This window comes from Centrocercus urophasianus, unplaced genomic scaffold (genome assembly GCF_019232065.1).
Source record: "Centrocercus urophasianus isolate 14NV4802_14NV808 unplaced genomic scaffold, USGS_Curo_1.0 seq_19, whole genome shotgun sequence".
NCBI lineage: Eukaryota > Metazoa > Chordata > Aves > Galliformes > Phasianidae > Centrocercus > Centrocercus urophasianus.
This window is the reverse complement of record NW_024884744.1, coordinates 10,198,845-10,270,495: the sequence shown is the minus strand read 5'-3', so window position 1 is coordinate 10,270,495 and position 71,651 is coordinate 10,198,845. Positions and strand designations below refer to the sequence as shown.

The following is a 71,651-nucleotide window of genomic DNA, read 5'->3' as shown; positions in this document are numbered from 1 at the left end:
AAGGAACCTTTGTTTTTACCAGAGGTGCTTTCATACTTGTCAATTACACCTATCTACCAGCACACTGAAAAATGTGGGGCTTAAGAAAGCAAAATGAGTTTCTAAGCAACACCAGGAGGTGAATAGCAAACACAGCTTTAAAGAGATGGATTGTTTGTAGGCTGAAAGTGATCACTGACTAACCATAAACAAAACACGTGGATTTCTTTCCTCTCACTTTCCTGACCCTTCTCAAAAATGTACGAGACAGAACCATCCCATGAAGAGTAAACAAGGATGGGGAAGACAAATATAGAGCTGCTTTTCAGGAATACTGAAATTAAAGGCTGTTGGGCATCGGTACATACTCAGGTACACACAAATGAAGGCTGCTGTTGGAAAATAAAAAGGCTGAGGAAGATGTAGGAAGCAGGGTATTTTGACTTAGCAACTAAAGATGGAGATTTCCTGTGGGCAACCTAATTTCTTCCTTGTTTCTCTTAAGACATCAAGGCATGCTCTGTTGCTTTTACTTCTGTGAAGCTTTGAGGGTTCCTGAGATTCCTTTGAGGACTTCCACTAAAATAATGAGACAAGAAATCCTTCAACCTACCTAAACTCATCCATTGCAGGCACTTGGCTCGCCATGACCGTTTGATCCCATCTCACTGCGAGAGAAGGTGGATTTGAAAGACAATACAACAGTGTAAAAAACAAACAAACAAACAAAAAACAATAAAAAACCATGTGCATTTCTTTTCTCTGAGGCCAATTCACTTTGTGCTACATTTTCTCTGAAATAGCCTCTAAAACTGCAGATAAGAGCCTGGGCTTCATGCTTCACTCAGGGAATTCTGTTTTTATAGCTACCTTATAAATACTTTTCTTATTTTAAAACCTGCAAAAGACACTGAGGAGACACAACCTGTCACAGCCCTTGTAAGGAAAATAAAGTTAATAAATCAAATCTCGCCACAGCCTGAAACGAGCTCCATGGCACCTTGGTCATGCAGGGGGCTGGCAAGGAACCAGACCCCAGCTCAGCTCTGGCCAAGCAATTCCCTTTCCCAGACCTTGGTTTTATCTGCTTAATTCTGATTATTATGAATCTTCATTTCAAGAAGATACCCATGCAGAAAATCTACAGAAGGCTTTGCCATTGGTGGATCTTCACATATGGTAGCATCCCTCCCCGCAGAACGTGGCTTTGTAGCTTTTCTTTGCCTTCAGCCATCATCCTTGGGATCACAATTCCTGTCCTTGCTTGCTGGCTTCAGTCAATCTTTCTCTCCAGGATTTGCCTTCTCTCCTCTCTCACATAACAGGCTTGGAATAAAGGCTATGATTCAGCCTGAAGACCTCTCCAAAGCAAAAGACTGCAAGTGCTGACCTTTGGCTAAGGTCTCCAACCCTCAGGACCCCCACGGAGGGGCTGTTGGATGTCACTCCTTTCCTCCTGCTCCCTCCTCCAGCCCATTACATCATGAAAAGTCCCCACAGGTGGTAATCCTGTGACCACCTGGATACAGGGGGTGATGCCTTGCAACAAGACCACAGCGCTTTGTTTGTTTCATTGCTCCCAGCCTGCAGCACCTTAGAAATACTGCTTGCAGAGCTGCCCTTGGAAGGTGAATCAGGCAGAGCTGCTGGTTGCTGGTACCTGCGGTCAGACCTCTCCTTCAGCCTAAGTCATTAGACAGTTTAAGAGCTATTGAACATTGGGGCAGGTTTTGGCAGGATTACTGCTGCTCAGGCCATAATCTCCCTCCCTCTCATTTGTTCTCATTTGCTCTGGAGAGCAGTGTTCATGACAACTCCATGGCAGCCCCATCCTTCAAAGGCCAGATAAACAAACTGGCCTACCAGGTGTTTCAGCAGTAGGTCTCAGCCAAGAAAGAAGAGCACCTGGGTTACCACCTCATAACAGCCAGTATAATGCTTAGGATGGGGCAAAACCACCCCCTCCCTCCCAGGTTACAACTACTGGGAGTAGAGGCTACTCCAGGAGTCAGCCTAGATGTTGAGGACCAGCATGCCTGGGAGGAAAGATGCAGCAGGGCAAACACAAGGGGAATGCAGGCATTGCAGAGAGAAGGACAAAAAATAAGAAAGTTAATTTTCAGGGGAAATTCTCTTTTTAAGTTCAGCTCTTGGATCAAATTCAAGCAAGGAAAGAGGAAGCAGACAACCAGAGAGCTGCTGGGAAGGCACATCCAAGCATGCTCAGTTTATTCTAGCTACAAGTTCTGCCATTATGTGAGGTTTCCTCTGTGACTGCTGCCACCACCCCCATCTGCTGTGATCTAAACTACAGAAACTTCCTCGAGTGGGTGTGAGCAAGAGCTGAGGAAAGGCTCTGTCTGTGCAGCTATCACACTGTGTTCAGGCTTGATGCTGCGGGATTCCTCCCTCCCTTCCCTGGTTGGGCTATTTGTGGCAGTCCTAATTAAGTAGTGCAGAAATGAGATGTTACGATTTTGCAGTATAACCTATGCTTGATTATCAAGTGAATTTGGCCTTTGTATTAACTTAACCAAAGTGCTATACTATAAATTCCCTAGAAGAAGAAGTGACCATTTTTACAATGAAACAAGAGCATTCCGAGGAATTTGTCCCAGATTAATTAGATTTCAAAAGCAGGTTTAAATGAGCTTTAAATCTCTAATCTGCCAGGAAGCCCAGTATTTCATCTCTGCGCCACGTGATGATAAATAACTTTAATGCCTACTCCCCCACACATAGCTCCCATCTTCCCAGGGCTGGGAGAGTGGTGTATTTATGTTATTGACTGGAACAAGAGCTTAGGCTGCCACTCAGTTTAAAGGATCTACCTGCTAGCAATCAATCCCACTCAGGTCCATCTCCCAGCCAGAGTGTGACCGCCACGTCCCCAGCAGCTGCACAACTCTGCTGGAAGAGCTGCAGACCTTCAGCACAGCAATGCAGACTTGGGCTCCTGGCCAGACCACGCTGTTATTCTCCCCATGATTTAGGCACAGGGGAGCTCTGCGTGATCTTCATCACTCACAAAGGAGAAAACGATAATATGAACAAAGGCTTGCTCCTTCCCTGCAGAAAACTCCTCCAGGCAGGCATAGCTCAGCTCACAGGTATATCCCCAAGCAGAGCTGCAGCCCTGACCTTCCAGACATCTCAGAAGTGGGATTTTGATGGGGTGGGGAATACCTCTGAGTAAGACCATTACACTCTCATCTCATTATCTAACAGTCTCAAGCAGTGCAGTGCAGCAGTATACAGAGGTTGGGGGCTGATTTAATTTGCCAGAGATTTCCATCTAGGTAGCTGCAAGAACAGGGCTATGATTTCTATTATGTGATGCAGCAGCTGCTGAGCCCCCCCTTTGGCAAACCCTTTCCCATTAAAAAAAAAAAAAAAAAAAAAAAAAAAGACCCAAAAACGAGGCACTTCTTTACATCAGTTGCAGTTTTGTTTCAGAAAGAAAATAAATTCACTAATACAGCAGGACAAATCCCCCCTGACACATACATAGAAACAGCTGCTGGGAGAAAACCAGAAAAGGGAAACCGTACAGCATTATGAAGGAATAGCAAATACTTCTGCATATTGCTAGCAAGCCAAATCATGTCATTTAGGCCTAAACTGCTCATATTGTAGGTAAACACAGCACTTTGGCTGATACCACAATTCTGACCTTCAAGAAGACTCACGTGTATGTGTGCACAAACGTGCATCATTGGGATCTAATTCTGAACAAGTTACATCCATTACATTTCATTGCTGGTTTGTGTAGCACTCACAAAGACAAAACCCAGTTGATTCCTGCTGTGAACCTGAGGAGAGCAGCCTGCCTGCCATAACTGGCCTGCCTGGGAACCCACTGGGCTGATCTGGGATTGGGTGAGATGTCCTTAGTCCTCAGGCTCTGACCCCCACAGGGAGAGGGGTGCTCAGTGCCATGCCCTCCTCACCACCAGCTCTCAAATCCTCTTCTGGACCAGCATCAAGAAGCAGCCTAGGACTGCAGCAGAGGGAATTCATAAATTGTTCCTAATGTCCAACCAAGCAAAATGTGCAGAGAAGCATTAGAATTCTACATTCATAAAGAATCAGGATTTTACAAAGATCTTCTGAGAGCAGTTTAGAAAAGCATCTGTCATGGCTACAGCAAGGTGAGTCTCTCCTGTCTCTAAACAGGAAGAAAGACACAGATTCATGGCCTTTCCAGCCCAATTTTCTACAACCACTGTGATTTTTCTTGTTAGTGCTTGCTTTACTGAAATGGAGCACTTCCTGATCTTTCTTGAACGTATTTTTCCAAAGACAGAGCAAAGAAAAAAAGGCATTTTAATTGCAGCCTTCCCCATTCACCTCCTTTCCATCTCCCACAAAAGAGAAAAACAGTCATCTCTTCCTAGCCACACTCTCCCAAGAGGTTTTTGCAGCGAGGAAAGAAACAAATCCATTAAAAAAGCAATATTGCTTTTCTTATTGGAATGAAAATAACTAAAAAAGCTCTTTTCCCCACTGAAAAATAAAGAGGGGAGGGAAGGTGCAGGAGACAGGCTTTATGGCAGTGAGTTCATCACAACTCCAGGGCTGACTTTGGAGAAGGGCACGAGCTGTGCGCCCAGTAACTCAGAGCAGCGCTGTAGGTTGGTGGAAGTTTTGCCATACAGCAAACTCCCACGACTTGCTGAAGCTCTGATGGGCACATGGAGTAAAAGTAATTTCCCTCCCGGGTAAATTAAGCTCAGGTATTTCTAAAGGCTGCAGAATTGGCTTAAAAAAAAAAAAAAAAAAAATCTCTTGAGTAGCAGCTTCAAATGTTTTATTCAGACTTTTTACATTCACGCTATAGTTTGCAACAATCCAGGAGCCTTAAAAATGCTTTTGTTTTATTATTCCAAGAGACTTGCCAGATCAGAACTGGGGACCAGATTTTCCTAAAACAACCCAAGATCTGAGGTTTTCTTTGGGATCATACTGAATTAATTCTGAAGTGTAATCATGCAAAGTCTTTGCAAACATTGACTTTGTGTCTCCATTTTGCTGCTGGTCAAGAAGAATGGACTGAAACCTTTATAGACACATATAGACACAAAGTAATTGCATGGGTTTTTTTTGTTTTTTTTTTTTTTCCCCTGGCTAATTCCACATAAAATCCCTTCGCAAATAGTGATCTGCAAATCCTAGCAAGAGCTGAAAGCACTAACTGATGCAAGCTGAATTATAGCAGAAAAACTGGACTGGAACCAAAACTATACAGAAGTGTGTTTGCCATCACTCTTAAGCTACACCCAGCCAAATGAAGGTGTCCAGAAGGTGCTAAAAACTCATATGCATGCACAGTGCACAGCCATCAATCACACTTTCTAGGCTAGCCCAAGGTTTGGGCTGGAACATTTTTCTCCTCCCACCCATAGTTTGGATGACTGGCAAAGCTGTTAGATTTCACCTGGCCTTTTCGTTGCTTGGCAAAGCCTAGAAAGCAAGCCCAGAAATGAAGGAAATCAATTACAAAAAAATCTGTTCTGGTTTCAAGGTGCCATTGGTGCAAATGCTGAACAGACTCACTCACAGGTAGCACTTTGGAGTGCAGGCTGGAATCTCACAGCAGCTCACAGCAGAGCAATGAGGAATTCCAGGGACCACAGCACATCAATTGCTGCTGTTTCCCTCTCACTGTTTTCTAATGAAGACCAAAGGAAATGCTGCTACTTAAGAAATAAGTTATTAAGAGACACAACCCTGAGAAATCCATTTGTATGTTCTCCTGAGGACTTGGCTGTTGTGGCTGCCCAAGATAAATGACATCTGCAGAAAAACAGAGAGAAGGGAGTCCCAACAACAGCACTAGAGCAGATTTATTCAAAAGAACTGAATAATCAGTCTGATAGAGTAAATTTTGTTATGAGCTACTGAATCACAAGGAAGAGCCTGAAATACTAAGGGAGGAAGGGACAGGCAGCTGCTGACTTACAGCTGGCTAACAATGCGTACCTTCTCAGGCTGTGCTTCTTCTGTTTGCAACGGTCTCAAGAGGTTTTTAACTCAACTTTTCTTACCCTTTTCACTGTAGACATGTTCTCAGGTGGAGCAAAATGAATTATTTGTAGCTATCAAGGTGAAAATTAAAAAGCACCAGCAAAGCTTGCCTAACATCTTAACATATTCCACATCTCTTCCAAACTCATATTATCACTTTGAGCAGAACAGCATAATCAATCCTCCTACATCATTTTCAGTGCTGTAAGAAGTAGCCTTTCCATTTGCTTTTCATAGTTAAGATGTTGTACACTTGCAATCCACTAGAAAGACCTTAAAACAGGAAAACGCTTTTTGTTCCTTTACTCCACCACTCGTCCTTCATCACAAAACCAGCATCAACAAGACCCTGCAATGTCATTACCTCCACCTGTTCTCTAATACCTGGTACTCAAGGCTTTATTTTCTGAAAATGGCACGGAATTCAGTGAGCTTGTTCCCACGAGTAAGGAACAAATTGGTGAGTTTACTTGAATGGCAGTTCCATGTACTCATATCTTCATCCTGAGCTAGCTGTCAAAGATAGCCGAAATGGTTCCAGTCTAAGCAGATTAGGTTTCTTCTATTCTGAGGAAAGACAGCTAAGGAAAATAAAATATCCATATAATCAGGAGTGGCATGGAGAAGGGGAACAGGTGATGACTGAACACACACTCTCTCAAAACAAGAATGAAAGGGTTTTGGATTAAACCACCATAAAAAAACAGCTTCAAAACAATCTAAAGGAAGAGATTCCCCATAAGTGTGTATTGCAGCAAGGGAAAACCTTGTCCAGGATGTTGAGGATGGCAGAGACAGATTAAAACCAGAAGCATTTCATTAAAGAAAAACACACGAAGAGCTGCTAAAAACAAAAACACTGCCTTCATTTTATGAAAGCATTGAAGCACAAACTGCTCAAAGAACAAGAATGTTTGAAGTACTAACACTACCCTTGCCCTGTACTGCTGTAAATGAGACTCTGGGCTTGATTATTCTTACATTCTTACAAATGCCTTTGGACAAGAGATCACTGGGGAGAAATAGGGGGATATTGTTACTAAATGCTTATAGTATTGCGATAAATAAGGAAGAGGAAGAAGTACTCACTTGCAAAAACTTCACAGTGTCCTTTTCAAAATGCAGTCATGCTTCTTGTTCCAGCAATTACTTCAATGTTGTGCCATGGGCTCCTCATTATACTTTTGAGTGAAACTTGCTCTGAAATCCTATGGTACCATACAATACTCTCGTTCTTTGTGTCCTCAAACAAACTTGCTGACCTGAGTGAAAGCACACATTTCTACTCTTTTGAACTCATTCGCCTTATAAATGAGGTGCTTTACCCTCTCATGTGTCATCAGAACCAGTTGATAGTCACATATCTGAGGAATGCATTCCTGAAGGCATCAGGAGTTGCATGAGGAGTTTGTGCTCAACCTGCAAGAATTTTCTTGGTAAAGAGAACTCAGGAGAAGCAGCAGATGTAGAATGGCTCTCAGGAATACCTCATGTAATAATAATCTACTACATTGCTCATATGGAAATGAGTATTTTTAGAAAAATGTCAGGCATCACTAATTACTTGTTTGTTTATGGAAAGCCCTCAGTAATTTAAAAGCACAGCGATCAAATGAACATACATTCAAACACAATTGCATGTACAAACCCTGTTGGAACCACAGTATGTATGCTGCTACTGCTCCTACCACAACCAGCACCCACAGGATGAGTCCTCCCGTCCCTCACCACACAGCCCCACTCAATACTAGGCAACTACATAGAGAAGTAAAAAAAAAAAAAAAAAACCAACACCAAACAAACAAAAAAAACTGGCTTTTTGGGCACGAAAATTAGGAGAGATTTCCCAATTTCTTACAGAGGAAAGGGTCTGTTCAGTGCATCTGGGCAGCACAACAAAGTTCTGACCCATTATTTCTCCAAGATACGGGAAGAAGAAAAAGGTGAAGTAATCCACAAAACTTCAAATAATAATTTCCCGGGATACGAAGGGATTTGGAGGGCTTAATGCAGACCTAAGGTGTTCAGATAACATTTCATTTCTAGCCACATTTGCACAACATAAGTGATGTTCCCATTTCTCTCAAAGTTCTCTTAGCTTCACATGTGCTGATCTACAACTTTAGTCCTAAAAAAAACATTTCATCACTGAGCTGTGATTCCCTCTTTGTTGACACAGCCCCTGTTCAACTCTTCAGTGCTTCAGGATGCAACAGTCAAGAGAACTGCATCAGGACAAAACAGACTGAGCCCTCCAGGGATACTTTGGCTCTAACTCTCACCAACACCCATCTCAGTTTGGCCCTAAATAACTGCAAGTACCTGTGACTGCAATTCATCCAGGTGTAGTTTGGTCAGCATACAACAACAATCCTTTCTCTTTGCTGGGAACAATGATCTTGACTAGGCTGCAAAGCTGAGACAAACTCAGTGTCAAACCTGCTGTCAACAACAGCCTGCAGACAGAGCTATCAAGAGATGACCATAACACAGGTACTGAGTCTCCTTGCTCCTTTCTTGGGTGGGTTTGTAATGCAGAAGGCAACCCGAGATCCAGAGCAAGTCTAAGCATCAACATTTACGTGCCTGTATCAGTGGACTCCAGATCTGAGTAATTCACAGCCAACTTCCAACTCACACAGCACCGAGCTTCTGCAAATCTGAAAAATTCAACTAATGGAACAAAGTGCATAGACAGACATTACGGGACATAAATTACCAGGATTGCTATGGTAACATCACAGAGTGAGTGATAACTTTGAGGCCATGACAACATATGCATTTTATAGGAGCAGCTGATTGTCTGACTCTGCTCACTGACACTGCAACATATTTTTTGCTAAATACCTTGGTATTTGAATTTTACTGCCTCCAGTCACTATTAACATATCTTGCATTTGTGCTTTGCATAAAACCCCAGTAATGTTTCTAGTTAAAGTTCCCAAACATACATTCAATTTATATTTGATGAGACAGTGTGAGTTAAGTAAATGAGAGCTAATTAATTGAAGCATATGTATAGTGGGCTGTGAGGATTAATTAGTTAATGTTTGCAGAGTGCTTTGAAAAATGTAAAGCACCATATAAACATGAATGGTACTTTGGGAGAATGAAGGAGGGCGAGGAGATGAAGAGATACAGTATATCCTATCTAACCTTTAACAAACACCTGTTTAATATCATGTGTGGTTTGTCATACAGTGTAACAAGAAGGCAACCCTATATTAGTTAAAAACTAATTTAATTTTAACAGAACAGTAGCAGCTGATAAACAGGCCAGATTCTCCAGTTAACGTCTCTTTGCGACAGACCCTCATGTAACAAACCAGGGGGCACCAGGACAGTATTGGGGCTGCATTCAAGGAACTCTCAATTGGGTTTCCCATTGCCTGGTGGCTGCAGCGTATTCCTTCTGGCATCCCCAGCGTCCCTCCCAACTGGGTGCTGTGCAGAACCAGTGTTAGTGCCCCTGAGTAGCCCAGCATCACACCAGCTCCCAGTCTCTGCCTACCCTTGCTCTTCCACCTGGCTTTCAACCAGCCTGCATTTGTCCCCGAAAGAAAAAGACTGAAAGGCAATCTGATAGCCTGTGCCCCAAGCTAACAGAGCGCTTGTCACCCACTCCATTTTCAGCCAATTTCCCAAGAGAGATGAAATGTTATCAGTGACAGGCCAAGTAGCAGGGCATGGATAGTTCCCATGGCTGCCAGCAGGACATCAGTTCTAGCAGTCAGCAGCTGCAGCCCACGTGTGTTCCCTGTGGAGCTCCATTGCCAGCACCCAAAATCCTGAACCACAAAGGCACTCAGGCTCCTACTTACACCTGAAGCCAGTGGGGACTTCCCAGCTCTAATCATGAAAATTCACCACAGAAGGGAACAGTCTCCATGATCAGGCTCAGGGTTGCCAGGATCCACCTTGAAATCCCACACAGAGAACAGCACAGCCCTGAAAGTTTTTGGTTACTGACTTATAAACTCCCACACACCACAGCTTCAGGGCTGAAGCCCACTTGCACTTCAACTCCCTCTCCCTGACTGCTACCTGTCTCCTGAAGAGAGACAACTTTTTGCACTCCTCTTCGGTAAGACTCTGGCTCTGCTCCAGGCACAGCACCTCACCACTCTGCTGTGCAACTGTTTTTGCAGCTTGCCTGGATGCATTTCTGCCCCTGGATTACATGGGCTACAAACACAGAAAGCCCAACAGCCAGGTTCTCAGATTCATGTGGCAAAACAGAACAGGACAGCTAGTGGCAGACATTCCCAGAGACTACAGATTTCATTACTTTCTCCTCCCAAAAGCAGACCATGACCTGACTGCACAATGTTTCTTATCCCATCAGCCTCACTGCTGGCTTGCAGTGGCAGCGCTCTGTTGGAAAAACCTCAGCTGCTCACACAACTCTGACAGTGAATGCCACCAGGCTTGGTGTGATGCTTGGAGGAAAGGCATCTCTCTTTCAGGAAAACAATCTTCATTTGTGCAATACACTTAGCAGGGTCCCATTGGTAAGGAAAGCTTATTTTTTTCTGCAGTGCCTTTCTCCTGGAAGGACATAAGCCATTCCCCTGGGAGACCTACAAAAATCACATTAACACTAACATGTGCTTTGATGATTAGAGAATTTCCCTGGCAACTGCCCAATGGTGCAGGCTGGCAAAATATATTGCCATAATTGGAAATAGACTTCCCTCCCTCTTCTGCATTACAAAGCAATGCAAGCACAGGCCTGCAAGTAGATTTTTTTTTTTTTTTTTTTTTTTTTTTTTTTTTTTTTTTAATTTATTGGCTTAGGTAGGAAGACACCCTGAAGCCCATCCGATCCCAACCCCTGCCATGGTCTGGTTGCCCCCCACCAGATCAGGCTGCTCAGGGCCCATCCAACCTGGCCTTGAGCACCTTTTGCATATGGTGCCATAGTATCAATAAAATGCATTTCCTTTGAGATGACAGAAGGAGCATATTTCCAGGAATTTTCCCATAGTGATAACTGTGTGCTCATGTGGTTTCACGCAACACAAAGCAAGAACTGGGTCCCCATCTGTTCCTCTACAGTTTATGCAACATATAGCTGTATGTCTAGTGTTAATTATGATCACCGAATAAAAAGGCCCATAATATGTGATTTTATCCCACCTTTACTGCTTGATAGGCACCTCTTGTTCATATCTTTTTTAAGAACTTAAGACAAATTACCTATCTATTTTTTCTTCCTAGCTGAGCCTCACTGCCAAGCCACAACTTCCCTAAGACCATGCTTTAGTTCCTGAGTGGGGAAAAAAGAAGCTACAGAAATTGAACAAGCACCCAAGGTTTCCTGACCATGTTTTCCTCCATCTGCACTCAGCCTGAGATCTTGCAGCAGGCCAGAGCGCACCCCAGAGGTCAGCAAGTCCTGCATGGGGTCTGGCCCTGGAGTAGCCAAAGCCTGATGCCCTCAGCCATCCTCTTACCCACAGACACCCACACCTAAAAGCACGTTAAGCACCGTAACATATGGTGAATGACTTCTGGATGAGCCGTGTACCTACATGTCGTAACACACAGCAGACACCGCAGTGCCTTGCCAGTTCCAGATTCTGTGGAGAGCTGCTGGCTGATCCTTCAGCAAACACCATAGCTCTTTAGAAGTTAGTTCATTTTCAAACCAGTTAGCTTTTAAACAGCTATGAGTTACTAAGAAGCTTCTACTAAGAACCCTCTTTGGTTTTCTCCCTTTGGCTCAGCAGAGACTCCCAGGAGCCTGCAGTGACACCCAGACCCGCAAACCCTTTAACAGGGCATCAAGTACCTCAGTTATTGCAAGGAACCACAACCAAATCTACTGAGTCCACAGCAAGAATGACAACAGAGGTTGGTCAGACTCTCCCAAGTCTCTGCTTCTTTATTGTAAAGTAGATAACACAGTTGAGACCTCTAACATTTGCTAGAAGTATTAAGTTCATCAAGCATCAGCACCGACTTGGAGAAGACAACCTGGCTGTAGTAGCCTGCATAGCAAATGCTAATCTGAGAAAAGACAAAACTTTGGGATGGACACCCGCCAGGATCTGGTCCATTTTTCCAGATTAGCTTTTGAAAAAATTCAAGCAGTTTCTACTGTTGAAGCAATCATTGGTGGAAAGACAAAACCCTAATCTCTCCATGAAGCTGTGCTTGAAGTCTATTACAGGGTCTTGAAGAAAAACATAAAGCGTGAATTATTTCTGTTAAAAGTAGAGAATTAAAGTTATGCTAATAGAAGTCGTTTGGCCAGGGGAGCAGTCTTCTTGCAATTGCATAAATTACCTCCTGAACAAGGAGCTTCAACTGGAACATAATTTCTTGGCCAGACCCTGACTGATTTCCAGGCGAGCAATAACAAGCACTCCAGGGGGAACTGCTCTATCCTCAGATGAATGGAGTTAATAAGTCACAGAAAGCTGTTTAATAAACAAATTTCTCCCCTTTCTCGCGTGACCTGTATAGGAAGAAATGTCTGCTTTCTGCAGGTTTCCCAAACCATCTCCCCACTAAATCCTTCACTTCTTTAAGTATCCCTGAGCCCAGAGCTCCTTTCATCTAAGGAGCAGACTACATGGCATTGCGTTCCTTGTCCCCTCTGCAGCTCCACATGCCTCATACAGAAACAACAAAGCTTGGTATTCCTGTGGTCCCTGACTCCAGGAGAACAGTGGCAGGATTTCGGTTCAAACCTGTTAGTATCCTCAGACTCAGCCATTTGTAGCTCATAAAGAGCAGCTTAGCAGATAGATTTAAATGTTTCAAATTTATCTTCCCACACAAATAACAGACAGTCGCAGCATGAGACTCGTGCACGATTTTGCCCAAGCACCTCAAGGCTCGATGAAGCTGTTTTGCTGGAGCTGCACATTTCCCCACCCACCACCTTCCCAACACAACGATGGATGCACTTCAGGAGGAAGCACTATAAAAGATCCAAGAAGAAAACCCATGCAGAGGTGGAGCTGCCCGTTTGATACAAGAACTTTTTACTGAGCTGGAAAAAAGGTCATTCTACTTTTTTATTTTAAATTGTATCTGACTTATATATGGCTCTGTGCATTCCTAGGGAGCAGCAACAGACTTGCTGAATCACTATGAGAAAAGCCTGTATCCAGGCAGATCTAGGTTTGCAGGAGTGAAGTTTTGAAAACTCTTTAAGACTAGATGGGTTGGAAAGGAGTCTGCCTGTTTGTAACACAACCTGCATTTAACATAGGACAGCTGGGTCCTCCAGCCACCGTTGTAATGAAATTTAGTACCCCCAGCAGAAACTTCTATTGGAAACCTGAGGCATTTCCACATGCAGCCCTGGCTGTAAATTTGTCCAGTTTTATCTATCCCGTGCCCAAAACAAGCTCAAGCTCATCCATCTCTCCATGCCCTAAGGCGCAGAGATACCACAGATCCCAGCTGCAGGCAAAAGCTAATCTGTACTCTCACCATGCATAAGTAGAAGCCTTGTGGCAAACATTTCCTTTCAGATTGTGAGGATGGTAGATCTGATGCAGGGCATCTGTGCCATTCAAATCCTCAGTCTGTGTCTGAATGTCCCTAGGGACTGGTCCCCTTGTATGCCTGCAGTAGGCTGTGCAGTACCCTACAGCTCCTTGTGATACATTCTACAGGGTTGGGATTCACACCTTTAGCAGCACATAGCAAATCCCTCATGCGAGGCACCAGAAGGGAATGGCAGACGTTTTGATTTACACTTGCTACACCTCCTCACCCCCTGCACGAAGCACACTGAGCCTTTCTCATCGGGTTTATGCAGGGCAGGAACAGGTGGGGTACAGGCTGGCCAGGACTCCTCACCTCAGACTTCTATAGGTATTTGCTGGCATACTTCATACCTTCAACACTGATGGCTGCAGATCCTCAGCAGTGTCCCTTAGGATCGAGTCTTCCCAGCCCCAAGATTCACATTAGAATCTGAAGTTTGTAACAAGAAATAGGAAAGGGAAATAGGAATGGGAAAGCTCCAGCCTGACCTCCATTTACACACAGCTCTTCACAACCCACAGAGACATCAAGTGGCCAAATCACCGCATCGCACACACACAAACGCACTTTGCTGTGGGTGGACAGGGAGGACAGTGGGGCATCTCAGCTTAAGAAAATTCAGACTACTTACCGAGTAGTTATTTTCCTGCTTGCCTTTGTCGAACAGTTTTCCTCTGACAATGAAGGACAGCCCCAGAGATGCTGGTCAGAATTTCTCTCCCCCCAGCAGCAGCAGCAGCCGCTCACGAAGTGAAGAATTATGGGATAATTGTGTGCAGGTGTGAGAGATGGAGGACAGCTGGGGCATTTGCAAGCTAGGCTCACAGGCTCCCTGTGATCATGCTGCTAAGCTCTGCAGAGAGGAGCAGTCCTAAACCCCACTGCTTTGTGTGCCATCACTGGAGGGATCTTCACTTTTCCACTTCCCAGCATAGCCTGTTGGTACACCACCTGAGAGTATGAGCAGGGATTCATAGGTGGGTGTGAAGATGAGTCCCCCCCCGTGCTCCCAGCTTTGCCAGAAGGTATCTTATGATTACTTTTTAAATCCTAATTTTGTTACCCCTTGTCTAACGCTGGCAATAAATGCAGTTGAATCATGGGATCATTTGGGCTGGAAAAGACTCTAAAACCATCAAGTCCAACAGACATCAGCCATGGCTCTCCCTGCTCTGACATGAGCATCTCTCAAACAGCAAGGCAAGGCAAAACCAAGAACAAATGCATAGAGCTGCTCCAGCCCTGTAAATATCAAAGAGAGACTGCTCTATTAAACTCAAAGGACAATTGTCCTCTCTGTATTTCAGATTGGACTAAAACTGTGCTACAGGGGACAATTAATCTTCAAAATCAATTTTTTGTCAGGAGGCTAAATTTCAGTTGTCTCAGGAATGCTGGTGCTGGGCTGGTAATTACTGTCTGATGAGGCAACCTCTGAATTCACTGCCCCAGAGAACACTTTTTATTAATAACTTTCACCACAAATCCCAAGTCCTTTTTTTGACTTTGGGAAGAACAACAGCAACAACAAATGTTACCTTATTTACTGTGTTAGAAATCTCAAGCTTTCAGGAGCCAGAGGATGCACTCTGGGTTTTCATTGCAAGACAGGGAGTAGATATTCCCAGTCCCCTGAGAAAACAAAGCAAAGACCCCAGTTTGTTTGAGAAACATGCAATAAAAATGCTAATTCGTTTTGCTCTGCATTCATCCTTTTTCCACACACCCCACTGTGCACAGCTGCAATAATTCTGACTCCAGGGCTGCACTCTTTCCCACCTGTGAACATCCCCATGATTGCTCCCACCTGTGAGTGTCACCTGCTGCCTACACCATGGCTGTATGGCAATGTGGCTCCAAAGCTCTCTGCCTGCCACCACCCAGAGGGACTCAATGCCTCTGAGTGCAGGTAGCAACAAGCCTTGGGAGCCACAGAAACACCAGCTGGAGCCACTAGCCCAAGGACTGCATACCCAGCAGTGCCGAGCCAGGTATCTGCAGCCAGGATTTAATTCAATGACAGCATCAAAGACACGAATTGCTGCAGAAGTTGGATCAGCTCTCCTCTCCCAGGGTCCCCCCAGTCCTCCACTTGGCTCTGTGAACTCACCGCAGGGCTTCAGATCTTGAGCAGGAAGCACTGCAAAGCGTGGTCTTATCAGGCTATATTTGTGTAGCCAGCACACTCTCCTGGCACAGAGGTGGCATCGCTTTGTAGCTCAGCAAGATCAAAACCCAGGTTTTCAACTGGATAACTCCTTATATTTTTGATGCAGAAAATTGCTCCTGCAGTGGATGCTGCCTGGAGGGAATCTAAGTGCCCCAGACCATGAAAGCAGACAGCAGCCTGAGCCTGATGCACACATCCATGCACGTTTCCTGGTGAATAGCCCAAAGTGTGTCAATACACTGAATTTTCTATGTCACGCAGACAAAATACTGATTTGCTCAGGAGAAGCATGGTACAGGCAAAGCACTGCTTGTTCGTGACTGGGGCAGCCACCTCCTGCTTCAGAGCTCCATGCTTGCACCTTCAGCCCTGCCAGCATTGCCCTGGGAGCACACATTGATCTGCAAGATGGACCCAGCTCTCCTACTCCCCAGTCCTGCACTTTCTGCCCCTCACAGCAGAGGAATACTCAGTGCTTCAGGAAACTGGATTCTGCAGGAGCTGCTTTACTCACAAAGGGGTTCTACTGGATTGAACCTCCAAGTCCTTGCACACTCTTTATTTTCCAGCTCACCCTGATAAAGCTCATTGGATTGGAAAGATAATCCAGTAAGTATCAATTAACACAACTAACTTTGCAAGGGTTGGATTGCCCTAGTGCATGAGACTAAGGGACAGGCCAGAAGGGAAATATGGCTGACATCTCTGCTATAGTAAAGCTGTTTCTGTTAAACCCAGGGCAATTTCCTTTGTACAAATGAAGGCTCACTTTCAGCCTTGTCCAGTGTACACAGGCTGGAGTTCCTCCACTATGGAAGTGTATAGCAATTTTCATGGGGAATGAAAAACAGTAGAAGATTCCAGAAGACAAACGAACAGGAATACACAAAGGAAGTGATGAAGGAAGAGGCTAAAATACCTGTTCCAGTGCTGCTTCTTTGCATCCTGTTTGAGTCAGTATTTGCACTGTGGAGTCCCAGCTGGAAGAATTCATTTGCCACTCGTGAAGACTAAATTGCAGTGAACTTACTAAGAGCCTCAACCAAAGTCTGAAGAGTATGGTGAAAGCTTTTGCTGCCCAAATGTTCTGTTGTGTAGTTAGCACTGAATTAAGCTCTTTCAATCTTAATCTCAGAACCATCCCCTTACTGGTACATTGGAGAGACAGCTTACATGTTCTGGGCTGGATGGAACACACACCTCAAGGGCTCTCTTCAGCTACAGAGGCATCTTCTGAACAGTTATCCTGGCTCCAAAACAGCAGTGATACCCTTAGTGCCCTCAGTTACTTTCTCAAGCACAAAATGTGCTTTGGCATCTCCATTCATATATCTCAAAAACACCACATACAGCAAGAAAAGAAGAAACAGGCTTTTTGTTACAAGGAAATGCCATTAACCAACAGGCCAGGGTTGCTGCAAGACAGTTCAGCCCATGAAAAATTAAAGGCAACATGGACCTCTAATGCATCATGTATCAGGAGAACCATTAAGTAATCAGTCGGCATACAGTTTTATAGGGCATTTTGAGCATAATTCAATCTTCATTCATTTTAGATCATTTCCTTAATGAAGTAATGCACTGAACATAAATATTTCAATGCAAGTCTCTAATGCCCTTTAAGTAGCAAGCAGCCTTCAGTAACACAGAACCCAATTAAGCTGTAAAGGGTAAATACTGCAAAAGGAAGAAGGACAAGATACAAGAACAGTTACGTGCTTCAGACCGTGGGATTGAGGCAGACAGATACAGCCGTGCTTTTGGACCAAACTGAAATTAAGGAGGCATGAACAGCAGTGAGAGCTGGTGTTGGTGAGCTGCTACTCCTGATCTGGGTGCCTCCCCCTTGCACAGGAGGCACCATAGTTAATTTGGGCTGAGGACCATTCAGTTTCAAGCTGGTAAAGCACCATCATAGCGATATTTTCAGGCAACCTGTGCAATGGAAGCTACCAATGTTCTTCACAGCAGTGATGCTTTTTCTGCTTTCATGTACAGAAAACATGGGAACAGTTTACAGGAAAAAAGTTTCCCTAAGTGCATTACAGGAGAATTTTGCTAGAGAGCATCTCTCTCCCACTGGATACATGCAGGTCCATGCAACTTTTTGACAGTCACTTGGCTGCAGAGCCTGGACCTCAGGAGCCACCCACAGTGATTCCCTGGGGGAAGAGCTGCAAGACAGTCCCATGCTGAGCACTCAATGCACCCACGGCAGCTCCCTGACAGTGCTGCACAGCAAGAAGCCGCATCACTAATGGAGTTTCTGGAAGCACCCTTAAGAGCTTCTTTGCCAGGCAGCAGCCACAGGTTTCTCTGAGATCTTACACTATAGCAAGAAAAGAATCCTCAAAGCCCTACAAGCCTGAAAAACACATTTGCTCCTTTTAAAACCACAGGCTGAAGCATTTCACACCAACAGCCACTGCAAGCATCGTGGTGAGGAGGGAAACTGCAAGATTCATCTTCGGATGAGAGAGCAGTTGCAATCCTCTGAGGGGAAAAGTAAGAACAAAGCTCATTGCTATTCGGTTAGCAGTGGGTTTGTCTATGTCCCGTACAGGAAACAGCTGAGCTGCCTCTCTGCTGCGCTCTGACCACTAGAGAGAGCCATGGTATAAAGCATGCCTCCCACTCAGAGACGATGGAAAACCTCACTCGAAGTGAAATTAAAACATTTTTCCACCTTCATCTTTTTTTTTTTTTCCCCCTACAGTGTTATAACTTATTTTTATCATTACCCCAGCTTTATTTTCAAGGTCTTATTTTTAAAAGGTGGTAGTGCAGAGCAAGCTCCTATTTCTGCTATGTGGTGCACCAGGGAATAAGGTCCAAAGAATAAGCCCACCTACTTGGCCATGTTCACACTGCCTTCACGAGTACGCCACTAATCAATCACAATGGTGATAGTTTGTATGTAAATGATGCTTTGCCCTGCTTCTGCAGGAACTCCCTGGTCTTTAGAGTTATGTGCTCTTTTTGAGTAGTTTCTGTTCAAGCTCCAGGTAGGTTGGACTGTGTCACACTGCTTGGGGGCCCGCATGGCAAGAACTCCCTTTGTTTCTGGGGCTTTGTCCTGATTGCCATCAGTAGATCAGAACATTTAGAGAAAACAAAGTCATTCCAGCTGAACAGAAGTGACTTCCAGTGCCAGGTATGAAAGCAGAAAGGGTGGGAGGGACCAGCCTTGGTTGGCTGTGTCAGCATCCCCAGCCTGCAGAGAGCCACCTGCAATTAACATTCACTTCGTGCAGCTGAATTACCTCCTGCTGCCTTGGGCTGCCAGGGGAGCCATTACCAGGTGGTCAGCTGTTGCTGGAGGTAATTACTTTTAACCGTTAAAAAGCACCTGTTTTCCAGCCTGGCTAGGATGCTGACACTCTCAGAGCACCCTCTGGTGACAATCAGATGCGTAGACACAGCACCCGGGGAGGATGATGAGGAGAGGAAGGCTGTGGTGTGTAATGTGCTCCGGGCTCAGCCCAGCAAAGGGATGCTTATAAATAGGGATGGGATATGTCAACTGTGTTTTAATAAAGATGGAAAAGGATCCAAATCTTAATCCAGGCACAGAAATGTCCTGTGAAGTGGCATTAAGCAGCACAGACAAAAATAGGAGCCATGCAGTGGTCCCAGGAGTACCAGCCAGGGGCTGTTTGTGGCTGTTTGTAGCATGGCCTCAAAAGGCCGTGAGGTGAGTCACTGTGACTGAGTCCTTCTTGGGGAGGTGATTACTAAGGCGAGAGCAATGCTGGTAGAAAGGAGACAACATGAACGTTGAGGTGTCCATGCTCAGAACTGCTGCCTGCCATCGGCATGATGAAACTGGAGCAGGCTTTGGCACAGCCACTGCATAACACTGGGTTGGGCTCCCTGGGATCAGAGAAGCACAGACATTCACCAATACGCAGATGCAGGACTCAAGTTCTAGACTCACTTTAAACTTGGTTTGCAAGCCAATTTCAGGTCTCTATTATTCAATCTCCTTTTTTATTTTACCATTTTCTTTGGGCAAGAAAAGCCATCTACCTGCAGTGTGAACATCCCCCACCCTTCCTCAGTCTGTAAGCACGGCTCAGCCCTCCCAAGCCACAAGGAACACACAGTAGCATGAACCTAGGTGGAAGTTTACCAGCAAATGTGCAGAGATGGGAGATCACAGAATGGTTGTATTGGGTTGGAAGGGATCTTTAATATCCCCCAGTCCCAAACCCTGCCACGGGCTGGTTTTCCCGCACCAGCTCAGGCTGCCTAGGGCTCCAGCCAGTCTGGCCGTTGACATCTTCAGGGATGGGACACCTATGGCTTCTGCAGAGCACCCTGTTCCTGTGAGCATGGCTGCTGCAATCTGCAAATCCAATCTTGCAGGGCAGGATGGAGCAGCCAAATGTGCAATTAGGGTTCCAAGTACCCAGCAATGCTGGCTCAAAGCAGTCTCTGCTGGCTTACCTTCTCTCATAGCTGAACGTTACCTGGGAAACTTGGATCCATCACCACTGAACAGCACAACGAATCATCGGCCACATCCAAACAGTTGGTAGCTGCATGCGACTTGGAAACCCAGAGATCAGCAATTCCTTTGATACAGCCAAAAAAATTTTTAAAGGCCCCAGAAGCCCTTCAATGTTCCTTTTGTGGTTCCCACATACAATTCTCTGTGCGCACATTGGCACAGCAGGTGAGAGATGCTGCTGGGGGCTCCAGCTGGCCCCTTTCCCACCCAGCGCTCACACAGGCGCCAAGGCTGGCATGAAAGGAGCCTTTCAAAGAAAAACAGACCAACCCAGTCATTCCAGACAGAAGTCTACAATAAATTGCAAGTTGGCAGAATTCTTGGCACTTAGGAGTGCTCTGTATTTACAAGGCTCTTCCTCTGTTACCCAAGCCCAGTATTTTTTTTTTATTATGTGTTTTGCTGCTCCCTGCCTCCTGGGACCAGCTGAATGTGATTGCATTCTCACCTGCCACCTCTGAAGACATTGGCCACACCCAGGACATCGGTCGTGTTTTGTCATTGCCTTCTGTCAAACCACTGAAGGTCTGAGCTGCTCTCAGGAAGCAAAAAAAAAAAAAAAAAAAAAAAAAAGTTAACAACCCCTAAAAAAAATAAAAATGTTTTTTTTTTAAAAAAAAAAAAAAAAAAAAAAAAAAAAAAAAGGTATCCTACCCTTGCAAATAATTACACAGCTTTATTTTTCAGTATCACAATCTCAGGAAATGCAACAGTCCAAATCCTTTCCAAGACATTACACAGCTTTTTTCCATCTCTCTGGCCACAAAACAATCAAATTAAATACAAACTGTTGTTTTGCTACATATCTATTAAATTGGAAGAACATAAGTATTGGTAGAAACAGCAAAGCTCCGGGAGCCGAAAGTGGAATGAAGTGCTGCTCTTCCCCTGCTCTTGTGTGACCCACAGCAGGACACACTGAATGAGCCTGACACACTGGGGAAAAGGACCCCATTCAGTGTTCCCAGAAAAGCACGCAGAGGGGCAGAAGGATGTGGTCAATAACAAAATACAATGGTTTATTGAACAAAACGGGGCAAGGCAATGTTCCCTTTACATTCAACGAACTCAGGAGTAAGAAGCAAAACATGCTACACACACACATGGACATGATACTTTGGTTAAATGTCATTCAGAAGTTCTATGCCAAACCTGATAAAATTAGAGAGTGAACAGTCAAAAATAAGAATAAAATAGGCTTGCATAGACAGATTATTGTCAGTGCGCGATTTATACTTAAGGATTAGCTGTTGCAACACAGGGTACGCTTGCAGCTCTGAGGAAGTTTAACTGCTCGACTACCTTATGGCCAACGTTTAGATCCAACAGGCTGAAAGCTTACCCTGAAGAGCTAAATTAGACAACCGCAGCTTTTCTGAGGCAGTTAGCTATATTGCAGTGCACGGATGCAGCTGGAGACACACTGTGGAGTCTACTTAAGAGTGAACACTGATACAGTGAAACTTGTTTGCTGTGAAGTAGAAAATACTCATTTGTGTGCTGCTGTCCTCTGTAGGACTCTCCTATGATGAGCATCAGCTGTACAACTCCAGCCTTGCCCTGTGCCACCCCAAGAGAAGGTGGTGGCTGACGTTTGCAGCCCACAGGCTGAGGGCAGTGCAGCGTCTCAACACAGGACCTGTGTAGTGCAGCCTGTCTGGGGCATCGCAGTCCAAGTGGCACTTGTATGTAGCACAGGCATTACTGCACAGAAACGTGCTGCAGGACACGATTTAAGAGTACAGTAAACTGGAATATCTGCAGGTTTATGCCTGCTCTCCACAAGAAGAGATGAGCTGCCTGTAGAATGCACAATGCGAGGGGCACAGCTGTGCCCACACCCATCTCCCAAAGCAACTGCGAAACCACACATGGAGCTCCTTTAGAGCAGGGCGAGACCAGAACGATCCATTTGCTGGGGACGGATTATAGGGCGGATTAAACCTCAAAGTCACCCCCAAAAGGGGGCTCCTGCTGCAGCAGCATCCCTGGGCATCTCTGCCACAGACAGGACAGCAGAGAGCTGGGGTCAGCCCTGCTACAGGCTCTGCTTCATTTCCTATCGCAGCCAAACACAGCCTTGCAGCATCAGTGCTCCTGCCCTTCCTCACAGCAGCCATCTACTTGGGTGGCAGGTACCCAGGAGAACGTTCTTTGCAAGAACTGATGAGTTCTATGGACTTGCTGCACTACGTGACAGGAGTGTAAACTAAGCAGGGGAATCCTCACACTGTCTCCAAAGTGTTCCCCTTATATATAAATTAGCAATCCACAGTTAGCTTGCATACAGGTTAATACGAATTAAAATAAAAACCTTGATAATAAAAAATATAATATACACATTGATCAATAAACTGAACGAATATCCTAGAATGTAACAGTGGCTGTAATTTGGCACAAAAAAAAAAAAAAACCAAAAAACTCAAAGGTCTAGCACTGCAAAAAAAAATTCATTTTTTTCCTATATATGTTATGAAACTTGATTTAAAAATGGACAGGTGGGAATGCAAAGATACAAAAATACTGTACATACAAGATCCCTTTTATAGAGCAAAGCACACTGCAGCATTTGTAACTTCTATCCTTCCTCCCTGAGAGGAGGAAATTCAATGATGAGACAATCCATCTATCCCTAACAGCTGATATTTTCCCACCCCCACTAAGTTCAAAAACATGAAATTCCTTAAAAAAAAGATGAGATTAACCTGTTTGGTCTATTTCCATGATGATAACTGCTTCTCAGGAAGCTGTACAGTCCATGATTTAAGACACTGTTTCATAGCAAGGTGACCCAGATCAGACTGCTGAAGACATTAAGTATCTCTGCAGGTAAGGCACGACCACTCGGGTTCACCCAACCTCTCTTCTGCGGATCATTGTGCTTCAGACGGAGGCAAGGAGGTGTTGAGAGCTCTTGCTGGTGAGATGTGCCTGCTGTGGAGATCAGGAAGTGCCAGGATTCCACAGTGATGGACTCTCCATGTTTCCTTGTTAATACAGATAGTAAGAAAGGGATGCAAGATCTGAATGCTCAGGGTAGGGGTCCCAGCTCCAACACGCTACTGAATTCAGAGCAAAACACAGCCAGAGCTACTGAGACTCAGCAAGAGAAGACGTACACATACAAAAAAGAAGTTACGTATTTTTCTACCATGGAAATAGATATTGCTCTTGTCATTTCTTTTTTACGACAACAACTTCACTGTGCCCCTTCCCAGGGGCACACATGCAAGGTGATGATTTTGTATCTGGTCTGTGCCACTCCATCTTGCTGACTCTCAGCAGAACTGAGGTGCTGAGCTCCAGGAAGATTTGGCTTCTTGTTCACCTCTAATCTTAGCTCTTCTTGAGCTCTTCAGTTGTGTCATGGACGTGGCTATTAAACATGCAGGGCGCAATTTTTGCATGAAGCTCTCTGTGTGAGATCCAGAAGGCATGTCAGATAAACAACTGCTCTCTTTATCCCCTATATGCTTTTCTCAGTTATCAATCTTAGCATTTCTCCCTGTAGGTGTCAGCTCTCTTCTAGCAAAACCTCAAGGTCCTCCTTTTCGCAAGGGCCATGGAAAAATAAAGCAGAAGCATAACAAGGGCCAGCAAATGAATAAAGGCAGGGAATAAGATCAAAAAGGAAAGCACTAAGGAAGGATACAGAACAAAGCAGCCCCAGAGCACTCAACACTCCCTGGAAGAATCCAAAGAAGCAGCAGACATTCCTGGGTCCTTCTTGTGAGCTCCCTCTTCTTGGTGCCATCACTGGACAGCATGGCTGGACTGAGGAGGCCACTAAGGAGATGCTGCAGCTTCACAGCCTAGGCACTGGGTCATTTTTTTTGGACTTCACTCAGCTTCCAAACCAAATCAACCACAATTATCTTTCATATCACTTCCATTCAATCCCACTGAAGTCAACAATCCGGATGCTCAAAAGCATCTCTCCTGATTTAACAGGTCCTTCCTGTGCCAGCAGGCTCAGGGCCTTTGTGACTTTCCTGATTAGAAGAAAGAAGTTGCATCAGCCAAGTGCAGTGCAAGAAAGCCCATCACAGTTATCTCCAGAAGCCTAGGGAGGGCTGGATCCCTATTTAGTGGCTTCCCCCATGCCTTGCATAGAGGGTCACCACTTTCCCATGCAAAACGTGCACAAAGCACAACCGCTTTTATTTGGCAGGATTTTTCCCCATCAATTTTCATAAGTGCCCAGATGACACAAGCAGCAGGGATATTTGCAGGACTATCAGTACATAAAACCCTACCAGGCATCCATTTCACACACAGAGTAAATATACTCTGATGGCAACGTAGGGGAAAAATCCCACAGAAAAGGAAAAAAAAAAAAAATGGCATTTTCAGCAGTAAAAATTTTGACTGTTACATGAAATACAAAAATAAACCTCTATAAAATAAAGTCACCACAAATGAGTTTGCCACATTAACCCAAGTTATCAAATAATAATAAAAAAACCTGTTTATGTTGTTTGTCCTTTTTTTTCCCCCTGATCCCTTAAAAACAACATTAACACTTCTGAATGGACACAGATGGAACAAGAAGAGGGCACAAGGAAAGGGCAGTACAATCTAGCCACTGGCTGAGATATTTCCTGAGAAGAAAGAGCAAACAAGCAAGAGCTTGCAACTCACTTAAGGACTCATGCAGGTAAGCAAGCCCACAGCCTGGAAGCAAGAGTATGGTTGCTGGTGCACAAAGAGTTATGTTGCAACGTTTTTGGTTGGTGTACGCATGGAGCTGAGGGGTCCCCCGGAACTTCACAGGTACAGAAATGGTGCCCACATCCCAGCAGGGGTAAGTGATGGAAGTCTGAGTTGTTGTTCCAGGCAAGGCAAGAGCTTGTCTGTGTTATTAAATGTGCCCTCGCAACTTATGCGAAAACAAGTTGCTTTGTACTCTTAGTGATTTGTCTCAGTAGCTATCCTAACCAAGGACAACAGCCAAAGTTAAAGCCTTTCAGCCGTCTACGGGCTTGGATCGTATGCTATTGCAAGAACAGAGAGCCATCATCTTCCCTGACTTCCTATCAGCGCTCCACGCCAGCATCTGCTCTCCACAAAGCTCCATAGAAGTCTCAGACTCCTTTCCCAGGCAGCTACGCAGGCCAGTGGTGAGGCTGAGCACAATCACAGCTCTGCCTCATCTTCTCAGCAAAGCCAGCAGCAGAACTGCAGCTGCCAGGAGAAGATGAAGAGTGTGGCAGGGCAGGCTCAGCGTTGTGCTATAAGCAAATTGGGCAGTGAGGCACTGCAGCCAAGCTCAGCTGCTATGAAGAAGACTGCCAAGTGAGTAACCTGTACTGGACTGGGTAGACAAACCAGTATCCAGCCACTCAGCTTTGCAGCTTAAAAATGCACTTGGCAAAAAAAAAAAAAAAAAAAGCAAGACAAAAGAATTGGGATGACAGAAGGCAAGGGGACAAGGCTGCTTCTTACTGCAAGAGCAGGATGATTTTCAAAGAGTCGAGGGAAAAAAAACCATCAAAAGAAGAAAAAGAAACAAGCACATGAGCAAATCTGCACAGAGGACTTAAAACTTGGAGATGCCACTGTGCTCTGGAGAGCAATAGTTTGATCCTGACCGGAGCTTGCCTGGTGTGCTGAACAGAGCAGAGTCAGACAGCACACATTCTGCACACTGTTTGGCACTCCATGGCTACCTCAAAGTGGCTTCTAACTGTAATCTTTGGATTTAATTCTCAGTGCCCATGTGGCCCCATGTTTGTAAGACATATTCATGTTCAGATATAAGCTACCATGCTCAAGTGATTCAGTAACTGAACTAGGAGTTACAGTAGTTCTTAACACGGTTTCTGTGGAATTCCTTGGCTTGCACCGCCTGGAAGCTCAAAGCAGGTGACCACAGGGATCTCCTCGGGCATTTAAATTCATTTGCATGATTCTCCCCAACCCACAACTCACAGCTTCATCGACTCTCTGGCATGCCTTAAAAGCCATGCACACAAAGGCTTAATTTCAATTGAAATAGTCTTTTCCTCCTAACTGTCCTATCCTATACCCTGAAGCTTGGTTGAATGCTCTAAACAAATTGCTGGGAACCCTAGAAATAAACACAGCAGTCAAGGAGTTTTATTCTGTAGGCAACTTCTTCCTCACCAGCCCCAGGTTCCTGTTTTGGATCGTGAACTCTGTGAGAATGCTCTCTCTTTTCTGCAAGCTAACACACCTGATTGCCTCCACTGCTATCCAGCAGAACAAGAAATGCACATTCCCTCTTAGAACTCTTTGTTCAACCATCCTAACATGGAAAGGACACACAACTAAGATGTTTTGCTGCACTTATCTTGGATTTTTCTCCCTCTTGTATGTGCATTTCTATTTGTGAAAGCTCCAGCAAAAGCTTAAAAATAAAAGGAAAGCCTGAAAGGAATATAAGAGGGAGCTGTTATTAGCTTGTTGATTCACACAGCTCACTGGTGGCTAGATTGTACGGCACTGCTTAACTGATCACATGTGAACAGAAAACTGAAATGAACAAACGTTCCTTACTAATATGATGACACTTAAAAAGGAGATCCTGAGAGTGGAAGGTGGATCCCCTAAAGGGTAAGGATTTGAGAAAGTTGCCTGGCAATTCCAGTAATGTTTGCTACAGAAGAGTCAGTACCAAAGCAAAGGCTAGCATAGTTTACTGCTTCCTACGGGAACCTGGAAAGCAGAACAGAAACAAAAAAACAATCAGTAAGGCTAGATCCCAAGGAAGAAAATACAATGACCTGCAGTCATATTACTTGTACTGCCCTGCTGGCTGTCTGAATTGGTAAAGTCAAACATCAAAATGAGAACTGTACATTACTTTTCTGAAACTAAAGGAAGCATAGATCCACAAGACAGGCACTTATTGCTTCCAGGCTGTGAACAGCACTGCAGCCACATTTCAGTCTTACTACAAAAAAAAAAAAAAAACACAGAATGAACATGGAGCTTACACTCTATATGAACTGCCATCAAATTCCAGCTCTTGTGCTCTATAACCATCAATAAAGCTTTCCAAACTTCAAATTTAAGCTACAATCAGTGGAATTGGAAGCAATCTGAACCACTGAGTCAAACTCTGGCTGCACCTTTCTTCCCTCGGGGACTCCAGAGGTAACTCAGACAACTGGCATTCAGATTTCAAGAGCTGGAGGGAAGGTGATCCTAAATATACTGCACTGCTGCCAAACTGTTTCAGGAAATGAGCCAACAAAACAGTTGAGATGCAACAGGAACAAAACAAGCCTGTTCTCAGGACAAGCTTCTGTATCATCCCACTCATTCACCAGACAGGAGAGACTCTGAGGCTTTTTGTCGTGTATTGAATTGTTTTATATTAGTGAGTCACCTAAAACCCATCACATCATTGTCCTGATGTTATTTCTCCTTCATTTGCTGCCTGAGTTTACAGTCATTTATCATTGAGAGATCACAGAGGACAAGCAAAGAGCACTCTGGCAAACTTGAGGCAAACCAATTCAGCTATTTATTCTCTCAGAGAGCCAAGTGCTAAGCAAGTAAAGCTCAAACACTGAACGGCATCACCTATCTGTTGGGACAATAACATCCATTCTTCCTCTTTCAACTGCCCTGTCCTTCAGGCTAGTTAGCTGAAGAAAAAAGCCCACAATAACCCTCATGCTGAGCCAGCTGCAGACTTGATCCTACCTTTAGGAGAGTGCTCAGGTTTGGAAAACTGGCGTAAGGGGCTGGGCTGGCTTGTGTAATACCGAGCGTGCTCAAAGTCATCGAGGAGAGGCTGTGATCTGCCAAGCATGAGAAAGGAAAACAAAAGAAGTACTTAAAAAAAAGTATAAAATTAAAAGGCACAGGATCATGGCAAAAAGAACATCTCATCTGTCTGAACTGTCCCTGCCAGTTTGATGCAAACCGTGCCTGATCCGAGCTTTCCACCTGCAGGCCGGTTCCTCCATTACAAAATTTGATGCAAACCTCAAATGGAAACATTTCAAGTGTTTAACACGTGTCCTCTTCTCATCCCAGAGCATTCTAGTGGGATCTCAGTCTCCACCTGAACACCTTTGTTGTTGTTTTTTTTTGTAAATTAAACAAAAAGTTGTAAGGTGCTATCAGGATTGGAAATCAAAGCCGTCAGAGTCATTTCCAGCATCCAGTTCCACATCAGAAGCACCAGACCAAGGTTACAAAGAGATTCAGAAGATGGACAGCATTACACGACAATCCCACCAGCTCAGGAATGAGGCTGTCTGAAGCACAACACGCTCACTGCAATGGGGTGTTCCCACACAGCCACAGGAGCAGTGTACAGGGCTCAGCTGGGGAGAAAGGACACAAGGGAGCAGCTGTGTAAATGCAGTGTGATTATTCCTTCCTGCCCAGAAATGTCATTTGGTTTCACATTCCCGGCAGCTCTTTAACCCTCTTGATGCTTTTCTGCCATTTAACAAATGTCACTGCACAGCCTCATCAATCTCTGTCAGCTTCAGGCAGGAAGACCAATACGTCCAGATGCCATAAGCACAGAGAGTGACACACGTCACCAAGCACTTCATGAGCTCTGTGTCAGACATCCCCTTCCCGTGCTAAGAGCTCTGCTCTCTGCCAAGCCCCTTATGAGTCAGGCTGCTCACCCCACAACTGCTCCCATGACTCAGCTCCTGAGCACCTTCCTGAATGTGTTTCTCCAGATCTACCAGCTGTACATTCAGCTCACCTTGAAGACTTATCACCTTTGTGTCGCTGAGTTTCTGGTCCTTCTTTTGACCTTGAGCGCGGGGACTCACTTGCATCATGCTGATGGGAAGAAGGGAAAGCTGTTCACATCTGTATGCCTTGCAAGACACCAGCCAGTTGCATCAAGACTGCCTCAGCTCCTTTTGTGCTCTGGTTATGCATGCTAACCATAACCAGACGTGTGCAAACAGGATTAGGACTAGTTTTCAGTAACTGAAACTCAGCCTTGCTGAGCCAAACATAAGCTTTGTTCTAAATTCAGGACAGCACTGAGGGTCCCATCTGAAAACTGGGGTCAAGTGCATATGGTCTGCGTGTAAGAACTGCATGCAACAGGGCTCATCACAAGGGACAGCTGCACACAGCTGTGCTGCTGCAACTGCTCAAACATGGTAAGGAGTCCAAAAACATGAACTACCTTCAGCTGGCCCCAAGATTAACATAACACCCCCTTTAGCACATTACTACGGCAGACTGAAATCTGTTTCTTATCTCCTTCCACAACAGCTAGCCAAAGTTCTGCAGCATAACTCACAAAAAACCTAATGTAGGCTTCATATACTCAATAGTTTGGTTACAGTGCCAATTTCATTATGAAGCAGTGACAACTGGAGCAGCTGCACTGTCCTTGTACCTGTGATGACCAAAGAGAACCAGCTACTGCTGTTATTGCTCCAGCCAGGACTTCAACATAGGGAGTGCTCTGTCTGCAAAGTAGCTGAATAACAGGCAACAGGACCCTTTTCACACAGGGGTCTGTCTGGTTCCTCCTGGCTACATGTTACATTCTCACCACCCTCTAGAACAACATTTCAGCATTTCATTTGTGAGGCCTCCTGAAGCTTGACGTACCTTCCAGTCTTGATCATTTCTCTTTCTTTCAAAGGAAGACTTTTCTTTCTCCCTCCCTTTCTTGAAAGCCTTTTTTTCCTCTGCCATCAAGAGACGAGCAATCTCCTGAAAGGGAAAACAGAGTGTCAGAAGGTTTTATTGCTCCTGAAGGTTTGAGCTGCTTATATCCTTTTCTTTGCTATGTCAAATGGGTGCAAAGCCAGGATTACTGAAATCTGCGATCAGGAATCAAATGCCAGAGAAGAAGTGAAATGGACTACATGCATCATGCCCAGAGGGTCCCCTGATTCACCTGGCTTGTGTTAGCAGGGCCTTTCTGCCCTTTGTTTCTTTTTCTTCAATGCTGACTTCATCTTGCAGCATCTCTGAGAACCCCCTAAGAGGGTTCAGCTAGAAGAGATGCTCTTCTGCAGCCACATAGCTCCTTCCTTTGTCACAGCTGCAATAGGCAGCACAACTCCCTGCTTGGCTAACCTGAACACAAACATGAAAACCAGCCAGAAACAGACCTCACTAGAGGCCTGAACTTTCTCTACACGAAGGGAGATGGACAATTAGAGGGTCAGAGAGGACAGGTGGAGTTCAGCAGTTTCCACGAGTAAAGGAATACTACAACCATTTAGCTTCTTACCTCATCTTGGGCCACTTGAGCTGCCATCTGATCTGCTTGGTTGGCCTTGAAAAAAAGAAAAGAAACAAAACAGTAGTATCTCCGAATTATTCAGATACATCAACCTATTGGACAAGGCAAGTAAGTTTCCCTAGGAATGCACTACCATCCTCTTCAAACATACCGAATCTGTTCAACTCAATACCAAAGTGGCATTTCAGCAGAGTTTAGTCCCCACCTATCTGCCAAGACGCTCCATAATCCATAAATGTCCACTCTACCACTCTCTTCCAAGATATTGGGCTGTCTCACTTCTCAGTTCAGCACACTGTTTACAGGCAATCTTCACTCGCCTGAAAGCATTCATTTAATACCACTCTGCTTCTACCATTTAGTTTTCAAGTGTGAAATTCAGGATAAAAGACTCTACTGGCTAGACAGCAGCTTTCACTCCACAAGCAGCCATGGGAGGCAGAGATGACCATCAGAACACAGCAACAAGACCTGAGGCCTAAGTCACAGTCAAATGCAAGATTCAAGTTATCGCTGATGGGTACCTTAATTTCTTTAATGCGACCAATACATTCTCTCTACTCACCAGGAGCTCTTCCTCTTGCAGTTTCCGAGCAATCTCTGCATCAGACAATTCCTGTTCCCTTCGGGGTTTGTCGTAAATGGTTTGCTTTGTCCCCCTCAACTTAGTTCCTACGGAATTGAGAGAGCAGAATCAACTCATCTATTCCCTGAATGCTTCAGAGAAAGGAAATCCCCACCATTTTCTCAGCCATCTGCAAAGCTTCCACTCAGGGGGCCCACAAACCACTACAGCATATCTGCCACGCAAACATTTTGAGAACACTTTAGCTAAGGTGCAGCATGCACCTCAGAGTGAGGTTTTTCTATATGTACAGTTACACTCCATTTTATATAACAAATGTAACTGTATGACAGAAAAGCCATGACTCTTTCTGCAGCTTTTGCTGTCATGGTGATGATACCAAAGGAATCAGATCTTTTACTCTGTCAATTCAAGCTGGCAAAACTCAACAGCAGAGAGCAGCCTGATGTGTTTGTTACAAGCACAGCAGAGTTCAGAAACACTCCAGAGCAACATGGGCTGCAAAAGGTGTCTGGGACAGATTCACACAAGGTTTCTGACAGTTTTGTTCTTTGGTCTGACCCATGGATTTTGCAATACACAGTTAGAAAACACGTAAACATTTGTGGAGTTCATACATGGTTCAGGCCTTGCAGTGCTCCAAGGTACACAGGTTTTTGTTTTGTTCTTAATACTTATTTCAAAGATAATGTTTTCGTTTTGGTTTTAATTTTCATTTCTAAGTTAAACCACCTGCAAGCATTTTAATGTACTGCATTTTGTATCCCTCCATAGTCTATTTGCAATAGACACTACCAAAGGAGTCCTGCTACATCTCTGTTACAAAATGCATGATCTCATTCACATACAATGAATGCCTTCCCCTTCCAACTGCAGTTGGAACTGTAATGTTCAGCAATCTCAGACATTTAAATGAGCTTCTGCTTTATATCCGAAATATACCACTACACAGATGTCTGTGTTTCTTCCATTCCAAACTCAGAAAATAAGCCTCATTTCCATCCTCCTGTTTACACATTGATTGCAAATACATGTTACATCCTCGTGGGCCACATACCAATTTTCTGATCAGGTGAGAGCGAGGAAAAAAAAAAAAAAAAAAAAGACATTTCTAGAGGTCAGTAGGTTACCTTCTGTGCATTTATCAAACTACCATCATACCTGATGGCGCATCCCAAATACTTCAAACTACAGAAGGGACAGAGACTTCAGGCATCGATCCAGAATCAAAACATGGAACAGGTATTAAAAAGTGATACATAGGGTATTTTTGCTTTTTTGTTTCCCTTAAGTCAACTGACCAATGAACTTAAGCACACAGCACTCCTCTTGCAACTTTGAGCATAAAAAGAAACCTCTCAGTAGTTCTGGAGGTTCCAGTTAAGTGTACAGCGTGGCCTTTCAGGAACAGTTTCATCAATCCAAGCTGGAAAGAGCTGCAGTCACAAACCAGCAAAGGAACTCCAGCAAAAAGCACCAGCTTGGTCAGAGTTAAAATACAGAGACTGCTTTCATGGCCATGGTAAATACAGCCTTTATTTCCACGCTGGAATAAATGGCCCATACACCATCGCCCCTATGAAGAACAAAACTGAATTTCCAGGAATTGTTCACCAAACAGCCAGAGACTGGGCTTGCCTTACACACAGACTGGTGCCAGTCTTCATATGCTCAGAAGGCAATAAGTGTTACTTCCACATCACTTCTGCCCACGTTCAGGGAGCACAAAGATCAGCCTGATTCCCACAGGACAAGGATAAGAGCTTCCAGCTATTCGGACTTGGTGTCAGTGTGATCAGAAACTGAGCCACTCGGGCCTGTGTTGTATGATAGCTCAGTTAACATCTTCCACTGCCCTAAAGAAAAGTTTTGCATGATGAACAAAGAACAATGCCCCGGCACCTCTGCAGACAGACATGCATCATCTCACCCACCTCACACAGGTGAGGACCAGTTGCAGGGCCTGAAGCATGAGTTACCCACCCTGTGACAGGCATAGATTCAAGCCTCTGAACTCCTACTTTCACTAAGAAACCAGTCCTTACTCTGATGAGGTTAAAAGCAGTAAGACGTATCTTGATTTTTGAAGGTCAACACTCCCCTGGAACTACTTAACAAAAACTACAGACCACAGAAAAATCTACTTGTACAGAATTTGATGAAAACCTCATCTTTACTTTTGCAGTAAGCTTCTCAATGGAAATTGGGAGGAAGCTGCTGGCTTGTTAGGCTTAAGCAAACTGTCCTCATTTATGGTCTTGTATCCTACATCAAATCCCATTCCTGCGATAAAGAACCACAGCACAAAGTATCTCAATGCAAATTCAAAAGGGAATTCTAACACAAGATAAAGGGTACCATTTCCAACAATACCTTCTTACCTATCCTCTTTGATGCCATGGGGACACGTCAGGAAATAAACAGTGAGAGTCTTAGTGGCTAAGATGAATCTCATTAAATAGAGGAGAAACCAAGGCAGGATTCACCAGGTACACACTGCAGACTGATACTGGAGATTAAGTGTCTTCAGAAGAAAACCCCAGTTTCAGATAAGAGGATGGGGCAACCAAAGGTCCATCCTCACGCACATGTATACCTTCCCCATCACTTGGTTACCTGAGTCTTTCCGGCAGTCTCCAACCTCTTCCTGGCTCACAGTGTGTGGGGATGGGGAAGGTCTCCTGTGTCCTGCCCTTTTGCAGTCTCTCTCCTCACCCCTCCTGTGATCTTTCTGGGATTTGGACTCCTGGAGCTTGCCCTCATGCTCCATCCCATGAGAAGAGTGGCCTTGATAGCGGGATTTGCGGCTCTGATGGTGCACCAGCTGGCTGCCACCCCGACGCCAGGTCTCCTGCTCAGCCTCCAGTTCCACATCAAGAACAGGAAGGTGCTTTGCTCCATCTCGCCTTGTCAGCTTTCTACTGCACTGTGCCTGCTCTGCGAGTCCACGCTCTGACTCCAGGTCGAGACTGAGAGGTCTCCAAGACTTCTCCCTGCCAGGTGTGCTCCTGTCCTGCAGTTCCCAGTTGTCAGTGTGCTCACCAGCACCATGATCAGCCTCTCTTTCCAGGACAAGGCTGGGAGGTCTCCCAGACCCACCGTGGCTGGCAGATTTGCACCTCTGCCGATGGCTATTGGTGGCCTCACTTGGTTGAGGAGACCTACGGTGATCCTCCAGTGGGGCATACCTGTGCTGGGAGGCACTGGGGGATAAAGGTGAGCGTGCTTTTCGGTGCTCTCTCTGTCGGTGCGTGCGCCTATCGTCACCACGCGCCCTGCGAGGCTCAGAAACCTGCTCCCTGCGATCAGCCCGGAGGTGTTCTGAGCAGCAGGGGAGGGACAAACAAGGAGCTGGTTAGTGACATGGGGCTAATGGGAGCTCAGTGAGGCCAGAATCACAGTCCGAATCAAGGAGAAGCTGGAAACAGAAGTAAAGCACAGAGCAGCTGGGAAGAAATGAACGGGGACATAATGTTCCACAAAATGCCACAGCAGAGAGTGGAATGGGGGCTCTGCTTACATCAGGGTAACACAGGAGGCAGTGGGGTTAGAGCAGAAAGCACAGTCGCAGCCCAAAAGCATGCCTGAACATGTCCTAAGGTGGGGACAAACCAATAAAGAGATTAAGGATTTTTACTGATTCCATTAGAGCTGCAGAACACAGCAGAGCAACCCATCTCCTGGTGATCTGTCTCTGCTGTGGGACATGGCACTCTCAGGAGGCAAGGCTGGGGAAGCAACAGGAGCTTAAGGCCAGGAGACTCCAAGCAGAGACTCAGGTTGGATCTTGGTTTATGAGCATTCACACCTCACACTGGCTTTAACTACACGGCTGTTCACCAGAAATAAAAGCCTCACCTTTATGGGCAAAGACCCACAGCAAGTGGGAAGAAGAAAAAGAGCTGGGATGGAATTGATTTTTCTTTATATTTTAAGAGAAATATGACAGACAGCTACTGCATCCACATACTTTCCACCACAAACTGTCACCTGATGCTCCTGAAGTCACAGGAGTTTCAGGCTATTCATCGCATAAACAGAAGTTTGGCTTGACTGCAGAGAGGGCTACAGCAGCTTAAGGGCAGGATAAGTTTTTGCAGCAACCAAGCTCCTGACCTCAGCAGCAGAGCTGGAAAAAGCCGCCTACTCAGCAGCTTAGTGTGGCTGTTTCCTCTGTGCTTTCCAAAAAGCAGGTGGAAATTTTTCTTTGCTTTTAGTTTCAGTAATAAAGCAGTCACAACTGTACGGATGCAGAAGTCTGAGTGTATATAATCTGTTCATCTATTTCATTTCTAATCAACCTATTTGCTGAGAAAGAAATCAATGCACTGAGTGAACCGTTATTTCCCCAGCAGCTTTTCAAAGCAAAAGTGTACTGCTGCAGAAAAATCCCTTCAAGCAGAGGCTGATTTGAAACAGAAACATACAAAGAAAAGTGTAAGATTTTCCTGCTGCATTGCTAGGAGTTTTTATAGCATCTGAAAACATATAATAGATTTCCCAGCACCTTCTGTCTTAACAAATAGCTTTGCCTTCTCTACAATCATCCAGATTTCAGAACTAAGAAAACAAACCAAAAAACTTAATGTTCCCTTCAAGTCATACTATCCAGAAAAATACCTTCTTCTGAGCCAGCAAAAATAGAGCCTACTGAAAACCTATCTTGAAAACAAATGGGCTCTGTTTGTGTGACTTTCAGAATAACCACAGCAGCTCCTGTTAGCTGGTAGGTTTTCGTGTTCAGTTTTAGACTGTTAGCACGGCTTACAGAAGAGAGACATCCAGTGCAACAATTTAAGTGACTTACTGAACAACGTGCACCAGAATCTGAAGGTAAATGGTTTTTCGTTGATTTCTGAATGATATTAACAGAGGCCTAAGAATGAATTCATTTTGCCATTTAGGGAAAGCTTGATGATTTGGCAGAATAGAAAAGGTGATTATGCAAGAGTAAAGTATGGCTGGGTTACGAAAGGTTTGGTGCAGGAAACACAATCATGCCAGACAGCCCAGGCAGGAAATTTGCTTTTTGGTTATCTCAAGGCTATTAACTCCTCAGCAGGCACTGGTTTCCACAGCACCTTCTGCAGGAGCCAAGTAAACACTCTTTAGGTCCTGGTGTTATTCTCTCAAGCAGCATGTGACTAAGCTAATAGTGAAATATTTTTCATGGCACAGACACTTCTGGTAGGAACTCTGCTTTCTTTCATGTTTATTTTTCCACTTCTTAAAGGCTTGGTTTGCTCTAGGAGCAATAGCCCTAATCCACACTCCTCCTGGATGGGGTAAGTTTTTATTTGGCCAAGGCAGACTAAAATCCAAATAAAGCAAGGGCTTTTCTTTTGTGTTTAAGTTCACAGGTAACGAGGACAAAACAAACAAAGAATGATGAAACCTCATCAAATGGTGCCCAAGTATTTAAAGACCTTTAATTAAAGTGCTAGACAATCCAGACATCCAAATCCATTTTAGTCCCTTCCAGTTTTAAGGAACAAGGATCAAGCGCTGCTCTACAACCAACAGGCAATAAATCCTTCTAGCACACTCCCAAAACTACAGATTACAGCAGGGAGAAAAATTAGACCCCCAAAATACCCTGCTCTCCAAATCTGTAGCAATCAAAGTGCAGAGTCACAGGCTTCTTTCTGTCACTGTTAACAATCCTGTGGTACCATCTCTGCCTGGCAACACTATTGCCTCTACTGTAATTTTTCCAGGGACTTGACCCATTTAATTCTGAAACAAACTGTGAGTTGGCTGTAGAACTCTCAGACCAAAGTCTTTTCCAGCTTTGCACCCATAACAGAACTGGTGGCCATAAAGTTTTCACCTAGTTACTGCTGTGCACTTTGTGCTGTGCATTTCCTTGTCCCTCCTTGAGCTTCTACTCAAATGCAACTACAATATTTTGCCCGAGTTCAGATGAAAATATTTAAAATGGCCAGCAGTATGGATGTTAAGGAGAGAAATAAGAGATTTGATTTCCACCTTCATAATCTGCTGATCAAAAGCAACCCATCTCTTCCCCACCACATTTTCTAAGATAGAACACAAGAGCCACCACCAGTGCATAGCAAAGCAAACACCACATTGCTCCATAATTAAATACACGCAGATTCTCCCCTCTCAATTTAAAGAAAGTTCACATTTGATTGCAAAAGACGTCCAGAAGAAAGCAACACAGCGCTGAGTCGTATCTTCTTCATAAAATGCAGTCCCAGAGGATAATCATAGCAAAGATTCTGGGGAGATGATCTTGTTATTCAGTAAGTCATTCAAAGCAGTTGTGCTAATTTTTGGACTTGGATACATACCTGAATGGATTATTTTTTTGTTTGAAAAGCTGTTCCATGAACCAGCAATTGCTTCTGTATGCAAGTAGCAGTGCCAGCACCACAGATGAGCACATACATTCAAACAGAAACAGTTTTAAGTGTGGAATTGCATCTGCATTTCTCTTCTGCACAGCTGTGGCACCATATAGCTGACTTACCCGTACTCTCAGCTATTGTTTTTTCCTCCACAAATAATTTCTAACTTTAGAATAAAGTCAGATCCTGACCCTGGAAATTCATGCAGTGCTATAGTACAGAATGCAGGACAATGCAAGTAAGGAAAATCACCCTAACAAACTACCCAGATCACCGGTTTCACCTACAGTACCTTGATCTTGATCCCTTTTACAAGCAGAAACTTACCTCCATTTTCTGAATAATAGCTATCCTCATAGACTTTGTGTCCCTGGGATTCTGGGTAGTGCTTCTTGCGCTTTTTTTCTTCCTGCAATTCTTTCTGTTGTAGGAGACGGGCAATGTCCTGCAGAGATGGAAGAAAATCATTACCTTCCCCACAGAACATATCCAGATGGTTCTTATTAGACCACAATTATAAAAATCCTCATAGTTTTATTTTTTAAGACAACACTGACAGGGTTACTCTTGCATTCAAACCATGGACTGGACGGGGCTTCCAGCTTAGCGGCTGATAAGAGGCAATATCAGCAACTAGCACACGACCCACCACTGAGCCTACCCAACAACTTGCAGGTTCCTAATCCATCTATATGCAAGTCTACTAAGTAGTAACTGCCAAAAAGCGGTAGGAGGGATTTCCTGAGCAACCTTAGGCTTTCAACAACACCTTTGAGGCTCACACGACTAGTGGTAGCCAAGAAAAAACACAGCAGCACAGACTGTCCCAGGCTGACAGCACTTCTGACTGAAAGCAGTTCCCAGACCAAGACTGGAACTTGCTTCAAACAGGATTTAATTTATAGGGTTCATAGCATGACAAGCAGGGAGATGCATCAATTTGACAGAGGTTGAAGGAAAAGAAAAATCAAATGGGACGTTAGGAAAGAAGAGCTACACACAGCACAGGAGTGCAGTGGGGACTGTAGGCCATTTATCTTGTTGCTGATTTGGTAGATAGGCAATCAAAGAGCAGCACTCCATTTTCTTAATCGGTTTTCCTTCAAGATGACTAATGGTGCAACAAGGCCTAGCAGCAGTCAATAGCTCTTTGGGGCTTCCTCACTTGGGGCCTGATCTGAAGCTGGAAGATACCAGCTGGACAGCCTTACCCTTGGATGATATTCATCTAAGCATCCACTCAGAATGTACGTGACAGGTAGGAAAAACAACAGTGAAATGCATAGTCAGAGCTGAAACTCTCCAAAAGCAAAGCAAGCACTGGAGGGCAATGGATGAATGTTCAAATACCAATTATTATTTCAGTATTCAGATCATATTTGTATGGCAACAAGCTTTGTTAAGGACCTGAGGATACCAGGCTCCTTATTAAAAAAAAAGTATTTCCCTTTGGCAAGTTTAAACTCTAACAAGAGGAGCAAGTCTGTAAGTACATGGGCTTAAACATATTATCCCAAGGACTGAGACAGTTCAGGACTTGCAAATCTGTATAAGCCATTAACTTAGTGCCATTACTGGGTACTTTATTCTAAAACCCTGCACATCTAGCTGGATATGCCTGAACACTGGAAAATACCACATACCTTCATGTGTGACAAATTCAGGACAAATCTGACACATGCCTAATACCAGCATAATTCAGCATTTCTTGCAAGATAGGTGAACAGATGCAATACTGAGGGCCACAGGAGTGGTTCTGACAGGATCCCCACTCTGCCACCTGACAAACCCCTTAGGCACTGCACAGCCCCACATCAGCACAGGAGCCCACCCAAAAGAAGTAACACTGGGGACCATAGAAGGACAGCAGGACTGATTCAAGCCCTCCTATTGCAAAGTCAGGCAGTATTGCTTCACCTTAAGTATTTATCTGCAGCCTAACCCAGCACATATCTGCTTCAGCCACACTCCAGAACTACCTATGAACCAACAGGAAGAGAAGGAATATTTGTGGCTTTTCCTCATCACATTGAGTTATAATCATCTGAAGACTGCTCCCAGCATCCAAAGATAATCAGTAGGCTAGTTCGAGATGTTGCAGGGACTTGCTGTCAGACTGCTGACATCCCAGAAGCCCTCTGCTTAAACCTGTGCAGCTGCAATACTGCTGTCAGCAGAAGCTTCACTTCTTCATTTTCGCCAGGAAAATAAGAGAGATGGTCACATTTACAGCATAAATCCTTTAGCCAGTGTTCCTCTCTCTCCCACTGCATGATCCTCTTGGATGTTTCTCCATCTTTCTGGCCTTTCTGGCCAGCCTTTCTGTACTTGTTTGGATTTAATGGTACTAGAAGCAAATGAAGTCTTGAACAAGCAAACTGAAGTTAGCTAGACAAATTAGTACTAGCTCTTCCAAGAAATAGCCTTGTGTTTAAATGCTTCCCATAGAGAAAATGCCACTAGCTGCCTCTTCAGCACTGTAAAACTACCTGAATTTCTCAGGGACCTACCTGCAATCAAATACAGGGACACACTCCAAGCTCACATACATGTTCCTCCAATCCAGGACTTTCTGAACACCTCAGGAAGGCCTACTATTATTTGCCCTCTTTGTTAGCATGGCATTAGCATCAACCCTCGCAGGCTACAAATGTATCTGACACGTGTAATAGGGCTCCCTGAAATCTCTGTGCATGCTGATAATCCATGAAGATCAGTACTGAGAGCAGCCAACGCGGCTTCTGCAGCTAATAACCAAGAAATGCCTGCGCTAAAATGGCTGATACAAGTCGCTCTGTCATCTTTCAAAGTTACCTCATCTTTTTCCTCTTGCCTGCGTCGCTGCTCTGCTTCAAACACCAGCTTCACTTGGATTTCCTGAGCAATCTCTGAGTCCTGCCGTTCCCTAGAAGAGAAGGAAACAAGGATCGTAAGTACCTAAAATCATAGACATCAGTCTGGAAAGAGGGATAAAAAGAACTAAAAGCAGCTATTCAATTCACACAGAAGAGTTATTATTCCTCAGCAATAGTGCAGAGCCCATGAATTCTCACCAGAGACCAGGACTCCCTGTACTTAATGCTGCTCAAATTTAGAAAATCGATCCCAAACCTTCCATGATCAAAGTACAAAAATGACAAAACAAACTCATAGGCAGTTTGCTAAGAAAGGAGATAGGAACAATAAGACAGAGCAGGCCAAGGAAGTACATAGGAGTCTCTGCAAACAGCAGTGTAACGCTGCTGAGGAGCACTTGTATGTGTGGTGCCAACGCAAGAGTTTAGGGGTAAGGTTAATACAAGCATTTCTGGATTTCTGAATGAGAAATGCTGCTGAGGTGGGATGAGATGCAAAAGCAGAAGCAGTCAGTAGGAAAAACAGCAGTGTGCATCAGAATGAGGGGTGGGAAGCAATCATCACAGCACCACACAGGACTATATTAACTGGAGAACAGAAAAACAGTAATTGTGACATGAAATGTCATACTTCCATGAGTTTCATCTGGGTGGATAAGACTAGGAAAGATGTATTTGTGGAATGTCATGCAGAAAGCATCTGAAAGAATTGCACAGTGCTCAGCTGCAAGCTCTGATGCCCAGCAAACAGGCCTAAATGATAGCCAGGGTTCTTTGGGACAATCCAGAACAGGGCTGGGGGATTTGAGAATGAAGATTAAGACCTCTCCCTTTCAGGACTGTTGAAATTGAGTCAGTGACTGCTCCAAACAGGTCAGAGGGGAAAAAAATGATAGGAAAAAAGGAAAAAATAAAATCTATCAATCTAGAGGTATCTCTGCAGTTGCAAATGCTAAAAAGTAAGGCACAGGAGACAGGAATGAGAATAGCAACTGGCAGAGATTGCTTTATCAGGATACAATCTTTCAAAGAATATGCTGGCAGTGATCAGATAGGTGATGGGAGGACAACCAAAAGCATATTATGGAAGTCAGGCAAATACTTCAAGAGAAGCAGGTTCAGCTACATGAAAGCTGCACAGGGTAGGCTGGAGCATCTGTTCTTGTCTTGAGGAAGGATCAGGGTTTAAATGACCTGGCACACTTGGAGGCAATGGGCTAAAATGCAGCAAAACTGAGAGAACTGGCATTGCTGGAGCAATCAATGGCACGACAGTGGCTTGTTTTATAGATGAAGAACAATAGAAGTGCAAGGAGTTGGTTAGGTGGTGTAGGGTGGGACACTGCAAGAAGTGCATTAGAGGAGAAATATCACCAAGAAACATCTGATCTGTCAGAGATAAAAATAAAAAAAGGAACATGAAACACATGAAAAGAAAAAAAAGCTTTTTTAATTTATGTCAATTGCCCCTCAGAAACAGATCTACAGTTGGGTACTGTGTGTTATTCATGCTTCCTCTTCCTTCTTCAAACACACAAGAATCCCATGTCCACGTCATAATGTGATGTTTCCTTCCCTTTCCTGGACCATGTTTGTAAACATTTGCTCACATTCATAAATTGACCCAGGCCTAGAGACATCCTAGAAGGCCCTCATGAATTTGTGTGTGCAGACCTGGAGTTATTGATAAGGCAAACAATTTCAGACATCAGTTTCTTTCATCCCCATAAGAGAACTCGTATCTGGCAAGTGTGTATGTTTGTGTTGCACCTGACTGCAGAGAAATCTATTTAGAAGCACACAGGTCAAACATAGTTCGTAAACCTGCTCTATAAAAAGGGAATGTTGGCAAAACTGGAACAGGAAACCAGTACCAAGCAAAAAGACAACTGAACATGCAAACCCTAGAAGCATACTGTCAGTGTGCATAGAATACTAGATCTTTTACGAGGCCAATCTCAGATTACACGGATTCATGTAAGAAAATAAATTAGAAAGGTCAAACACATCAATGTGTTTGAGTCTGCAGTCCCTCCTGACACCTGCAAACAAAGCTAAGGTGATGAGTTCACTGGCACCAGCTAATTGCTGAATGCTTAAAATCCATCTTTCTCACACAAGCACAAGACAAACAGCTAACTGTCTTCCAGAACCAAGGCGACAAGGTCACTGCCTCCCCATTCACAGCAAAGAATACCAAAAGTAATGCACAAGCAGAAGTGCTTTCTTGTTCCTGATGGCATGCATCCTGCTGTACTCCATATCAAGCTCTTTCAAAACCACTGAACAGAGACAAAGGATTGGATTTTGTCTTTTCTTGATGCTCAGTGGTAATTAAATCCTGAGACTTGATTAGTTATTTAACATAGGCTAGTGTTTCAACTTGACTTGAACGTAAGCAAAAAGGTTAAAGAACTTGGACAGCATTTCTTGTCCTCTAGTTTCTTTACTGTGAATTCAATGGCTTTAGTCTCCAGCAATCAGCCAGAGCAATATAAACATCCCCACCTCCAAACCTCACACGAGGTGCCCTTCATGCCCACACAGCCAGCAGTGTTACTGTCAAGGAAACACCAGCTTAGAGAACAATAAAAAAAATAAAGGCACTGATTAGAAAGCTGCCATTCACAATGGCTGGAGCGAGTAATTGTTGCCAGATGAGAAACAACAAAAGGGTTTAAGGGAAATGTTCAAAGGAGCTGTAACAGAATCATTATGGTACTGGGAACAAAACAAGGAAAGAGCATCTCTTTACAGTATTTCAGTTATTTTAGCAGCCCTGCTACTATGCTTGGCAGCATCCAGGCTGCTTGGCTAAATGTGAGAGATGCTTTTAAAGAAGCAGGAGTACTAGCAGAGTTCTGAGCTTCCCTGAATTCTTCAAGGGAAAGAATAAGCAAGAATAGACATGTTTTCTTTGTCTTTCAGATCTCCAGGTAAAGTAAAAAAAAAAAAAAAAAAAAAAAAAAAAAAAAAAAAAAAAAAAAACCCTTATGTTTGAAGAGCTTTTTTTGTTATGCTTCTTGTCTCTAAGGAGACCACCCAGTTCAGCCTCTTCACCCCTCTGCCACCTTGCAGGGTCAGGCTGTCCTAGGCCATACAGCACACAGCAGCAGTGGGGGTCGTTGTGTTGCCAGAACTCACTGATCTTGCAAAAGGAAGAGACAGTGGGAATGTATTGAGAATTAAGGAAGACAAAGATCCAGTTATAAAAGGAAGCCTCCAATTTTTTTTTTTTTTTTTTTTTTTTTTTTTTTTTTAAACAAAAGCAACAAAAACTATTCTTGCAGAGCTCAGGCTTTCAGGAGTAGAACTGCTGCTGACACAATGTTCTGCGTCAGCAGTTCTGCCTGTAACTTGGCTCACAAAGTTAGCAAATCCCATTTTGTGAAGTCCTACAGCAGTAAAATTGTTTGCAGTTCCCAGCAAGTAGCAAAAAGGAATCATCTCTGTCATACAAAGTTAATTTTTAAGTTGCCATTTACAGGCTCACATCTCTAATTGCTAACAAAGCTATTGAAATAAAACAAACTTCAGAGATGCACACATACTGTCTGCATGTGCTAGTACCATTAAGTATAGTGGCTGACTTGCCACAGCCCAGCCTTGAAATCTTTTATGAACAGCTCCTTTGAAGCTGTATCACACACATCTGCAGCACAGAGCTCTTCTACTGCATCACTCTGCCAGATGAACCCCGCAGGGTTTGTGATTCACTATCGACTGTATCTGGCGGGTGGCATCACAGAGCAAGACAAGATAGGATGCATTTCCCAGCTGCTGCGCTGCATTCTGCTTTGCAGACCTTTCAGGGAGCTCCTTTAGAAAGCAAGATGCTGCCTCTCATCGTTGTGATCTTACTGAGCCCTGCCACACAAACCATTTGTTACTTCTCACGCATGGCAAGTGAGAGGCAAAAAATACAAGAGTAGGATCAAAGTCAACTCTGGGCTGGTAAGTCCCAGTTTGTTTTTCTCTGCACTATAACTTTTTATTCCTATACCTGCTCCACAGTCATGGCACAGAGAAATCCCAATCACAAGCCACAGTGTGGCTTAGATGAGGTAAGAGGGGCTCTGAGCAAGACTGTAGAAAAAACTGAATCATTAAAAATCTTCCTGCAGCTGCTGCAAGAAGTGACTGCAAGAGAACACACGTCCACAACTACTATCTCCACCAAGCGGCCCCAAAACAGCAGCTCCTCTTCCCACCATGCTTCATGCTGGAGCATCTACAAGCACAAACACAGGCTCTGAGCTGTTCAGCACAGTGCAAAGCCAACATATATGGAGTTAAAATCCTCAAAAGCACTTATAAGGCACAATACAGGTAGGCCAGTATCTGCCATATTTCCACAAGAGGGGGAATTCACTATAACACTGTGTACTTCTGTAGTGTAAATTCTTCTCTCTCAGACTTCAGCCAGGGGCAAGTCTATTGCAAATGGCCAAATTACTCCTCTCTGCCAACAAACAGAAGAATAGGAAGGCTTCTTTTCAGCCAACAGAGCCCAAGCCAAGGCAAACCCTAGGTCCATCTGCTCCCATCTTGTCCCATGCTAGAGAATAATATCCATACTTCTATAGCAACAGATATCTAAAGCAAAAGGCTGATCAACCTGTACCCCATTGTACCGTGCATCAACTTGAAACAAAGCAACTCATTTCAGCACTCTGACCAAACAGGATGAGCGTTTGAACAGCTCCATCCTAAACTCACAGGTCTTTTTGGCGTTTCTGGATTTGAGCACGTGCTTTCAGATCCTCCTCCTCTTGCAGTTGCTTGGCCACCTGCAAGTCATGCTGCACCAGACGATTACGCTGAATGTTTGTCGCCAAGTGATGCTCAACTGGAAATAAGCACAGACAAGAGCCCCAAAAATCAGCCTGCTGAATGTCACACTGTGAATGAGATGAAGAAGTGGGAGGGAGATTCCAGGCTAGAAAGGAAGACAGTCTTCTGCAGGGTAATGTCATTAACTTCTCTACAGGTGGGTAAGCCCCAAATTGAAATTATGTCAGCAGCTTGAGATTGCCTCACTTCAACACTGAGAAGGCTGCATATACGTTTATTACCAAAACAAGGCCTGCACATCTTAATTGCATACAGATTGGTAGGGATTTACTTTTAGGCTTTGTATTTCATTTTCTGGTCCCACGAAACTACTCTAGATTAATAAAGTGGGGCTGGAAAGAACCATCAGAAGCCAATGAAAATGAGTGGAACGTAAACCATTTCTACGGATTTTTCCCTAACTCACTTTCAAGAAAATCCAAAGAGAGAAACTCCTCTTCCTTCCTATGTAATATGTTCCAGAATCTCACTAACTTTATATTTAGCAACAGAGCAACTAAACACTACAGTGAGCCCTTTACCATACATGGATAATGCCTCCAAGAAAAGATGACTGTAAGAACTGCAGCTTACAGTTTTTGTTTGGTGGTCTCACGTCCCAGCAGTAAGAGTCACTTCAGTGCAAGCTGCATGCTCAGTAGAGCCAATGGAACAGCACTAGGACCTAGTACTGCTAGATACCAATGCGACTGGCATGCAGCAAAACAGATTAGAGAGGCCACCTCAGCCCTGACTGAAAAGCAAACATCTCCTGTATAGAAATCACCAGCCACTTGTGAGTTCCTGGCTGTACTTTTTTTTCCTCTCTTTTTTAAAGCATGCAGCTGCCTTGCCTCAAAACGTCTTAATTAAAAGGAAGTCTCCGTTCTGAAGGCAGGCACTAGCAGTTCTGAAATCAGTCAGTAAGCAGGCCTCTACTGGCTGCTCTCAGGTCAGCCTGTGAAACGGGAAGCTTCCAGGCATGCTAGTCATTTCTAACAGCCTCACACAGCAATAAAACCTCAAGCGCACTCCCACATGCAATCTTATTATGATCAGCATAAAGAAACTCCACTATAAATGGAATGGGAAAACTGTATGCATGAAATGCAACCATCTCTAGAGGGCAATACAAGCTGGGGTAGAACACAGAGTAGTGTTACAGGACAGCAAATACAGCAATGATAACAATACTCCATTAGAAAGAATTAAAAAAAACAAAAGCAGAGAGGATTGCTCTAAGCAAAAAAAAATGAAAACCCACAACATAAGAACAACGCAGAAACAGTTATCTGCAGGGATACATTTGATTCAATTTGTTCCAAATATTGCTACTTACTTTCTTGTTCCTGCAAGTTATGGGCCAAGGTATGATCTTCCAGGACAGCAAAGTCTCGACACACTGCACAGGGAAACAAAGCCATGAGAATGACGATGAGGAGGAGGGAAGGGGAAAAAGACAAAAAGAAAAAATATCAATACAGATGCTTGGGTTCTGAAGCAGCACTGCCTTGCTCAAACCAGACAAAGTCAGCACTCAGAGGGCACATCTCTGCCCCGCTCCACAGCCCTGGAATGCCCACCGCTGGGCTGCTCAATCCCAGAGCCTCTGTTCCCTGCCATGCAGACTTTGAACATGGCCTGCATTCCTCATGCCATGCTACGTCCCTTGCACTTGTCTCCCGTAAAGCAGCACGAAGCCAAGTTTGCAATACAGGCAGCTTTGCAAACATGCCCCACCTTTACATTACACACCTCTCTGGCTTCAAGTCATCACAAGCTGATAACAACTCTGTATTTACCCTGAGCATGGATGAAAAGTGGTTACTGGGACCAGCACTGATTGCTGTGCAATCACACCAGAAACTCATCCAACTTGCAATGCACGCGAACATTATGCACAAATACCCAACACAGAAAGTGACTGAAACTGCAGTGGCTTGAACATGGCTGCAGCAAGAACCCGTAGGGGTTCAAACCTGCAATCTGACATTTGGTGTGCTTGGCACAATGTGCATTCCAAGGAAGCACTTTGCCTGGCATCACTGCACTCCCTAAGACTACTGAGGGCCTCCATTAGCTTTGCCAGGGTTTTACGACAGTTGCGGGGGCTGCTCTCTCTCCCCCACCAAAAGGGGTTTGGAAATTGTAGGGCAAAAGCAGAATACACAGATCTCAAATCCAATGCCCTCTCAACAGTTATGAGACTCCAAGCCCAAAAGAATCACAGGAAACTAATTTCTATTAGATAAGCCTAACTTGGAAGTGCAAAAGGAAAACATTATCTACCCAGCCCTGCGATAGGAGTGGCTGGACACAGTCCAAAAGTAGACCTTGAAATTCTGAAAAACAAGCAACTCGATCTTCACGCTTATCATGAGAAATGACAAAAGGTTTCTTTTTCCCTTAGACACATGAATGAGTATTCAAAACCCATTCAAACCATTCTCGCTCCTTCCATCAGCACATACCTCAGCCATGCCCAGCTCAGCTCCTCGGGCTGGTGAACAGCTGCCTAGCCCCGAGCCTGCTGGGCGTACTCCAGACAAGGGCTATCAAGTCATGTTCAGTTGAAAACTGCCCCTGAATTAACCTATGGACTTCAGACAAAATATAGACTTTCCCATGGAAATTTTTGAGCCAAAACTTAGGGGAGTCATTGGGTTGAAGAAGAGCTGAAATTCCCCATTGAAAACGTTGGTGGAAACCCATCTCCCCAAGACACACGCTCCTTTCTCAGGGGGAAGATTCTGTCTTCCCACCAAGCTGTTCCCAGACTCCAGAAGTCGACCTGCAACCCAAGACAACCCAAAACAACCACCCGCATCATTACCACCACGGGTAATTTTCAGCTTCTTCTTGGAAGCTGTGCTGACCCAGAGACAAATAAACAGGAAGAAGATGAGCACCAGTCTGAAAGGAGCACATTTTTACAAACGCCGATCACTTTCACTCTCGAGCTTTCAAAGGAATGCTCTGCCCACACTGTGGGAAAACACAAGGGTTTATTTTTAACTTGTTATGATAGGCAGTGGAGCGGTAAAACAGTCACACACCTACTGGGACAGGGCCACGTGCAGCATCTGGTGCTTTGGGAGCAAAGACACACAAAGCGTGCACTGCTGCCCATGGAGCTCCCACTTCAAGGGGAGCCTAAGACCCCCAGGATGTAGGAAAGCTATGAGGGCAATTTCTGAGGAACACGTTCATTGAAGAGTCTGAGCAGACACCATTTCCAACCCCACAAAGGGTAGAAAACACTGCAAAGGGAGGGGAAGGCAGCCACAATCCCACGAGTTTCCTTTCTCTCACAGTGACACATGCTGAGATGTATCAGGATGCTCCTCAGCACCCACAGGGCTTCACAGGTTTTTAGAAGAGCTTCTGACTGCAGCCAAGTTAGTACTTTAACCAAAAATCCTGTTGAATGTGTCAAGGATAAGCTTTGGTGCATTTGAGGGCATTTTGCAGATGACAGACTGAAGATAAGGCTGCACTTCAAGCAGCCCTCCCCTCAAGGTCAAAGGCAGTGCTTCAGGGAAGGAGGGACAAGCAGCAGGGTGGAGATGAGGACAGTGATTACGGTAACAATCCCAGAGTGACTCATTTTAAGCATGTACAGTTCTGGATGGTGCAATTAAGGCTTTCTTTTTATTGCATAGGATATTGCATTGAAAGGATACTGAATGCTAACTAGCAATGAAACACTTCCAGTTGGCCTTTCCTATAAATAAATGCTTCCTCCAGCCACCAACCACAGCTGTTTCAGGCAGCAGCGCTGCTCACAGGTAACATATTCAGGGTGTCCAGCATTCAGGAGCACATTTTTATGGGATAGGGACAGATGTTCCCCAAAAAGTCTTTACTCTGTGGTCCCTAACGCTATTTAGTTTCACAGAATGATGGTGAGTCAGCCACCTCCTGCTCACACAGCATCACCCAGCCTGCTGGAAAGGTACCTTTGGCTCAGAGGCTGGAGCTAAGCAGAGATATCTCAGTGCAGCACCACAAAGAGCCTGTCTAGATCCAGGGCTGTGCTTTCACCACATCTTTGAGAGCGCTTCCTCCTGGAGGTTTGATAACAACAGGAAAAAAAAAAAAAAAAAAAAAAAAAAAAGAAAAAAAATCCCACCCACAAACTAGAAGGAGAAAACAGCGCTGTATTTACCACAGTAGGTCTGTGAGCAAGTTCATTGCACAGATGCCTGAACAGCTGTACAAGCAAAACAAGGGAGTGCAGAAGCAAGGGTGAACACTTCCAGAGCTGCACATGTGAAGCATCTGCAAAGATTACGAAATTGCATCCCAGCCCTTCTGAACTCCCTTCTGCTCCCCGTGGCATTTAAGCTGTCGTGTTGGTCATGACGCTGAAGGTGCCGGCAGACCTTTGCTCCATCCTCACCTCCTCAGAGAGGCACACGTGCACAGGACTTTAGATTCTGTGCTCCATTCTGCTCACGCCCAGCTACACTTTGCTACTCATGTGGGAAAAAAATCAGAGTGACAGAAATATACTTGGTGTGCAAGCAAAAAGGCAGAAGGCCTGTGGTAGAACACCCCTGCTCTTCTCCCAGCAGTCTTGCACCAAGGCCCACAGAGAGTCTCACCTCCTCCAGTGAGCTTCATTCCTACAGCACAACAGAGATTTTTTTTTACCTATTTTATTGTTTTAACGGATGGCAGTTCTCCTAAATCCATGAATGGCTAACTGGAGCGTACAGACTTCACCCCATGAGGCTGAAGTTGTTGGCAGAGCAGGAGATGTTCATCACTGCCTGAAACTTGGCTGGACTGAATGCCCCTAACTCATCTGAGCACATTATTCCCAAGTTCTGTCAGCCTGAGAACGACATGCAAAGGAGGATGAGAACATCCCATTATGAATGGAACAGAGCGCTGTCAGCCAGCCAAGTGGCAGGAGATGGGGACACCTGCAGCAAATTTGGGAGTGATGGCAAGTGCCGAGTGCTCCCTCAAGATGGACCCAGTGTTCACGGCACAGAGCCTAGGACAGCTGCAGGAAGGCCAAAAAAACCAACTCTCTCCTTCCCTGAAGTTGCATCCAACAATAAGGCTGATAGGAAATTACTGAAGATGTAGATTGGATGGATGTGGTCTGAAACGAAGCTACAGCAGCACTGAGCCCTCATTCTCAGCTCATTACGTGGCACTACTGGCACTGGGTTCATGCTGAGAAATAGGACGGCCCCAGTGACAACAGAACCACAATTCCTCCTCTCTGAGAGGCTTTGCATTGTGGAATAAGCAATCTGTTTACCTATTCCCTAATTGCATGGCTAAGAAATGAAAAGGTAAGATTGATGCTTGTTCACCGCTGAGAATTAACTCAATTTCCCATCCCCAGGCCCTGGCTGCAAGCCATCAGGCAGTCAAACAAGCAGCAGGGGCACGATCAGAGCAGCTGCAATCGGCAAGTCCAGCAAAGCGTGAAACACTGACAACAGGTTTGCCCCGGGCTGATTAAACCAATCTGCTGGGTCACAGCAGGGAGTGTGCTGGGATGTGCACTTCTGGCACAGCTGTGAACAAAAGCGATGCCAGCACAGGAATGCCAGTAGGGAAAGCAATGGCTAAGGCATGACAGGAAGCACAGAATCACATCATGGAATTATTAAGGTTGGAAAAGACCACTAAGATCATTTAGTCCAGACATCAACCCATCACGCCATGCCCACCATGTCTCTCAGCGCCATATCAGCACAGTGCTTCAACACCTCCAGGGACAGTAACTCCACCACCCCCCTGGGCAGCCTGTGCCAGTGCACCACCACTCTTTCTGCAAAGAAATTTTTCCTAATATCCAACCTTAACCTCCCCTAGCACAATTTAAGGGCATATTTCTCACCCTACTTGGGAGAAGAGGCCAATCCCCACCTCACCACAACCTCCTTTCAGGTCGCAGAGAGCAACAGGGCCTCCCCTGAGCCTCCTCTCTGAAAAACCACACTTCCCTCAGCTGATCCCCATAAGACTTGTGCTCCAGATCCTTCACAACTCCATTGCCCTTCTCTGGACATGCTCCAGGGCCTCAGTGTCTTTCTTGCAGTGAGGAACCCAAAGCTGAATACAGTACTCGTAATACAGCCTCACCAGTGCAGAATACAGAGGGACGATCACCTTCTGCTTGCTGCAGCATTTCTGATACAAGCCAGGATGCTGCTGGCCTTTTTGGCCACCTGGGCCAAAGCCTGAGCCAGTGCTGGTTCATGTTCAGCCAACTCCTGAGTAACACTACCAGATCCCACCACAAAACCCACGCAGTGGCATGCGATGGGGAGCTCGTTTGCTGCAGGGACCCAAAAGAGTCTCCCTGTAAGCCCCATGCACAGGCCTCACTTGCTGCTAGATATTCAGCCCCAAAATGCGCCTTTCTAAGCATCACTGAGGTACAGGGCTTTTGTGAGCATGGCTGAAGCCCTGTCTTAGGTACAGCAACTTGGCAAAATTTCACAAAATAATCTTTTCCTCTTTCTACCCTGCCACACCAGCTTCCTCCAGCATTACCTCAGCCTCATAGCTCAGCACTTTAACACTGAATTGCTTCAAAGGGAGTGAGGTAACCACAACAGAGGAGCTAAGGCAGCCCTCAATCCTGTGTGACTGAGGTAGGGAAGGGCAGCAGAGCAAGCAGGGCCTCCAGCAGGCCATACCTCACTTGTGCCTGGCAGCCTGGGCCACGCCATGTGACATCAGCCCAAGGGCTCCATGTTGGTGCTGGCCTTCTGATGTGTCCCGGGAGCCCTGCCAGCTCGACACAGGCACACTCCCAGCATTTCCTTTTGGGGTTTAAAAAACCATCCCTTGCTCCCCATCCCCTCCCACTCCCTGCATTCTCCCCCTCAGCATCATGTGCTGGATGGTTCACAAAATAAATGAGAAGGTGTGAGTCATGCTTAGCTCCAAACATCTGCAGTTTCTGAATCCTGAAGCAAAGGACAGCAGGAAGGGGAGACAGTGACACAGTAGAGAAAAAAAAGAAAAAAAAAAAAAAAAAAGAAGTTTCAGCAGCTAAAGCTGCTTCTTAAGGCCTAGAGAGCTAACAAATTAATTGCAGAGCAATAAGCAGAGCCTGTTCCAAACCAGCAATCTTGGAAAGATGCTGAGTTAATAAAACTGCAAATCAGAAAGAACAACTGGCACCACAGGGACTATATCAGCCAGGTGAGTGCTCCAAGATTTCCTTGAGTCCAAGATGACCTGGCCGAGCAGCCCTGGCTGGGGAAAGGGATAAACCAGGGGCAGCTCCAGAGGGACTGCAGTTCCAGCACCGCCTGTTCTGTGAGATACATAGCCTGACCTCAGTGCTTTTCATTTCCTTCCTGCCTCTCCCATTGCACTGAGAGATTCTTGAGCTTGTGCTAATCCACATCACATCTCAGCAGCATTCCTGGGACTTTGGTCACCATGGGCAACCAGTGCCAAGGAAATCAACCTCACACAGGGAGAAGATGGCTCCTGAGAAACAGACAGGACCAGGCAGGCTGGGGAGGGAAGCATGAAGAAGCTGGGCAGCCCCAACTGATAGCAAGCAGAAAAGTCTCTGCTTTGCTCTTAAAACAGAGCACAAAATATCTCCACCACCAGTGTGGTTTGTTGTTGGTTTTGTTTTTTTTTTTAATTGGCAGTTCTGGCCCAGAAGCTAAAAGCAGCTTGGGATTTGGGAATGAGGTTATCCTTGCTGCTCTAAAGATAAATGCCTTAAGGTCAAGGGTATGAGAACCTTGTGCTCTCTGCACCATTCCCCAACAATAAGCTGTCACCTGTCCAACCTATGCTTTGCAATGGAAGTTTGCATACATTTTGGAACCAAATCCTCAGAACACAAGCCTATTTTGTTAACCTGCCTTGAAATAGAAATCAGCAGCTCTCCCTTCAGGAAATGTCTTCTCTAAGCCCACCAGTTTGGCACTGTCTTTTCAGTAAACACGCCTGTGAACTGTACTCTAGAGCAGTCCTCAAGCAGAGATAGCATCTGCTGAGCACTCCAACAGAGGAGGTGACGTGCTTGCACAGACAAAGAAGAATCTCAAAGATTGCAAAAAGTAGCACCACAAGGGACCTCAGAAGGTCATTTCAGACCATGCCCCAAAATGACTGAAATCTCTCATAATGTTTTTATTACAGACATCTTTTTCAATGTTGGATAATTCCACCCTATTTCATCTTCAGTCTTTCGAGATAAGAGCACTTATCTGCCAAGCTTAACACATAATCCATAGGTCAGGAATGTTAAATACCATGTTTTTGGTTTTCAGAAGAATACACTGAGTTTAAGCACTTCAAGCTCACACATGTGCTTGAAAATGACTTTGATCCTTCAGGAGTATTAGCACACTCTATGGAAACTCAGCCCTTTCAGCCACATCCTGCTTGGTTCTCTGATGCAGCCCCCAGAGTCACAGACTTGGCCAGTAGCTTGGCCACTGTGATGCCAGAGCCAAGCAGCAGAACTCAGGCCACCAAACATTATTCACAATATTCAAAACACAGCTAAGTTTGTATGTGAATGAAGTTAATCTTTAACTATGGATGAAAACAGAAGTCGCTTCTGCAGCCCTCCACTCCAGCATCTGACACAACTTCAATTGACTCAGCCAGCACATGTGCAACATGAAAAGCTAACAGGACAGAAATTTTCCTAGCAGCCAATGCCTGCACTGCATAACAAATACCACTGCCCCTTCCAAGTGTGTTTTATCCCTACTTTGCCTAGGGGTGAAGCAGTGTGCATGCTGGGGAAAGGAGAGAGGAGTTACCTTTACCAGGAGACCACACTCCCTGGCTCACAGATGTGTCCACAAGCTATAAGTAACGAATGCCCTGAGTGGTGTCCTATGGATCATACGATGCTGTCCTTTTTTGGAGGTTTTTGTTGTGCATTTTTCTGCAGACAGGATGTCATGGCAGTTTTAGTTTTAAGTCCAACACCACTCATTTAAACCGGTGTAAGGGAACAAAAAAAAGTCTCCTTTCACGCGCAACTCAAAACAGCCACCCACTCAGCAAACTGCTCAGGCATGGAGCTCACATCTCAAGGGACCTGCGCTATTTACACTCCCTGCCCCCACTGTCATCTCAGCAGCAATCATCCTATTTTACTTTGATCTGGTAAGTAGCTTTCACTACAGCATTTTAAACAATTTTATACTACGCAATTGTTGAAAGGACACACTGATTTCCCAGATAGGTAAAACTTCTGTTCTTTGCTCAGCACAAGCTGAAACCCCTCACTCAGTTCAGCAGTTTCTCTGGGGAGGGCTGGCAGGTTGCACCCCATGGGTTGAAACAGCCCCCAGGAGCCACAGCACCCTGGCATGCTTCATCCACATTTTAAACCCTCCGTTTCAGGCAGTCATGAATAAACTCACAGAGCAGCTCCACAGAGATGGAGCCAAGATAATTTCAGTGTCAGCTCTCCCAAGCTTCTCCTCCAGCACAATCCTAAAAGATAATGCAGCAGAATGCAAGAGAGCAGGGGGCCAGGACCAGGCTCTCAGCACCTTTCCAGTACAAGTTCATGCATCACTTTGAGGACTCCATGCAAGGCTGACTGCTAAAAGCTGATGCTCTCACAGAAGGTGCCAAGTACCAAGAAGAGTTCCAGTTCCTCTTAAAACCCCTCAGTGTGGTTTCACACCCCAGTGAGCTTGCAGTCATTTGGAGGAGCAAGAGAAGTATCACTTTCTTTCCAGTGCCCAGATGACTGCAGCCAAACCAGAGACTGCTCCAAAGCTTGTACTAAACCAGAGCCACAGCCAGACTGATGGCAGCATCAGCACACATGCACAGACAAATCAGGTTTTATTCATTACATCAGATATGTAAGAAGCAAAGCTCCAGCAGGACAGGCCTCAGGGCAGCCCCTCAGGCTCACTCCAGCCAACTGCTAGGTTCCAAGCAGAAGGTGTCAGAGCTGACTGCAGCATGACTTCCAACTGACTCCTGCAGATTCCTATCAGCTCCCTTCTTCCTAGGAAGGAGCACTCCTGTCTGCCGCCTGCCTAGCCACTGCCAGTGCTCAGGATGAGCTGCTCTGTGATCTGCTTTCTGAGGACAGCCTTCCTTCATAGGAAGGACAACAGCAAAGGATGCTCTGCCTCATTTTCAACTCCTTTTTATTATTTTTCATTTATTTACTTCCCCATTCACCAGCCCCTTTTGGGCGCTCTCCCCCATCCTTACTTCCCACACATAAGTTCTCCAAGTTCATTAGTCAGCTCTGAAGAACACAAAGTACCAAAGCTGGCTTCAGATCAGTCAGACCTTCACAGCTATCTCCAGAAGAGCCACAAGTCAGCAGAGCTACAGTACTGAGAACGCATGTCTCCCTTCCTGTCAGAGCCCTGAGTTGGAACCCTGCCCTTAGAGCAGCTAAGATCAAAACCAGCAGGATAAGATGGTAAGAATACAGTCCCAGACTCTGGAGCCAGATGGGCACAGAGATGAGGATCACAGTGCAAACCTGAAACAAGCTGCTTTGTGGTCATGCTCCAAGAACTCAAAATTAGCTTAAGGACAGCAAGAAGTAAGTCTTTTCCTTTGCAGGGGAAGAAGGGGACGGAGGTCAATCTCCTCTATACGATACAATATACACACCAGCTTAGGGACTGAAAAAAACAGACAACTAAAATCAGGACCCAAAGCAAAAGGTATCTGAAGAAGGCAGGCAGGGCTGAGGCAGGGCTGCCCATCCCTCCTGGCAGCACCAGGCAGTGGGAACACAGGGCCCTCAGGCGCTGCAAATAACCCCAGCAGAGCCCAGCCTCTTCCCAACACAACTTCCTTCGGAAACCTGGCGCCGGCTGCAACGCCTGCAGGAGAGCAGAGCGCTGTGAACAGCAGCTCCACGTGCCACAAAAACAGCCAACACCCTGATGGCTTGGAAAGCTCCCAGGTCTTTCCTTGCCATCCTCTACTGCTTCACCCCAGTGATGTGGTAGTGCTGCTGGGGCACACTGCAGCCTCCTGTCCTGTCTGGTTATAAGTGGCCAAAGCAACGTGCACTCATAGCACTCATTTCACAGTGCCTTCAAGTATTTGCCCCTTTGCCATTGCTAACTGAACATCACATAATTAGCCCACATAGCACTTCTTCTTTTCCCCCAGCCACAGACTCCTGATTCACGAGAACATGTGGGAGAAGGAAGAACCACACAGACATGCATACACAAACTCTGTGCACAGTTTTTTAAACTTCCTCTGAAAAGAGAAGAACACATCACCTGCTAACCACTGCCACTTTCTGTCCTGAACAGCACTCACCAAAGGCACAGGTGCTCTGCTCTCCTAGCAGCAGTGTGCCATGGCTTACAGGGCTAACCTACAGTGAGTGGGGTGGGGTCTTTTTTATGTACCAAGAGATGGTGCAAAGGCTTTTATTTTAAAAAAGCATCAATATGCTTCTATGTGGCTGGCTTACCACCAGCTCTGTAAGGATACAGGGCTGCCCTGCCTTCCTGGGTGGAAGTGCCCAGCAGCCCTAAATTTCTGAAGTTTTAAGGCAGTTTTAGCAACTCCTCAGTCATCTTTCCGCAGTCTTTTGGCCTTGCAACCAGCGCTAAGCAGAGGAGCAGCAGCAAGTATGTGGAAGGCAGCCAGCTGCACACATGCTGGGACGGGGACGAGGAAGCAGGGAGGGAACATGTCACTTTGTCCCACAAATCGTCACAGTGATGTGAACTGCAAGAAGGAAAACAAGGCTCTGAGCAAAAAGGAAAACAAGGCTTATTGCAGCAAAGCAGAGGCATTTCATACAGCCCTGAGACACGCTTCCCCAGGCAGGGCTTCCATGTGTGGCCCCAGCGTGGACACTACTGGGCCACCCTGGTCTTTACAGCTGCTGTCTCCACGTCCTGACACGCACGAGCTTTCTGATGGGAAATTAAAGATTAAGCAGAGGCCCACAGTCACAGTAAACACAAGGCTGTCTGCAAGTCACTGCTCAGACAGCAGCAGTGGCACTGTCTTGTACTGCCAATGGGGGAGAGCCTCCTCCCTCGCTGCCACTTCCAAGAGTGCCAATGGGTAAAACAGACCATGCCTCCTTTATCCCAGCTCCAGCACTTCTCTGCTCATCAGTAGCTAAGAAAACATATGCCTGCAGAAGGCATGAGTGCAAGTCTGGAAGCTCCTGTCTGCCAAAGGCTGCTTTTTCCTTTTTTTTTTTTTTGTTCATGGCAGCTCACAGAGGGCAATGCACAGGATGGCAGGGATGGTAGGAGGCAGACCTGCCTGCTCAGAGCCACAAGCACAAAATGCTAATCCTGCCCACCTCCTCTGCCAAGTGCTGCAGACCCAAGACAGCTGAATGAACAATAAAACTTTCACGTAGATTTAACCAGAAGCAAAATGAGCACCAGCTACTGAATTTCTGAACACTGGAAAAACAGACCTCCTATTACTCAGAAGAGCTGGACATGAACCAGTGACCTAGAAAGAAAATCCCATTTTCATGTCCCGTCAGCCCCTGCCCTTGCTGCCCCCAAGCCATCCAGCTTGCCTGCATTTTTCAGAGTGCTTCTCAGAGGAAGTCACCAAGCAGAAAACTGTGACACAGCACATGATGCTTCATGAAAAAAACACCATCTGGAGCCAAGGGGCACAGTGCAGGTGGCTGCAGGGTGACCTGGCTGATCAGCAGCTGCTCTCAAGAGTTGCCCCCATTACAGTAATCCAGCTGGAATCCAACCCTTCTACACAAGCACAGCCCCCACCACCACCCCCCTGGAAAAACCCCAGCATGGAACCCACCCCCACAGAACCTCTTCAAAACATTGAGCCCGCTGGGGGTTCTGATAGACATCAAGTTTCCTCCTTGCAGTGCCCTACTGCAGAGCACACAGACACCGAAATGGTAAGCTGATAAGATCAGGCAGTCTGCTGCTTGGGACACTGTCTGTCTGGCATTACAAGGTTCACCCTGCAGCAGTGCCACAGAGGTCAGGTTAAGCTGCAGAGGTCAGAGGGAAGGTGCTGCGGCTGAGAGGAAGATGGATGCTTACCACAAGCTTATTCCATTTGTGATAAGGCAAAAAAAAAAAAAAAAAAAAAAAAAAAAAAAGACAGGCTGCCTGCCCCTGGGGCTGCCCCAACAGGGGGAAAAATAAAGCTCCAAACCCTTCCTCCTCACCCAAAGCAGCATCGCATCTTTTACTACCACATTTGGGAAACAACCAGAAGCACTTTACGTATGAATCAGGAGCTCCAGGAAGTCAAAGCAAATGCTTAAGGAAGAGCAGAAGTCAGAGTGAGTACTGTTGCTGCGCTCTCAGGGTGCAAGTAAAATAAATAGAATGGAGCCTAAATGACAGCAGCATGGCTGCACAGATTCTACTGACAGGTGCAGACACACTGCCCTTCTTTTTCTTCTTAATGCTATTAAAAATAGTACTAAATGAGAACTTCATCCACTGCAATTCTCCACCATTCTGAAGAGCTGTGCACTGCAGGACCAGGGTGCTGGGTCTCCCCTTCCCTCTCCCAGACCCCTCTTCCTCTGGGAGGGCTCAGGCCAGCACTGAGCTCCGCAGCCCCAGCTCTCATCTCTGCAGGGAAGGATGGCTGCCAATTCTCACTTCTAGTAATGCATCAGATCTCAAGAGATGAAAGACACGTGCAAGCAGAGCTCAAGCCAGCTTGTTGCTTGCTTTGCAAGTAACCAATTAAAATAATATTTCCAGGATTCTTTTGTCCCTGAAAGACTCACAGATTAGACCTCCAGTTTAAGAGATCTGTGTGCAGACAGCTGAGCAATGCCCCAGGGAGGGTCAGACGAGTACACACAGACCCAAAGCCACTCTGTGAAAAGAGATCATAGACACTGGAAAGGAGAGCAGAGACACTCAACCCACATATTGCAGCCACCACCAAAGCCTTCAGCAAACGCCTTACAAGAGCTTTGCTAACCACAGTGGTCAGAGCAGGCACTTGGCATGCCTGGAAAGAGGTTATAACACCAGGCTGCTGCACCAGGTCTGGCTGATGCTGGAAATGAGTGCTTTAAGAGTTTATTTTATACTAGTAAACCAAATAAAGCGGACTGGATGAACTAGCTTTCACCAGCAAAGCCCCATCTACAACAAGCCTTCAGCTAATATAGATGGCTTTGAAAATGAAAGAAAGAAAGAAAGTAACCACAAGAAGGAAGCACCGGGCCGCAGCTGGTGGATTTTCACTGCACTGCACAGCAGCAACCAGGCTGTAAAACAGCTTTAAGACCACAAGAGAAGAGCCGGATGGCACCGTCACATGGCTGTCCCAAGGGAAGCACTGGGAAAGGACCCACACAGCCCCCCAAAGGGAGCTGAACAAAGTCCTCACACCACAACAAAGCATGGAACCATGCTGTTAATGAACGACTGAGCTGACCTTTGCCCAAAATGGAGAAAGGGAACGTTTTGTGGTTGTTTTTTTTCTTTTTTTTTTTCCCCCAGAAGAATCAACAGTGATTTCTGTATCAGAAGAACAAATATTTCCCCAGGCACGGAAGGTGATGCATTTCTTCCCTTGGCTGGCATTCACTCTGAGCATGAATAGACCTAAACCAGGCCATACCTCGGTTTCAACACTCCGCACAACAAAAACAAATGATATCACTGAACTGAGAACTCGGAATGGGCCCGAGGCTCTGCAGAAAGCAACTCGGGCCTCGGCGGCCGTGCAGGTCGGAGCTGCTCGGGGCACCGCTCCCATCCAGCGGGGTGGGGCGGACAGCAGCCTCGAACCGGGGTCCCCCGGAGGCGCAGCGCCTCTCACCGCAAGCGCAGGTTCACCCGGAGCCCGCTGAGCGCAACCGAGCCAGCCCAACCACGTGCAGGCTGCCCTCACAAGGCTGTCATCCCATCGAACCGACCCGCTGCAAGGGTTAACGGCATTCATTTTCTCGAGCAAGCACGCGCAGGCAGGCACTGAGGACGGGCAACGCTAAAACCGGTCGCCACAATTTCACGTTCCACCCCGGCTCCCGCGAGCCGCAGGGACGTGCGGGGCAAAGTACAAAACGGGATTGCGGCAGAGCCCCGCACACCCATCCCCATCGCGGCTCCGGGCACCGCTCCCCGCACCCCAGCGCCCGTACCTTCCTTGACGCCGGGCAGCTTGGACTGGTCGATACCGATCTCGGCCATGCTGCTACAGCCGCCGTGCGGGGCGGGCAGGCCCCACGCTGAGGGCAGAGCCGCCCGCGCCCCGCCGCACAGCGCGAAGTTACCCGCGGAGGGATCCGGAGCGAGCGGCCGTACGGCGGGGCGGTGGGGACAGAAAGCGGCGGGGGGGCGGGAGGGGCGGGGCTGTGCGCGGCTGTGCGCCGGGCGGCTCCGGGCTGCTGCCCTTTGGATTCGGCCGCGCAGATTGGTCTTTGTTTTCCCCTTTTTCTTTCTTCTCTCTTTGCTTTCAATCTCCCTCTCCCTTCCCCCGCAACCGTTTTCCCTGATTTTCCCTCCTTTTCCGTTATTCTCCTTTACTTCTCCCTATTATCCACATTTCTCCCCCTTTTTCCCGATTTCCCTGTTTTGTTCCCTTGTTTCCTTCTTTTCCCCTTTATTTTCTATTATTTTACCTTATTTTCCCCATTTTCTCTTATCTCCCTCTTCCCTATTTTTCTCATTTTCCCTTACTTCCCCTATTTTCTTCCCTTTTCACTTATTTTCCCCTTTTTTCCCTAGTTTTCCCTCATTTTCACTTTTAACCCCTTTTCTCTTATTTTCCCCTTTTACTTTATTTTTCTTAACATTTTTCCCTGGTATATTTTTTCTTATTTTCTCTTTTCTTTCTTTTTAGATTTCTTTTTGCTTTTGTTGTTGATGATGGTTGGTTTTTTTTTCCCCTCCTTCTCTCATTTATTTCTCAGTCCCTAAAGCAGCACCTTGCAAGGCCATTAACCCTTGCAGCATGTGCACACAAGGACCAGCCAGAAGAACATCCTTCACTCATTACCAGCCCAGTTTTTAACCTCTGTGCAAGCATCTGCTGTTGGACATAAGTGGGCACACATATGAGCATCTAAGCAAAGGATATAAAGGTGGGGAAGGGTCTGGAGGGCCCTTCCAACTTGTGATGTCCTATGATTTGATGCAAGAGAGCAGCCTTCTGACCCCACATTTAGAAACATCATCTCCCAGTTCAGTGTTTCAATGTTCCTGAGCTCTCCCTCATGCACACAGCTCTTTGCTCCAGTCTTCCCTAATGAATTTGTATCCTCTTATCTGGCTGAGGCCCAAACCAGCCGCACCAATTAGTCAAAATTCCTGAGCTCTCTCTGCTCAGGTTTCTCCTACGCAAATTATGTGGCTCCTCGTGCCTTCCTCCAGCTCTGTTAATCATGCAGATGTGTTTACCCTTGCCAGACTCACTGATGCTCCTGGGGAGGAGCAAATCCAGCAAGCAGCATTCACCTGCTCGGTTCCCAAGGGCAGGGTCCTGCACACCAGGCACAGCTCTTTCCTTGCATTTGTGACACTGAACTCCTCTCATCTTAGCTTGATGTCGAGATATTCTGAAGAAATCTCTGAAGGTGGAAGATGACAGGAATCACTTGAAGGCCACAGGAGGCTTCAGAGACCAATGGAAACATGAGAGTGACTGAGGGGCTTGGAAATGAGAGAAAATGAAGCAGGATCCAGGAGATGTATGACTGATGCAATGCTGACACTGCAGCACAGTCGCATCACATCTTGTGATCCCAAAGGACAACTCCCAGCTCCCCCTGTGTCTGAAAGCCTCTGCCTCCAGGCAGAAAGCATGGAAGCTCTGTTCTGCTGGGCTGACAGCAGGTTTTCCACTGCAAACTTTACAGCATCCAGCTTGAAGGTGTGTTTCAGTGGGTCAATTAGTCTCAATAAAGCTGGGGAAAAAATAACTAGTTCTTTTATTTAAGAGCACCAGGAGTTCCTTGTGCTGCTCCATTCCTCCTGCAGGCCAAGAAACAGCTCTGTGCCTTCTTAAATAAACCAGGCACCCCTCCTAGTGCCATGATGTCATCTCAGGACAGCAAGATAATAACTGTGAAATAAATTGGGCCTCATCAAGATGCTCACTTTCAGAGCAGCCTTTGTTAGAGCTCCACTAATGACTGCATGGCAAACTCCAACTGATGAGGCTGCTCTGGGGGTAGGCAGAGGATAATGATCCCGCAGGCAGGAATGCATCCATCATTGCTCAGTGCAAAGGGATGGAAAACCAGTTCTATGCATCTCACAGTAATCAGGTGTCACACAAACCTGTGTCAAAAACTCATGGGTCAGTGGTGACAGGTGATCACATTCCCTCCTACATAAGCCAGAGCATGAAATGATGTCTTTCCTCCTCTGACCACTCCAGTCATTAACCTTCCTGATTTTCCAAACAACCAAGGGCACACATTAGGAGAGGTTTGAATTCCTATGCCAAAAGGGGCCAATGAGAGGAAGCAAGCATTGCAGCACTTGGCAAGGAGCAGCAAGAAGCAGGTGTGCAATTTCTGTCGGTAGCAGAATGGTGCCTGTGGGAATTAGGGCTCCCTGAAGGACAAGGAGAGCAGGAGCATGCAAGGATTAAAGTATAATAAAACAAAACATGCAGAGGAGATGAATTTGGGCATTGCAAAAGATGAACGAATTAAATTAAACTTGTGGTTACATGCAATGTCATAGAAGCAGCAGGAAAATGGTTGGGCATTGGGAAGGCTTTTGTTGGCTTTCTAGTTGGAGAGAGAAGGCATGGGAAGTCAGATACAGTGCTGCACACAGCTCAGTGACGTGCACAGCTCGGATGTTTGTCCAGGCTGCCCAGGAAACTGCAGTGTGCAAATTAGCTCTGCATCTGTGCCCACAAATTTACAAACATATCTGTAAGGGTAATAGTTCTGCCCTCCCTTCCCTCTCCCCCCCATGGAACTGTCAAGTTTCACATCAGCAAGAGAGACCAAATACCTTCCAAAAATCTTCACCAAAGAAAGTGAGAAGTAATACCAAAGCTGGCACATTGACCACTTTTCACCCAGAACAGATATTTGTTTTTCCACTTCATGCTCTGCAGGGAGCTGCCTGCAAGCCCACACAAGGGAGACGTAAGCAGCCTAATAAGAGTGGGACATTGTGGGGAAGCCCCTGTGCCTGCCATCAGCTACTCAGTCACTACTGGGTGACATTTCAGCAACGGTGCTGGAAGGACTTTGGTGGGGGCTGAAATCAGTGAAAGTCTCACATGGCACCAAGCTTGCTATATTCTCCTCTGAACAACTGCTAGAAATCACCTTTTGATTTTCACTTTCCTCATCCTTTGCTGGTTAAAAAAAAAAAAAGGTAATCTGGTGTTATCACTTCTGCCAGCCTTGATTCCCAAAGTCAAGATGCAAGGGACACATACATCCTCAAATCTCTTATTTCAAGCCTTGATTTTATATACACAAGTTTACATGCAGAAAGCATTGATATGTACTCAACAAAACAGATTTTGCATGTGCAGGAGCTACTGCAGTCTCAGCAGCCCTACGTAAAGATGACAAGCGAGGTAGGAAGACATGCTCTCAGAAATGCAAGAGCTATGGTCACCTATGCAAATTTTCTCAAAATAAACCAGATATATTTACCATCTCAGACTTTCCGGGGTAACTCATATCAATAACATTTCCCAAAGAACAGGCAGTAGTTCTTATTAAGTCAGAAGGCCAAATGATGTGAACTGAGAGGAGGGAGAGGGAGAAAAAGGAATGACAACATGAAAGTTGGTACTGCTGGCAGACAGGTTTGAAACCACCCAGCCTTGTTTATGGCCACGATGCCCAAAGAAATACATGTAGAAGCTGCATTCAATTTAGACTCACTGACAATTGCTGATTGAATTAGAAAGTAATGTGCAAAATTCAGAAACACGAACGAGCACTCATTCCCATACAGCAATTTTTGGCCACAAGAAAGGATCCTTGCAAAAGTACTTGATACAGGTAGGATTCAGCATCCTCAGCCCAGCACTTGTGATGAGATAGATGATCAGAGGCAATTCATTCCTCCTCAGTCACACCAGGAGCTGCCAAGCCCATGTCAGTCCATACAGCAGCCTGTGAGTTTGCTGTTTGGTGGCTGCAGTATGTTCTAGAGGACACTGTGCCCCTCACAAACAGCTGCCCAGAATGTGCCAGGGCTTTCTGAGGACAACTCGGGATACTCTTGCTCTGCAGAGACACAGAACCTGCAGCACAGCTACCTGGGTGGTTTCCCCAGGGTTGCCATGTACTGATTTGTCATCTCAGTTACCGCACCCACAAGTGGCTGTTCTCTAGTATCCCATAGCTGACAGTGGGGACTAAGCCCTAGAAAGCCAGCTCCTGCTCCAAATCACTCTAAATCTTCCTCCTGTGGTCAAGGATGACTAGCTTCTTTAGGGTAATGCTATTCTTGTAAAGGCACCCCACAGCATCATTCACTTGGCACTCTGTGTCCTTGCTGAGTTCTGAGGCACTGCTCATACATCATCCAGGATGGCCTGCAGAAGGTAGATCAGATCAGAGAAGGATCAAGATTAGGGTAAATCTGGTGGTATAACCAGGTCATCCCAAATCATGCTACTTCAGCATGCTGTCCTGGCTCAACCAAATAACCACCTGTCAGGAGGGATCTGGTTTGGAGAAGGTATTCCAGCTCAGAATTAAGAAGCAGAGGTGCAAATGGCACGATTCCCCCATTCCCTGCTTTTCTCCCATGTTTTTGCATTCCTGCACTGCTTTTTCACCCCTCACTCCAGGAGAACACTTTGGAGCTAGCTTGTCCTCTAAGAAGCCAAATCATCATCTGACAGCCCTCTGAATGGATGTGAAAGCCAGACAGGCAGGAAGCCCAGCTGCACTCTGTATTCTTCTCTGCCTTAACCACGAGGTGCTGCTTCTCTTTAGTGTGTTCCCACCTGATAAGAGCTAATGATGCTTCCATCTGTACCCTCCCTCTGCTGGCTGCAGGGAGGTGACAAGTGAAGCCATTTTACGCCCTGCTTGGGACCTTTCCCTCCTCCTTCACTACGCAAGGAGACAGTTAAACTACAGCATCTAATTTTATGGCAGTAACAGGCCAAGCAACAGCTGAGTCCCAAAGACAGGCACGTAGAAGGGGGAACAAATTGCATGAGTCAGACTAAAAGCTTCATAAATATTGACTGGTTTTAACAGTCCCCTGAGGAACAGAGAATCTCATTTTATAACTACATCTCCCTCCCCGTTATGTACTCCCTCCTCTCAGGGAGCTGCACATTATTTTAATTCCTTTCTGCAGTGAAGCTGTGCTGTTCTGTTGGGGACTTTGCATCAGTCCACAGCAGAATAGCCGAGCGCCTTCCAGTGGTGCTTTATATAACAGGACCAGAGCAGGTTTTGTTTTCTGGCTCACTCCAGGGTAGAAATGACACAGGCAGAGGAGAATTCAGAGAACAAATATGTGAAGGACATAGAGGACAGGGTAGTTTTCAGTGCTTTGTACTTCAATTCCTACCAGGTGAAACACAGCTGGAGAGACAGAAGGACAGACAGAATTGGAACACAGAGAAGACACACCAATGCTGTCAGGCCTACAGTGGTTGTGCAGGGAAGAACAGATGCTACAGGACAGCAGGGACTGGACTACCAAGGAGGAAAATTGTTTTGTGGTCAGAGGGAATAGGGTTCTGTGAGCCACTGCTTGGGATGGGGAGCAAAGTGACTCCTGCCTTTCTGAAACTGTGTACAAAACTCACCTCACCCCTGCTGAGAGAGCAGCTCTCCCTCCTCATGCTGAAAGGCTCCTAGCTCCTCCTTGCTTTTCATGGTCTCTTTAGCATCCTGCCTGCCTTCCCCTCTACAGTTTGTCCCCTCCTCTTTCCCGTGCCTGTCATAGCCTTAGAAACACTCTAAGCAAGGAAGCAGTCAGACAAGTCTCCTCCTACATATGGGGCAGGATAAAAAAAAAATCCCATCTCCACCAGCTGAGAGCACATGGTTTCAGCCAAGTACCCTTCTTGGTGCACAGACTGCAGGACAGTTAATACACCCTTCCTCCCAACCTTAAGTAAGGGCTCTTTTCTCCTGGGTCCTGCCACAGCAGGCTGGTTGCCTTGTGACCAAGCAAACAAAGTTTAAGCAGAGACAGAAAGACCACAGCAAATGAATGCTGCTGAGGCTTACCTGAAATACACAGTGCACGTGAAGTTTTCATATGCTCTCAAGAAGTGCTGGAAAAGACAAGAAATCATCCCCCTGTTCAAATGCCAAATGTGCAGCACACAAAGTGTCCTGGAAACATGCCACTCCAAGCAAGGTTCAAGTTCTCCTGCTTTCAGTAGCTCTACGCTGCCTCCTGCATCTTGCAAGCAGCCCAAGAAACCTGCTCAACTCCTATTGTCTGACAATTACTCTGAAATAAGACATATTACTGCTTTGGGGTTAAACTAGGCTATTTGGAGACTCCATCTGTTCTAGAGAGACCAATTAAAGTTAGCAACAAAGCTGAAAGTGACTTTACAGAAATTGGAATTTCATACAGAATACCTGAAGGCTGCTCCAAGTCAGGCTGACCTGCATAGCAGAGAAAAGAACGCACACAGCAGAAGGCTCAGTATACTGAGGAAAATAGTGGGTGAGGGAGCATTCAGATCAACCAAGAGCCTGGATCACTAAGGAAGACTGTGGGGGTGAGGAAGGTTCAAGGTCAAGCTAGAATTCAATCCACCAGTCAGAATCAGGCTCAGTGATGACAACGAGGTTCAAACACAACCCAGTGAGCAACAAACACATCCATACTGACAGAACAGGTCTGAGGTTAAGCTAGAAATTCAGCTTCTAGTTCAACAACCAGATCAATAGGAGCCATAGCCAAGGATATAACTAACCAGCATTCCTCACCCAGGAAAACAGAGTTCCTCAGCCTGTAGGAAGAAAGGGCAGGTGAAGGCCACAGCTCGTGCTAATCAAGCCCACTAAAGTCTATTAATGCCTCATCTCTAGCATACAGAGCTGGTACAGCTGAGCTTATCAGCATCCAATCTGCTTGGGCAAGGTCTTTCCATCCCTATCCTCTTGGCTGGTTGTTTTGGTCAGTTTTCCAAATTGGGTGTATTAAATTACCTGACAATTGCATAGCTTTCTGTAAAGAGAAGCTTCTATATGAAGAGATTCAGGTAAATGGAAGTTAGGGACAGAGCTCCCATCTTTGGGCTGTTGATGTGTTTGAGCTGTAGACACATGCTCAGTGGATGTAGTAGATGTTACTGCTGAGTGAAGTAATTGAGAGAATATGGAGACTGTGTTGTTTTTCTACTGGGAATAAAATATATAAGAACAATTAAATGGAATAATACTTTCAGAACTCAGACAAATGGTCTAAAAGCAAAGATATTAACTAGGTGAGAGTGTTAATTAAACCTAATGCCTCAAGTCAATACTCCCACAACTGCAACAAATGCAAAACGTCACTAGCGTCTGGCAGTGGCTGTCAGGCATCTTTCTACCCACTCATTGAGAGCATCCATCTCTCACCCCTCTTATTGTGTAAATGGAGAATGACAGTCCACTACTTTCCCCACAGCACTCTCTTGGAAGGACTGGCACACTGCATTTGCAAGTTGCTTTGGGATCTGAACAGTTGCAATGACCCAGAACTGAATTTTCTCTACAGTGAAAGAGAAAATCCCAGAGCTCTTCCAACTCCAACTTCCTGAAAGATCCTGTCAATAAACAGTGATGTAGGAAAGTAGGAAAAAAAACAGCCAGAGATATGTGGATTCTGCAAAGGCTTAGGTGTGATGGAGAAATCCATCAGTACATCAAGGCAAAATCAATGTCACAGCCAGTCTCAACACAGACTGGTAGAAATGTGGACACCATTTAGTATCAAGCAAAATGACACTTAACTTTCCTTAAGAATATGGTTTTGAGTCAGAACTACCACAGCCCACCTTGCACTCCCATGCAAGATGGACCTCACCAGGTTATGGCCTCTGCTTCTTGGGGGCTGCCCACCGCCAACCAGTTTGCCATGGATAGCTTAGGGAGAGCGGTGTCTGGAAATGTGCTCCCTGTAGGAGGTGGGCATCCTTCGGTGCAAAGAGAACTTTATGAAGAAAGAAGAGTAGTACTTCAAGATACAGTGTTGGTTCACAAGACTGAGAGGAAAGACAGGATGGTTTTACTTGTCTCTGTAGAAGAAAAAAAAAAATGGGGCCATTTCCTCAGTAGAAAAGCATTTTTTAATGGAAGGATCACATTCAGCTTCATAGGCAAAAAATCTAAGCTTCGACTCCCCATTTTTTAGTAAAAAATAAACATTAAAAGGAATATTAAAGGGCAAGTCATCCTATAACCATCTAAGCTGCACAACAAGTTTAAAGGAAAGTTAGGGATCAGAAGCCAAAAGCCCAAACAAGGAAAAGACATTATTTTTTACTTAAGATGAAGTGTAGGTACCATCAGATGAAGCTGTATTGGGTGATCTGGCATGATGTGGTGTCCAAAAAGCACAAGAGATGAGTCACTGGGAGTGCATGTACAAGTCAGAGCTTGGTCAAAGTATAGTACAAATGATTCAGTGCTGCAGATGATGATTGGCAGAAGTAGCAGAAGTGCAGAAGAAAGGCTAGCGCTGTTACTGTGATAGCATTTTTCTTGACAAGGTTGTAATAGAAAACTTGTAGCAGGTCCCTGCTCAATTGTGATGGACAAGCAGCAAAGAGAAGCCAAGCCAAGACATGGTGATGTCCTGAGAAAACATGGGATATGTGCAGTGTGCCTCATGACTCTGCTCTAAACTAATAAAACATAGCTGTGTGGACAGAACTGGCATCTGGCCTTCCACTTCTTTTCCCCAGAAAAAAGAAGACAGTTGCCCATCCTTGATGTATTCCATGTCTGCTGCCAAATTTGCACTCCCCCACTCAGACACAATCCCAAAATAGGATGTGATGCCTTTCCCGTTGACAAAGCCATAAGTCACTGTGAGCGAGACACACTCAATATCTTCCAATCACTTAAATGGAAAGAGCTCTCCCCCTCTGTTTCCCAGCATTTCAGCACTCATTATACCTCACATTAATTAATATAGGCAGTAAAAAGTGTGATGATAAATTACAAAAACCCATTAACCTGATTCTGTCCAAACTGGTGACATATGGCAACTTGTATGTTAGACAGATCTTCCCTGCTAATGTGGAAGTCCTCATGCCTGAACTCCATTAAAGCTACAGCCATGAAAGAATATTCTTAATGTATGCACGTATGGATGTACATACGGAATGTATATCAATGTGCATGGACAGGGCATGCCTGTGGGAACATCAAAATTCATTAGATCAATCTGATATGAGATATATTGAACAGGTTCCATCTGACGTCTGTTACTGGGTTGTTCTGTCCACTCCCAAAGGAGTGAATCATATTGACAGGTTGAATTATATCTCAAGAGATATTTTTCTCCCCTCCTCCAAAGGCCATTTGCAATCGCGGCACATCCACTGCCTCTTAAAAGTGAGCTCATCTGGCACTGGGTTGCATTGAAGTCCTCCACCGTGCTTGAAGAAAGAATGCTTTTGGGTGGTGGGTACGTGGAGAAGATGCGGTCCATCCAGCTGTCCCTCGGAATGCTAGCCATCTTGACCATGACTGTGTATGTCCCATCTACACATGGAGTGCCTTTTTTCCTACTAGGTAAGCTGGAATACAGGCTAGATGACACAGGTAGGTCGTTATCTTTTTGCTTTGCTTTGCTGCTTGTCATGGCCATGCCACACTTGCTTATCCGTGCAAGAAAATTAAAGCAACCATGAGCTATACTAAATAATCAGTCAACATGGCTAGTACCCAGGGACTTGATCATATCAGCACATACTTCTGGTCTGCGGCTGGTCGCATATTCATATATCACACTGCTAAACAATGAAAATAGCAGATCTGGTGAAATCTGGTAGTGGTATTTTCTTCTTTCTTCCTGAGAGAAAATTTCCAAGGATATTATATTAAAATACCAGAGAGTAGCAATCCAAATATGTACCATATGAGATGTGACAGCTCCTAAATGTCAGGAGTAGGGTGCTGCTGAACTTTTTTTAATCACAAAACTTCTGTTTATATGTTCTTCTCCCATAATTTAAATTAATCTTAGCTTGAACTTATTCCACAGGAAAATGTCAATCATTAATCTTCTTTCTTAGGGAGACTTGGCAGCAGGAAAAAAATTAAAGCGGCTAAATATAGGCTAGGAAACAACATTGCTTTTCAAATGATTTTTCCTCTTATATCACCTATTTATTTTTGTAATGACAACCAAAACATTCCTGAGGCCACCTTCTCTAAATCCAGCTTCTGTTTAGTTTTTACTATAGTGTTTATATACATACATGGTTGTTTTTTTTTCTGTATCCAATCCCTCAGATGACTAAAAGTGGCTCTTTGAAAACTGTAACTGTCTTTCAGGCTTAGGTTTATAGCACACAAACTGCAGGTCTTGCAGAGTGCATAGCCCTGCTCAGCTCCTCGGGTTTGTTTCCTGAAATCACACTCGGCTTCAGCTGCACCATTAGGTGGGGGCAAACCTAGCCACACATATACTGGAAGCATCACCTTGGGGTGCATTCTCACACACTCTCGAGCATCTCAGGGACTCATCTGTCACATTGCTTTGTTTTGTCTGTATCAAAATTATTTGCATTCATCTCATCACAGCTATGCAGGTCTGATGGCTGTCCGAGACCCATTGCTCCCTTCTAATCTCCTTGAAGGGGTTGAGGTGAAGTCCTGAAGATCCCAGGAGAAGAGAAAAAATGTCTTTCTGCATCATTTCTTTGCATTTTATGTGGATTTTGTGGGCATATTCTAGGGTTTGGCAAGGTCTGGGTGTGGGAGTTACACAAAAGATTTTGGGGAATGGTCACTCTGCGATTTTATGCTCCTCCCAAAAATGAATGCACCACACAAGTTCCAGATGCCCCTCGAAATCTGTTTGGCAGAGCTAGAGGCATCCCAGAGCCTTGTCCAGTCTGCTCATCCGATCCTTGTGTCCATCAGATGCTGCTGAAGCCCTGACCTTCACAACCACTCATTTGAGGGTACAGCCACAACCACTAGAGAAAAACCACTGAGAAAGCTCCCAAAATGGGCCTCATACAGAAGCCCAAATTGCTACAGGAAAGCAGTTTGGGGAGGATTTTTCCTGGAAAACAGGGAAGGAAATTAGGCATGGCTGACAGCAACCGTTAAGAGGATTCCTTGGAGCAAAAGAGGCTCGCTTTAAACTCCTCCACACTTTGCCTACAAGCAAAATGAATCGTTTAATACCACAGGCAGCCAGAGAGCCCAGCCCCAGCGCTGGGTGAGCACAGGGCTAGATGGAATGCTGCACGGCTCTTCAGCTACATGCACACAAAAGGAATATCTCCCACTTCCACCAGTCCTGGGGAGATGGATGGGATGATGGGGCAATAAGGGGAGTGCTTGCAGAAGAGGTCTTAGCCTTAATTTTTTGTCTTAATGTTGGGGGATGGAGGGTCCATCCGTTTTGGCACTAGAGACTGAGAATGGCATGTTTCATATGCTGCAGATAACCGAGTGCTTCCGGAGAGAGAAGATACAAATCACAAGGACACACT

General features: G+C 45.4%; 2 protein-coding genes across 3 annotated transcripts in view; one reads left to right on the top strand and one right to left on the bottom strand.

Moving 5' to 3' along the window:
* Positions 1-20,854: 20,854 nt before the first annotated feature.
* CCDC50 (coiled-coil domain containing 50) lies at positions 20,855-60,278 on the bottom strand. 2 transcript variants are annotated; one of them, XM_042820751.1, is made up of 12 exons: positions 60,157-60,278; positions 46,399-46,461; positions 44,946-45,075; positions 40,186-40,276; positions 37,699-37,816; positions 33,617-34,321; positions 30,980-31,086; positions 30,403-30,447; positions 29,772-29,876; positions 28,900-28,979; positions 27,873-27,970; positions 20,855-26,876 (listed from the first exon to the last, which is right to left on the bottom strand). In XM_042820751.1, exons 1-12 carry the CDS (start codon positions 60,203-60,205, stop codon positions 26,857-26,859), a joined length of 1,611 nt encoding a protein of 536 aa, XP_042676685.1. In that variant the 5' UTR covers positions 60,206-60,278; the 3' UTR covers positions 20,855-26,856. The 2 variants fall into 2 exon arrangements, with proteins under 2 accessions (XP_042676685.1, XP_042676686.1); XM_042820752.1 differs by lacking the exon at positions 33,617-34,321 and having other exon boundaries at positions 60,157-60,276.
* Positions 60,279-69,594: 9,316 nt separating this feature from the next.
* UTS2B (urotensin 2B) overlaps positions 69,595-71,651 on the top strand; it is a 6,246-nt gene continuing 4,189 nt past the window's right edge. Inside the window, exons 1-2 of the mRNA XM_042820957.1 lie at positions 69,595-69,744; positions 71,603-71,651. The exon at positions 71,603-71,651 is cut by the window's right edge and continues 50 nt beyond it. Coding sequence (XP_042676891.1) covers positions 69,621-69,744; positions 71,603-71,651 — 173 coding nt within the window. The 5' untranslated portion in view covers positions 69,595-69,620. The remainder of the gene's footprint in view (positions 69,745-71,602) is intronic.

Coding starts and splice junctions, on each gene's coding strand:
- CCDC50 (XM_042820751.1), bottom strand. CDS start 60,205: ATGGCCGAGATCGGTATCGACCAGTCCAAGCTGCCCGGCGTCAAGGAA. Junction 30,448..30,979: donor TGCAAGAGGAAGAGCTCCTG/GTGAGTAGAGAG, acceptor CTTTTTTTCAAG/GCCAACCAAGCAGATCAGAT. Junction 27,971..28,899: donor AAAGGTGATAAGTCTTCAAG/GTGAGCTGAATG, acceptor CATGCTTGGCAG/ATCACAGCCTCTCCTCGATG.